At 38.1% G+C, this 72089-nt stretch overlaps 2 protein-coding genes and 2 pseudogenes across 2 annotated transcripts; 3 read left to right on the top strand and 1 right to left on the bottom strand.

Moving 5' to 3' along the window:
* Positions 1–13638: 13638 nt before the first annotated feature.
* On the top strand, positions 13639–16649 carry LOC138920032 (lon protease homolog 2, peroxisomal-like; annotated as a pseudogene).
* A 13273-nt stretch (positions 16650–29922) lies between these two features.
* LOC100066807 (myelin-associated neurite-outgrowth inhibitor) lies at positions 29923–30993 on the top strand. The gene has a single exon (XM_023634773.2). It carries the CDS (start codon positions 29930–29932, stop codon positions 30515–30517), a length of 588 nt encoding a protein of 195 aa, XP_023490541.2. The 5' UTR covers positions 29923–29929; the 3' UTR covers positions 30518–30993.
* A 21223-nt stretch (positions 30994–52216) lies between these two features.
* Positions 52217–54824, top strand: LOC100072671 (vacuolar protein sorting 26 homolog A (S. pombe)). The gene has a single exon (XM_005613784.4). It carries the CDS (start codon positions 52251–52253, stop codon positions 53232–53234), a length of 984 nt encoding a protein of 327 aa, XP_005613841.1. The 5' UTR covers positions 52217–52250; the 3' UTR covers positions 53235–54824.
* Positions 54825–68873: 14049 nt separating this feature from the next.
* Positions 68874–70069, bottom strand: OR2T95P (olfactory receptor family 2 subfamily T member 95, pseudogene; annotated as a pseudogene).
* Between the last annotated feature and the right edge of the window lie 2020 nt (positions 70070–72089).

Genomic DNA, 72089 nt, shown 5'->3' with positions numbered 1-72089 from the left:
CACAAATACCCATCACAGTGCCCCACACAGGACCTTGAGATGGAACCAGGGTTCCAGCTTGAGGACATGCAGCTGAGTTCCAACCTCTTTTTTCCTACAAGCTCTGTGTCCTGGAAATGCCATTGTGCCTCCCAGGGCCTCCTCAATCACCCAACCTGCACGATGGGGACGATACCGGAAATAGCTCCCTCAGGACGTCCTCAGGTGTAGAAGAGACAATAGCGACAACTCCTGTGGTCTGGTTTGCGTGTGTCTGATGCACACACTTAGAGATGAAAGAATGACAAGAAGGGATGGGATGTAGTGTAGAGTACCCCTCAAAACAGGCCTGGGTTCCAGCTGTGTGACCTTGAGAAAGTCACTGCCCGTCTGGGCCTCTTTTCCAGGTCTGCATAGAGGGAATGATCGGCCAACAGACTGGCAGGATCTCAGATTTTCAGCCCCTGCTTCAGAGAGACGTTGAGGCAGAAGCACCCAGCCAAGCTGTGCCCCCTTCCTGGCACACAGAATTTGTGAGATGTTAAGGATTTGTACCTTTTTTATTTTTTTATTTTATTTTATTTTTTATTTTTTTTAAAGATTTTATTTTTCCCTTTTTCTCCCCAAAGCCCCCCGGTACATAGTTGTGTATTCTTCGTTGTGGGTTCCTCTAGTTGTGGCATGTGGGACGCTGCCTCAGCGTGGTCTGACGAGCAGTGCCATGTCCGCGCCCAGGATTCGAACTGACGAAACACTGGGCCGCTTGCAGCAGAGCGCGCGAACTTAACCACTCGGCCACGGGGCCAGCCCCAAGGATTTGTACTTTTTGGGTGCAAGCTCTTGGAGCAATGTCATCAGAGAGCGATGGCAAAAAGCACTGCCTACCAGTTCCCACCACCCGTCCCTGCCGTGCCCCCATCTGCCCTCTGCTCCCTTCTCAGGCTCCTTCTCGCCACACCCCCACCTTTCTGCCCTTCTCTGGTCACACTCACTTCTTCCTGCGAGTCTCTGCACCAGTGATGCCTTCTCCCTGACACTCAAACTGTTCCCAGACACAGGCAGGCATGCCTCTCATCTTTCACTCTGCTCACAGCAAATGTCACCTCATTTCCAGCTCTGCACCTTTAAGAGGTGGAAATTAGGGGAAATTCAGATATTTCCATTCACTGGCATGAAACCTTGCATGGTCTCCTGTTTGACTTAGAATCAGACCCAAGTGCCTTGTGTAGGCCTATGTGGTGGGCAGCCTCCACCATGGCTCCTGGTGCTCACTGCCTGCTGCTGTGCACATCCTTGTGGAACCACAATGGTCAGGAACTGCATTCTGAATAGAATGCAGCCAAGGTGATGGGATGGCCTGCAAGCCAGGGTTAAGAACAAAAAGCCTGGCCCTTCCTTCTTACTCCTTGGCTTTAGTCCCCTCCCTCTTTCTCTCCTTCTGTTTCCATCTCTCTCTCTCTCCAGTTCTTATATCTCTGGAACTGGGGGAGCAAGTGTGCATGTTTTCAGTCGTCCTATGAAGATGCTCCATAGGAGAGAATGGAGGGAATGATCGGCCAACAGACAGGCAGGAACTCAGACTTTCAGTCCAAACAAACCCCGTCAACATGCATGTGAGTGAACTTGGGAGCAAACCTTCCACGAGTAGAGCCGCAATAGAGCCGCAGCCCCTGCTTCACAGAGACATTGAGGCAGAGGCACCCAGCTAAGCTGTGCCCCATTCCTGGCACACAGAATTTGTGAGATGTTAAGGATTTGTATTTTCTAGGTGCAATGTCTTAGAGCAGTGTCATCAGAGAGCGACGGGAAAAGCACTGTCTGCCAGTTCCTGCCCTCTGGCCCTGCCTGTCCCCATCTACCCTCCTCTCTCTTCTCAGGCTCCTTCCAGCTACACTGCCATCTTTCTGACATTGTCTGGTCAGACCCACTTCTTCCTGTGAGCCTCTGCACCAGCGGTGCCTTCTCCCTGACACTCAAACTGTTCCCAGACACAGGCAGGCGTGCCTCTCATCTGGCACCCTGCTGACAGCAAATGTCACCCCTATGATGCCTTTCAGAGCCTCCCAGGCACAGGCTCCACTCTCACAGGTCTCCCACCTGCAAGGGCATCTCATGATGTCCTCCTTCTTGGTCTCATCTGGATAAAGTGAGTCCATGAAGGAGGGCTTTCTGCTTGGCGGACGAGGAGGCAGCTTCTTCTGGTTTCCTCAGGATCATGACTGTCTCTTCTGGACTGAATGTTTCCCCTCCCAAGTCCATTGTGAAAGGAAATTCTCATTCCCTTGCTTTCAAGGGTCTGGTTTCCCCAAGAACACAGGGAGACTGGCCTCTCCCTGGAATGCGGCACCAGCCCCTACACCCAAAGCCAGAAAATTAACACCCAGCTTGAAACACCACCAGATCCTGAAGTCAATTCCTGCTGAGGTCCCCCATCCATTTTGTAACCCCATAGTATCTCCTGATCTCACCTTTCCCCTAAGACACAGCTCCCAGCCTGCCCTTGGCTTCTTACAGGAACAGTGGGATTTCCCATAAGCACTCCCAGCATGGGCAAGAAATGTTTTGAAATGTCCTCTATGTATTTTCCAGGACATGGTATATGGGGAGAAGTCATTTTGGTTGTGTATGTGCAACAGTTTTGATGCGAATAGCATCTTTTTCAGACAGAGATCAAAGAGTGGGGCTACCGGGTGTAACAAGAAAATGGATACACTGAGCCAACGTCTTCATGGTGTGAAGTCATAGGGAGCAAAGAACATGGTTAAGAGCAGAGAATATGGAGCCACAACTTATGTTCAAATTCCACCTCAATCACTTCCTAGATATTGGTAGAGGGCAAAGTACTTACCTCATTGGTGCCTCAGTTTCTTCATCTGTTGTTGGCAAGAAGGATAAGCGTACCTAATTTGTGAGGATATGGAGAGTGCTAAAGGAGTTAATGTTTCAAAACACTTGCAACATCCAGCACATTGCATGCCCTGTACGCATACATTATAAATGAAATGTAAATGTTCTTCTGACGATGTCTGTTTGCTCCAGACGGGAGACTAGGGGCTGGAAGGATGTAGACAGCACTCCCTGAGACAGGATGAATCGATGAAGGAACAACACTGTTGAAGGCATTACCAATGGCAGATCCGCCTCCCTATGGACATTCCCAAGGACAATCACACCCAAGCATCCCTGCTCTGTCCTGCATCGTCTTCTGGGATTCTATCCAGGAATCACGGGGGCTTCTTGAACCCTGGGACCCACACCCACCACAGGGTCTCTTCTGTCTGGCAGCAAACCCCAGGCCTTGTCCTAATGGCTGCAGCCCACAGGCTCTGAACTCAGATCCTTTTCTTCACTTGAGGGAGACGTGTCATTCCCAGAGCTGGGCACACAGAGTGTCAGCCTTGGAGGAAATGCCTCCCTGGCCAGTGGCAGGTGGAAGAGCGCCGTGACAGAGTAGGATTTGGGGAGAGTCCTCCAGGTGTGGTCAGAAGGGGCCCAGCCAGGGCATTTGTCAGCAAGGTCTGGTTGGTGGACCTTGGTGGCAAAAGAGTGGTGGGGACAGCATGTTTTAGAGTTCCTGGCATGAGACAATCCACAGGATGGTCATGAAGTCAGAATCAGCCTAATGAGGTCCAGCTCAATCCACTGTCATCTGTTCCCTGACTGGCTCACTAATCCAGGAGTGATTTACAAGGGGGATATTTGTGTTCTACCATCTTTTCGTTGATTGGCAGGAGCTAGTATTCTTTACAAAACTTGTGTGTTTTTACATAGGAAAGGATAGGTGAGTTCTGTAACAACCCTTCTTGCAAAGTTCTCACTAACGTATTGAGTCTCTAACAGAATCCACCGCTGGGAACTTCACAAAAGATCCTGACCTTTACTCTCTGGTTTTAGATCTTCCTGATTGGTAAATTTTCTTGACTCCTGGCTCCTTTCCTGAGGTTCGTCCACTTAGAACAATGTAGGACTGCAACCTCTTGCCACTTGAGAAGTAGTGGTTCAACTCTATGATGATGTTGGTCTTACTTTCTAAGTGTGTGTGTGTGTATGTATGTGTGTATGAGACTGTTTTCTGCATCTTGCCACGTGGGTCAGATTGACTCCTTTCCTTGGAAAAGTTGTCCCTAACTACTTTCTCTGGGCTTTATTTTCATGTCTTGAACAGTGCTGTCCAACAGTAGAATTTCACACTCTATCTTATGAAATTTAAACTTTTTTAAAATACTCACATTTAAAAAAGTAAAAATAAACAAGTGAAACTAATTTTAATGGTATATTTAAACCCATTATAACCAAGATATTACCATTTGTCCAGGCAATCTATATAAAAATTAATAGTGAGATAGTTCACATTTTTTTTATTGGGATCTAAAAATCCATTTACAGCACAGTCTTCATTTGCAAATTGAAATTTTCTACATATTCAGTTTCTGTGTCCCCCAGAACCTGGGCTGACTTGTTAGAGAGGAAATAAAGCAGAACAGTCATAAGCAAGGATCACTGTCAATCCAGCTCAGCATGAACACTCACCACTGACAAAAAGGCTGTCCCTGAGCAGGGAGTAGAGGCCCCTCGGGGTGACACGGTGAGTCAGCTGGTTAAGCTCCCAGGAATGCTGCTGTCACCTGGTGTCTCTGTCATACTCTCCATCACGAGCCATGGGGTCAGGGTGGTAGGTGCAGACAGCTTCCACGCTGGTGGCTGCCCCATCGTCCGCAGGCCTGGGGAGAGAGGAATGTGGGGACTCTAGAGAGATGTCCTGAATCCTCTGATAATGGGGGCCAGAGGGAGGGAGGAGCAAATTGGGAGTCAGTGGGAAGAGTGAAAACTGGGGTGGGCACCAAAAGTGTTCATGACTCTCAAATGCTCAGAAAAGGGACTTCCCTGAGGGAGATCAGTCTACAGCCCAAGACAAGGGGCCCAGGCTGCTCTTCTTGAACAAGGATCCAAGCAGGGGAGGAGGCAGGAGGAGGACGAGCAGGAGAGACAGCAGGTGGGGTGCGGCTGGCTGGGACTCATCCTACCAGGAGCTGCTGGCACCAGGGTCTCATCAGGTGCTGCAGGACTCTCTCAGTGGAGTTCAATGTGGCTGAGCCCTTGCTCATGTCTGTCAAATACTGGATGTTGGAGATGGTGGAATTGAGTGTGAGGGCCTTCAGGTCGTGCCCCTTGGCTGCAAGAAGAGAGGGAGAGAGACAGCCATGCCTGGGAGCTGGCCTGAGACCAGATCAGAGTCCTGAACTCCGTATCATCTGTTGCCTTTGCTCCCAGTGGAACCACCACCCAATGCTGTGCTCATCCAAGTTGAAGCCAGCATATCTCTCAGCTCCTCCTCCCTCACCTGCCAGTAACACCAATTGCACTTACAGATTGCTCCTCAATGCATTCCTTCTGTTCATTCACGTCCCAGGTAGGTCTTGTCTTTTCTCACCGGAACCAACACCCTAACATGCTCACTGGATGCATTGTCTAAAGGATGCTCTCTGCCTTGAACATTAGAAGCATTTTTCTGAAATGAAGACCTCACTAGAACACTCCTGCTCTAGCATCACCCATGGCTCCCTAAGGCCTTCAGAGTTAAGTTCAAACTTCTTGACCTGGCACTCAAAGCCATTGCACATCTGGCTCCTGCTGACTCTTCAGCCTCATTGATGCATTCACTCTAAGTTGGGCTTTGTGCTTCAGGCAAACCAAATTCCTGTCAATTCTCCCATACACTATGCTGTTTTTGCCTACAGGACCATTGCTCATGCAATTTCCTCTCCCAGGAACACGCTCCACACCTTATTTACCTATATAACTCCTACTCCTTCTTAAAGACCCCAATTGGGCAAAACTTCCTCCAGAGAGCCCTTCCCACCCAAAGGATGCCAGGTGCTTCTCCTCAAAACATCCCACCTTGTATTAGAATTTTCTGTGACTTTCACAAGACCAGGGGCTCTCTGAGGGCTGCATCAGATTGAAATATTGGTATAATCCTTGTGATCAGCATGCTTGCCCTCAAAGCAGAATTGCACACCTCGGCTTCCCAGCTGCCCAGTAAGAATTGGTCAGTTGAGGTGTGGGGCTGGAGAGCTCCTCTGGGGAAGGAAGAGGGGCCCCCTAGGCCTGTGGTGGCTTCTGGTTGCTCAAGCAATGAGGAAGTAGGCAGGAACATGCTGCCCGGCTCAGGAGCTGTGGAAAGGGCTGTCGTCTGGGAGAGACAGAGACCCCACAAAGTGGGTGAAGCCCCACAGGCTCATCTGCACTCCAACAGTGGCTGTCCCAGGACAACCATTCACAGGTGAGCCATAAATGTGAGTGACAGAAGGAGGGATTGTGTGAGTAGAGGGATGTTCGAGCCTGTGAGTGAGATGAACCCAAGAGAGACAGTGTGCTTGAAGAAGAGAGAGACGCAACAAAGAGATAGGTAGAGGCACAGATAGAGGGGATACCTGGATTGACAGAGGAAGAGCGGACAAATGGAGGGTCACAGGGAAAGCAGGAAGAACAAAGACAAGTAAGAGAAGTTGAGAGATGGGAGGAAAGAGGATGGAAGGAGAGAAGAAGGACAAACAGGCGAACAGGCAGGAGGACAGTTGGACAGATTGATACCTGGACAGATGCTCGGGTGGATAGATGGAAGGAAGGAAGGAAAGAATGGAGGGAGGGAGGGAGGAATGAAGGATAGAAGGAAGAGAGGAAGGAAGGAGTCTGAGAGGAGGGAGAACTGGTAAAGTCACCTGCCCAAGTTCAGAGGGTGCTTTAAAGGGAGGGTAAGGCTGAGAATACAGGACCCCTAACTCCCAGGCTTGTGTCCACCTCTCCCAATGCTACCTGTTATTACTTGTAGAGATGAGCATATGGATGTAAAAGAAACCTTGAGCCCTACCCTCACAATACACAAAACTCAATTCCTGGACACTGTGACCTAAAGGGGAAAGGTAAAATAATGAAACTTCTAGAAGACAACATAAGAAAACATCCTCGGGACCACAGGGTAGAAAAAACTTCTCAAAGAAGACACGCACACACACACACTCCATAAAAGAAATATCAGTAAACTGGGATTCATTAAAATTTAGGCTTTCGGTTCATCATCGGACACATTACAAGAGGGAATTTGCAAGTCACAGGATGCGAAGAGATTGTCCCAGTTCCAATATTCAACAAAGGATTCACATGCAGAACACAGAAAATCTTCAGCATATTTATTAGATAAAATGCAGTGAAAGAGATACATATTAATGCTGGTTATTTTAATGAGCCACATTTATTTTACAAGGACAGTGAACAAAGCAATCTGAAAAGCAGGGGGTGAAAAACGAACAGTAGATAAACAGAATCCCAGGAGGGTTTGGAAAAAGCAATAGAAGCCCCTTACATAACAGTTCATTGGCCTTAGCAAAGGAAAGTACTACTGGATTCTGTTAGGAAGTCAGAAAGATTGAAATATCTAGTGGCTTCAGTGGAAAAATAAGACAGGAAAAAATAACTATGATAGTTATTTGATTTTCCTCCAAATGACTTTATCCCTTAGAGAGCAAGGCACTTTCCTTTTCAATCATCAACACATCAAAGTTTAATTTCCCTCCATTTAGCCTTTTTCGTGGCCATAGGTTAGAAGCAGCAAAGGGGCTTAGCAGGCTGAACCAGTCTGCAGACATACTCTGTCCTGTTCCACACTGGCTCACACACGTGCAAAGTGGGCGCTTCTCACAGGGGAAAAGCCTGCAGGGCTGAGGGGCAGCCACCCCTTGGACCCTGTTTGTTTGCACCATTGGAAATTTCTCCTGAGTCCCTACTCACAAAGGAAGTGGGTGGGGGGTAGAATAAGAAGGCCATATATTTGAAGGAAATAGAAGAAAATATTTCATTGAGAGTAATAAATATTGCTTTTCAGAAGTCATGTGTATGTTGAAAGTCTACGTCTTAAGGTACCACAATGAAACAATGTACACCTCATCTTCTCCCTCTTTTATCTGAGCATTAGGTTAAAATCCATGAAATTCCTAAGCTTAAAAAAACACACAAAAATCACAAGGAAAGTTTTGGAGGTCATGGTTGTGTTCAGCACTTGGTTGTGGTGATGATATGATGGGTGTATGCATATGTCCAAACTAATCAATACAAATATAGAAAACGTGTGCATTTTTTGTCTATTACTCATACCTCAACAGAGATAAAAATTAAAATAAATTCCTAAGTTTACTTTTTGAGGATGTATAAAAATCAAAATTTCTAATAAAATTCAGATTGTTAATTTCTGAACATAAATAGCATTCCTGCTTTGATGGGTGACCCCACAACTCTCAAAAAAAATCAAGAGCAGTTGCTACTGTCAATCTCAGTGGAAGTTATTTTCAACACCTCACCCCCTTCTTTACACCTCATTATTTAAAAACCAAGGAAATAGTCTTCAGCTTTTAAAATGAAGGAGTAAATGAGTCACCTTGACATTATACTTTATTCAAGATTTAATGTTAAGTAAAGGAAATAACTGAGCATGAGCAGAATCCCTTCCATAACTCATCTTTTCTCCTATGCTGATAATAAAAATGACACTCTACTTAAACATAGTTTGCATGATATATTCTCAAGTAAATATACTTCACTGCTGGAGATTTGATTTCTTTTTTTCTTTTTTTAATCAATAATTTACACAAAAAAATCAATTTAGGAGATAAAACATATTGCTATTTAGAATTACTTCCTGATTGTAAATTACAAGAAGTGTAACATGAAGTCAACGCTAAGGACGTTTTAAGTCCTTTAATTCATTTTGCCAAATTTCTTTTTTAGAAAATAATGTTAATATAGGACTTTAAGTTTGAGAAACCTGTTTCATGACACCCTAATCTGTTGAAGGATAATTTTGAGATTCTTATTCAATTTCTTCCTATTCATCTATAAAACTTATTTGGCGTCTTTCATCTTTTTAACATTTTCATCTTTTTAACTTTCGAAGGTTTAACTTTCCAAGAGACGATTTTTTAATGATGAGCTAACTGATGAATTTGTGCACCGACTGTTATTTTGAGACTGAATATACAAATGGACAAAGGCCAGATCACATATGACAGTATAACTCTGACCCCCAACGTGGGGAGCAAACATCCCAAGAAGCCAAGTCACAGCCCCTGCAGCATTCAGCACAGAACAGTCAGCACTTGGTCAGTAACTGCCAGTTTCCAAAACTCTCGTTCTGCTTTCAACACAGGACCGCCAGAGAAAGCCACATATGCTCCCTAAACCATCGCATAGGATGTCTGCCTTCTACTTAGTGAGCTCCAGCTTCCCCATGTCAACAACTTCCAATCAGGCCACCCCTCCCCCACTCCCCTGACCTCTGCCATCCTCTCCCCTCCCTTTCCCTTCTCTCCTCTTCTTGTACATGCAACAATCCTCTCCTGTTGCATTACAGTCTCTGCAATATTTTTAATGTGTGATAGAGTAGTTCCTCCCTCATAGTTCTTCCTGGTCCATATTTTCCGAGCTTAGCTTATGCGTTTATTTTTTCCATGTAGGATCATTTATCTAACTCAAGAGAAAAGCTCGTTAAAATTTTTATTGGCATTATATTCAATTTATAAATTAATGGGACTGACCATTTAATGAAACTTCCTAACTTAGAACATAGACTGACTTTCCATTTGCCAACTATTTTTAATTGAAATTTATAGTGAGATCATTGTAGATTCCACACTGTTGTAAGGAATAACTCCAAAAGTTTACCCAGTTCCTTACAATGATAACATTCTGCAAAACTATAGGACGATACCACAGCCAGCTTGTTGGCATTGATACAATCCACTATCTTATTCAGATTTCTCCAGTTTTACTTGTACTAATTTGCTCCTGTGTATTTAGTTCTGTACAATTTTATCAGATGTGCAAGTTTGTGTATCCATCACAGCTAAAATAATGACTAGTTTTATCACCACAAGGTATTCTTGTATTGCCTGTTAAAAAATAAACGGATGTTATTTTTTAGAGCAGTTTTACGGTTACAGCAAAATTTAATGAAATATACAGTGTTCCCATGTAGTCCCTGCCCCCACATATGCATAACCTTTCTGTTGTCAATACCCCTCATCAGAGTAGTATACTTTTCACAATTGATGAACATACATAGGCACACCATTATCACTCAAAGTCCATAATTTACATTAAGGTTCACTCTTGGTGTCAGAGATCACTAAGGTATAACTCTGTGGCCCATTTCTGGATTCTCTACTCTATTCCATTGATTTATGTAGCTGTCCTACAATGAAAATGATGATGCAGTGATTACACTATCTACAAGGCAATACTAAATATTGTTAAAGTGTTTACTGCCTCATTATTATTCCTGTCATGATTGTTTTAGCTACTCTCAGCTATGTGCCTTTCTATATAAATTTTAGAAAAAGGTGTCTCTGTCTACAAACTGTGGTGGAATTTTTATTAGAATAAGATTAGACCTTTAGATCAATTTGGGGATAATTGAGACCTGTACTCATTATTCTATCCAGTAACATGGTGAGGACTGCAGAATTCTCAGCACATAACAACTCCTTCCAAACCCCCACACCAGGAGGAGACTCAACCAAACTCTGGCGTGGCTTCTAGCAGCATAAGGCTGTGTAACCGGAATAACTCCAGCCCACCATTAAAATGCCTTCCTGAGAGCTCAAAGCTGACAGAAAAATTTTCTATTTATTTTAGTCAACACCCAATTATAGGCCTCTGATCCCCCTTCTTAGAGTATTTACTAAAGAGGGCTTACAACTGTCGATATGTATCTCTCACAATTCTCTAAAGGACCCAAGAGCCACTCCTTTGAAATACGATCATTAAGACAGATAGAGACTCTTTCTCTCAACTTCTGAGTGAGGATAGAATCCTAACTTTGATAACTGCAAAGTAACAAACACAGTGGGTCTAATCACAGTTACACTGACCAACCTTTGTACTTTTTCACTTCTTTGACTCTACTGAGCCCCTGAACCCTGCTCCTTCATTCCCTCTTTAAAATTCTAAATTCACCTCCGTACAAATCTGAGCGCAGCTCAGCTTCTGTGAGCCGTTACTGAATAAAATCTGCTTTCACCACTTTAACTAATTTCTGCTGCATTTGTCTTTGACAATAGTAAGTCTCTCAATTTATTTGCATCTTCTTTAATTACCGTAATCGGTATTTTATAATTTTCAGCATCAGATCCTGTACACATGTTCTTGAATATGTGCCTGAATATTTCATGTTCTTCGGAGTGGTTTTAAATAATACAGCATTTTCAAGTTTATCATCTGCAGGTTCATCATTAGTTGTAGAAATAAAATTGTCTTTTGTGTGTTGATCTTGTACTTGGTGAACTTTTTGTACTCATGTATTAGTTCTGATTTTTGTTTTTGTAGATTCCCAGAGTTTTTTTACACAGACAACAATGAAACTAGGAATGGTTATATTTTTTCCTTTCTAAACTCTATGGCTTTTATTTCCTTTACTTCTGTTATTGCCAGAAGCTTCAGTATTTTGTTGAATAAGAATAGTGAAAGTGGTATTGCTTTCCTTGTTCCTTATTATGGGGAGAATCATTTAGTCTTTCCCTGTTAAGCATGAAGTCAACTGTGCATTTTCTGTAGATGACCTTCAACAAGTGAAAGTAGTTTCCATCTATTTCAAACTTGCTAGAAAATTTTATGACAAACAGGAGTTGGATTTTATCAAATGTTTTCTCTACATCTCTTGCTTATTAACAAGTCTTGCCCTTAAACAAATAGACAGCCAGTTATTTCTCTGGCAAAAATTGGTTTATCTGGGATTAGGCAAGAATAGCCATTTGGAGTGAGCAACCATGGCAAGCCATGCAGGAGCACCCAGCAAGGAGGAGAGGAGAAGCTCTTTTATCTCAGAGTGGGGAAAACTGTGGGGGCTATTGGACACAGTCTTGAGGGCAGTGGCTTTTCATCGGCAGAGTTGTGACAGTCTGTCCTTGGCTTAGTTTCTGACTGGTCAGGAAGTGAAAGTCTTTGTTCTTCCTGTTTCACTGCGCTTTTGACATAGGGCATGAGAACTCCCTCTATTAGCCTTCCAACACTATTTCAACTACGTTTCCGTTTATTAACTTTCACATGTCCCCATTTTGATTGCGATCTTTCTCTGAAAGCACTGTTGATCTGCAGTCAGATTTTTCCACTTTCAGTAGCCTCTCGTCCCTCGATGCCAGGAAGGACCTTCTCTGGGAGTCATGTCCCAGGTTGGAGGAAAAACACACAGATTGGAAACCTATTGTGGCCACATTTGAGGAACACGGAGTGAGAGGAGGGAGAACTCTGGCACTTTTTACCTGAAGTTTGCATGTTATCAAGATCATAGGCATTGGAGATGATCTGAAGTGTCATGTCATCCTCAAAGGTTTGGCAGACAAACTTCCAAGAGACCTGGTCCAGACACCTTGGAAACCTTCGCATCAGATACTGTCTGCTTCCATTTGGAGAAATCATTATTTTTAAGTCACCAAATGATGTACAGTTCCCCCCAGGGTTTGTGCTTTCTTCAGGTGTGTTGCATGAATCCAATTCTTGAGTTTTGTGGCAAAAAGCTTGGCTAGCAGCACCCGATCAAGGAAAATACCATCATCTTGGTTGAGTTTTGTTAGTTTGAAATTTTTGGTAAATTGTTCCTTGTTTTCAAGTTGTTAAATTTATGAGAATGGAGCTGTTTATGTTATTTTCAATGGCTGAAGAATCTGCAGTGATCTATCCCTCTAGTGTGTCTCAGGCCTTTGAGGGTGAAGAGGCTTCCCCAAAACTTTTTGAGGCAGAACCCTGTTTGCTGTTGGCCCCTAACATCTTGAGTGCATCTGGGTTGGGGAGGAGACAGAGACTTCCAAGAACAAGTTGGTTCTTCTTGAAGGAATGCTGAAGATCCCCAAAGTATGGTACTTTGACATACAAATTATTTTGAGCCAAAAGCAATTGAGAGCCAGCAGATGCAGGAAAAACTCTTGATCTCCACCTTGACTGCTTTAAATGAAGGATAGACTTCCTCTTTGGAAAGGAAATTTATGTTTATAAAGGAAATTTCCATTAGTAAAAGCATCTGCACCAGAAAGAGAATGACTCTTAGAGACTTTTTTTTTGAGGAAGATTAGCCCTGAGCTAACATTCCCCACCAACCTTCCTCTTTTTGCTTAAAAAGATTGGCCCTGAGCTAACATCCATGCTCATCCTCCTCTACTTTATACGTGGGATGCCTGCCACAGCATGGCTCGATAAGTGTTGTGTAGGTCCGCACCTGGGATCTGAACTGGTGAACCCCAGGCCATCAAAGAAGAATGTGTGAATTTAACCCGTGTGCCACCAGGCCAGACCCTAGAGAATTTTTTTTTTTTGAGGAAGATTAGCCCTGAGCTAACTGCTGCCAATCCTCCTCTTTTTGTTGAGGAAGACTGGCCCTGAGCTAGCATCCACGCCCATCTTCCTCTGCTTTATATGTGGGACACCTGCCACAGCATGGCATGCCAAGTAGTGCCCTGTCTGCACCTGGGATCAGAACTGGGGAACCCCATGCCACCGAAGTGGAACGTGCACACTTAACCAGTGAACCACCAGGCCAACCCCTAGAGAATTTTTTTAACTGAGAGATTTTTCTGCACAACAAGGCAAGCTTTATTTATTATACATTTTCTCCCCTCATCTTCCCATAATTTTTCTTCAGCCACTTCCTGCTGCTGCTCACCCAGATGGCTTCCTGCTTCCAAGCTCCCCCATGTGCACCCAGTGTGGACTGGACTTGCAACTGGCAGCTGGTGTGGAGCTGCCTGCTCGAGGGCTGCAGAGCACCATCCTAAGTCTCATCCCCAGCATGACCTACCTGGCCAGCAATACTCAGGATCTGCCACCACTGCACAGGATTGGGGCATCTGCACTGATGATTCAGATTGTGGGCAGTACCCAGCCCAATTCCCACTCACTTTTGTTGACCACACGCCTGTGCTGTTTGCAGATGATAGGGATTTAAAAGATAAGTCATATCCTGTCGTTAAAGTGGAACTGTTGGGCTGCCTTGAGGAATTTTTCAACACCTGTAAAACTAAAGAGAAGCTAGGAGAATTATCAGAAGAGTTCTACAAAAATGAACTACTATTGGTTGAAATGTTGAATATACATGTCCCTGCAGTTGGTAAATTGAGATGTCTTTTAGACAGTTCTCCTAGGGAAGATTTACTAGACATTCTGACATCACTTATCCAAACAAGCAACAAAAATGCTCCAAATTCTAGATACTGTGACTCTGGAGGAACTGTCCAAGATGATGATACCACTGCTGGTGAAACAAAAGCAAGAATTGAAATTGCTTTAAAAAAACAGAAAACTTGGGGCCAGCCTGGTGGCACAATGGTTAGGTTTGCATGTTCTCCTTCAGTGGCCCAAGGTTCACCAGTTCAGATCCTGGGTGCAGACCTACGCACCACTCATCAAGCCATGCTGTGGCAGGAGTCCCACATATAAAGTAGAGGAAGATGGGCATGGATGTTAGCACAAGGCCAGTCATCCTCAGCGAAAAGAGGAGGATTGGTGGCAGATGTTAATGAGGGCTAATCTTCCTAAAAATATAATAATAATAGTAAAACAGAAAAAGAGAGAAGGATGATAATAAATGCATTATATGAATATGCCTCAATATGATTTCACACATCCTAGGTACTTTATTTATTTTTTTTATTTTTTGAGAAAGATTAGTCATGAGCTAACATCTGCTACCAATCGTCCTCTTTTTGCTGAGGAAGACTGGCCCTGAGCCAACCTTCGTGCCCATCTTCCTCCACTTTATATGTGGGATGCCTACCACAACACAGCTTGCCAAGCGATGCCCGGGATCCGAACCTGCAAACCCTGTGCTGCTGAAGCGGAACGTGGGCACTTAACTGCTACACCACCGGGCTGGCCCGCATCCTAGGTACTTTAAAAGACGAACATGAAGAAGAAGATAATTATGATATTGTCATGCTAGAAAAAAAGTGAGCATCCAATATGTCAGAAGAAGCCCATTAGGTCTGTGTCAAAAAGAGAAAAAGACTAAAAAGATGCTGCAAGCAATGCCAGAATATATTCAGATTAGAAATTATTTAGAATTTATGGTGGAACTTTCTGGAACAAAAGTACAACTGACCATCCAGACATTCAAGAAGCCTAAATTCTTCTGAATAACAAACATTTTGCCTTGGAAAATTGAAGGACAGAATTTTGGAATATTAGGCTGTCAAACAGCTGAAAACCAATCTGAAGGGCCCATTCTTTGCTTTGCTGACCCTCCTAGAGTTGGCAAAACAATGTGGGAAAGTCTGTGGCCAAGACTCTAGATCGAAATTTCCACAAGATTGTATTTGGATGAGAATGTGAATAGTCTGACATTTGAGGACACAGGCACACCTATGTTGGCAGTATACCTGGTCATACAATCAATGACTTGAAGACCATTGAGGTTAACAATCTGGTGTTTCTATTAGATGAGGTTGACAAATTAGAAAAAATTGTGTCCAAGTGATCCTGCAGCAGCTCTGCTTGAGGTATTGGATCATGAACAAAACCATAGCTTCACAAATCATTCTCTAAATGTGGGCTTTAACCTCTCCCAAGTTATTTTAATAACTATCACCAATACGACTGCTACTACTCCACCTGTCCTCTTGGACAGATGAGGACATTCAGGTGCCAGGGTATACACAAGAGAAGATAGATTGCCAGCAAGCAATTGATCCCAAAGCAACTGGAACAACATGGGCTGAGTCCTCAGCAGATTCAGATCTCTCAGGTTACTCCTCTTCATATCTTCACCAGGTGTACCAGAGAGGCAGGGGGTCATTCTCTGGATAGCTGGTTTGGGGCCATTTGCCCAGCTGTTGCTGTGAAGGTGGGAAAAGAACAATATAAGGAAGTCAAGTTGGACCATTTTGATGTGAATGAGAAAGAAAATTACAGAGAAAACATCTTAGAAGATGCAAAATCTGAATCTATCAATGACAGCAGTTACTTGGCCCTACCACCTGAAACGCCAATTTTGATTGATTTCTATGCTCCAAAAGACATCTTTGGGCTCCAGATATATAAAATGGGCATTTGAGTCAACCAGGAATGGCAATAAGTTTGGCTTGGACTCCCTTAGGTGGAGAAGTCATATTTGTGGAGGCAAGTTGAATGGATGGTGAAGGTCATTTAACTCTAACTGCTCAACTAGGGGATATCATGAGAAGAGTCTGCCCATCTTGCTATTAGCAGGCTCTGCAGCAATGCCAAGAAATACCATCTGCCCTGTGCTTCTGGAAGTTTTTATCTTAACAACACAGACATCCGTGTGCATTTTCCAGCTGGAGCTGTCACAAAAGATAGACCCCATGCTGGAGTTATCACAGTGACTTGTCTTGCCTCACATTTTAGTGGGCTGCTTTTACATTCAAATGTAGTTATGACTGGAGAAATTTCAGAGGGGTCTTGATCTTCCAGTGAATTAAGGAAAAAGTGCTGGCAGCACACAGAACAGGATAGAAGTGAATCATCATTTCTCAGAGGAATGAAAAAGACCTTGAAGAAATCCCAGGTGACGTATGATAGCATTGAAGTTTTGTCAGAGCAAACTGCCTGGATGAAGCTTTTGATGCTGTCTTTACTGTCAAGACCTACCTGCTCTCTTAAATAGTGTTTTGTAGGCCCAAATCTCAACTTTACAGAATTTTCAGTTATGACGTGCCAACAGCACTGACAAAATTGATTTTATTCACAGCAGTAGGGGTAAGTAAACTGTCTCTAATTTGTGAACACAATCACAAGAATGATTATGAACCTCACTCAAGTGGCAGTTAGTGTTTATTAGAGAAACATTAATTTAATAAATTGGTAAAAATTGAAAAAAATCTGAATCATCTGGCTACCTTCTTGAGTCTTATATTTTATGAAATTCAAGCCATAAATTACTGTGTAATCAATTTATTTTCTTTTGTTAATTTGTCTCACGCAAACTTAATCTTCAGAGCAGCCACAGAACCTAAAAACCTAGGAGGAAGTCATTTTGTCCCCTCCAGTGGGCAAAGTCCCAGCAGGCTTGGTACCTCCAGGGGAAGGAGGAAAGTCTCATGGGTGACAGGGAAGGAGAATCTTCTCTTTGTTTCCTTTGTTAGTGACACTTTCCAAAGACCCCCTTGGGAGTGTTGCTGTGCTAATTTGGAACAATTCCTAAGACTCATTGCATCTGGAGGAGGACAAGCCTACCTGGGCTGAGTTCTGTTGGCAGATCAGGATCTGAGATTACTGAATCTGGGTCTCCTTCTAAAGTTGGGGGGTAAGACACCCTGTCACTGTGTTGTTCCTCCAGTCCTGAAGTCCCAAGTCAGTTTGCCTTCTTCTTACCACCTTTCAGAGTTCTCACTAAATTTCTTCTTTTATGATTGTCCAGGTTTTATGGTTGAACTTAGCAGAGAGGACCATCTTGTCTCTGTGTTTGTTATGCATTTATAGGTTATTTTGTACTTTTCTGCATAGAGGTCCAGGTCATTTCTTGGTAACCTTTTTTAGTTTATCTTTCCTTATTTCTATTGTAAATCAAGTCTACTCATCTATTATATGCTGTGGCTACTGTTTGCTACATGAAAGCTACTGACTTTTGCACGTTAGTTTGACATCCTGCTATGTCATTGGATGTTTTAACTGTTGGCATTAGTTTTCACATTGATTCTCTGTGATTTGCCATGTTTAATATCACATCATTTTTAAATGGAGCACATATAGGAGAGTTTGCCAGCCAAGGGGAAGCAGGCCTGTCATAAGGAGTCACATACAGTTCACACCTTCCTCTGTTTCCTTCACTTGTCCTCTGTGGTGTTTTTACACCCTTCAAGAGAAGGCTGAGCAGTTGCTGCGTACAATTCATTCTTTCATGGAAGAGGGGCACAGTCAATTACTTCTTGAGCCAGGAGGGCCACGTTTGTATGGAAAAGGGAGAGCCCTCCACTAAGTCCCTGGGGGATGGGAGGGAAGGGGTCTGGCAAGGGGTGGCCCAGAAGATTGTGCAGGTGGCTATGGTTGCTGACTGAATACTGTGCTTATAGCGAGTTTGAACCAGACTGGAACAGCTGGCTTGCAAAGATCCAACAACAGGAAAATCCCCCCACCTATGTATCACCTTTCTCCCCCACTTCCCATTATGCCTTAGTTGATTTCATAGCCAGATTATAAGTAAGACAGAGTTGTAGTCTGCAGAATGGACTTTGAAGCAGTGTCTCCTGCTTGTTATCATACTATCTTTGTCCTGTGATGTGAGAGAGGCCAGGACAACCAGATGTTAAGCTGCTACGTGAGGTCAGAGAGCCTGTGTGGGGGGTTAGGGTCTGCCTTCTCCACTGTCTCTGTTTGGGTGTGTTTCTGAGACTAGTTTTTAAGTTGATTATGGGAGAGAAGCTTATATAAGCTGCTTACCACCCTGCATTCACCCTCCCCTCAAAACTTGAGGGAATCTTTGGTTCTTCAGAGAAGCTTTGAGGAAGAGTGAAACAAGACCATAGACAAGATTTGCATTTGGAGCTGTGCTGGAGTATACACTGAATAGTTTCCAGGTTTGTGGTGAGTTCTCCTTCCTTAGCATAGGAAAGAACTTGTCTAGTGTCCCGGCATATTTGGGGCCGTTATCACCAGCTTCCCCTGGTGAGCGATCAGAGAGACCTTCTCCTTATGACCCAGACATTCCCAGCTGTGAACTGTTTCTACAGTAGGCCCCAAAGCAGCAAATTGTTGACATTGCAGAATTTCTGCATTCCACAGTTTCCCTGTCTGCACGTCTACCTTGTACTGGGGGCTGTGATCTTTTCCAACCTGTCAAAGGATGCTTTCCTTGGTGTAAGTCCATTCAGCTGCTATAACAAGAATTCGCAGACTGGGTGGCTTAAATAACAAAAATTTACTTCTCACGGTTTTGGGTGCTAAAACTACAAGATCAGGTCCTGCAGATCTGATGTCTGGTGAGGGTTCATCGATGACCATAGTCTTGTGTCCTCACATGGTGGAAGGGGTAAGGGAGCTTTCTGGCATCTCATTTACAACAACATTAATCCCTTTTAAGAGTTGCCTCCTTATGACATAATCATCTACAAAAGTGCCTAGTGTCTCCCAATAGCATTATATTGGCAGCTAAGATTTCAACATATTCATTTGAGGGGATACAGATATCCAGTCCACAGCATTTAGTTCAACCAAAGGGCTCAGATTTGGGCAGAATCTCCACACGTGAATGGAGTACATTAGCAGGTATTCACACATGCACACATGATCTCCCCTCTTTTTGCCACAAAAATAATTTCATCTGTGGCATTTTCCTTTAATAGTCTTCATTTTTTCCCAGGATGGAAGAACTGTCATTCTAAACCTAAAGAAGGAACTTCCACCCCAGAGTGAACCTCACAAGGCAGTATGCCAGAGTGTGACCAGTGAGAAGAGGGGCATGAATGAGCCCAAACTACCAAGTTGAATTAAAATCCCTACAGAGAAGACTGGTTCAGAAGTCGGGGCTTAGTAACACAATTGGACTCCATTTCCTGTCTCACCCCCTCCCCACCACCATCTCTTTTTCAGGTCATGGTGTCTGTCCCAGGTAGGCCGAGTGATGTTTATGATGGGCTTCATGGTGCTGGCAGAGAGCTGAAGATGAGGAGGTTTTCCCTCAATATTTAAGTGCATATTAACATAATTATTGCAATCAGCAGCAATAACAACTAAGACAACATATTCAAAGTCAAAACACAAAAGACATAACGGAAGAAAATATATACAACATATGTGATGGAAAAAGGGTTGGTATAAAGAACAAGCCTTTTAAAACTCCAAAAAATTCAATAGGAAAAGATGAATAACTAAATAAATAGGAAAAGAGAAATGGATGTGAACATGCAATTCACAGAAGAGGAAGATCAAATTCTAAAAGCATGTCAAGCTCACTAGAGGTCAAGGTGATGCAAATGTGAACAAACAAGGAGGGATTCAAGTATGCCCACACATTACTTCGGCAGCAATTAAAATTCTAACACTGCTGGAGTTTGTGTAAATTGGAGAGAACTATTTTGGTGAATAATTTGCCTCAAGACTTGATACCTTGTGTCCCAGATTCGACTTTTTAGTTTAATACAAGGAATAGTCCAAAACGTGCAATGGAATGTTCTATAAAATTGATAATCACAAACAGAGCAGCATTAATGAACCTAAACGAAGAACATGAACTTGAAGTTGAGTATTAAAATCAAAATATAAAAGAATATTTTATTGCCATAACATTTATCAGAAATCTCCAAACAAGAAACTAAGCGGCACACAGTTTAGCAGGATATCTTGTAATCTGTATTGATGTTCTAGGTGATGATAAGCAAAAAGAACCATATTGGAGGCTAACAATGGGGTTACTTTGGAGTATTATTTTAACTTTGGGTTTATGCTTTTATTCTTCTGGATATATTATCAAAAGTGAAATTGCTGAATTATGATGTAGTTCTATTTTTAATTTTTTGAGAATCCTCCATACTGTTTTTCACAGTGGCTGCACCAATTTACAATCTCACCAAGAGGGCACAGGCACTCCTATTTCTCCACTTCCGGGTCAATATCTCTTAACTGTTGTCTTTTTGACCGTGGTCATTCTAACAGGCATGAGATAATATCTCATTGTGATTTTCATTTGCATCTTCCTAATAACAAGTGAGGTTCAGCATATTTTTATGTACGTTGGCCTTTCATATATCTTCTTGGGACAAATGTTTATTCAGATCCCTTGCCCACTTTTTAATTTCATTGTTTGTTGCCACTGAGTTGTATGAGTTTTTATGTTTTGGATATTAATCCTTTATCAGACACATGGTTTGCAAATATCTTTTCCAATTCCAAGTGTCGTCTTTTCACTTGGTTGATGGTTTCTTTTGCCATGCAAAAGCTTTTTTCTTTGATGTAGTCCCACTTGTTTATTTTTTATTTTGTTCCTGTGCTTTATGTGTCAAAAAAAATCCATATACAAAAGTTTATTGCAAGATCCGTGTCAAGGAGCTTTATTCCTAAGTTTTCTTCTAGGAATTTCATTGTTTCAGGTCCTACATTTAAGTCTAATCCATTTCAAGTTAATTTTTGCAAGTGGTGTAAGATATGAGCTCATATTCTTTTAAATGTGAATATGCAATCATCCCAGCACCATTGATTGAAGAGACTGTCTTTTCACCATGGAGCATTCTTAGCTCCCTTGTCAGATATTAGTTGACCACTCAAGCTTGGGTGTATTTCTGGGCTCTCAATGCTCTTCTATTCGTCTGTTTTTATGCCAGTATTATAATATTTTGGTGACTATAGCTTTCTACTATATCTTGAAATCTGGAACTGAGATTCTCCCAGCTTTGGTCTTCTTTCTCAGAATTTCTTTGGCTATTTGGGGTCTTTGGTCATTCCATATAAACTTTAGGAGTATTATTTCTATTTCTGTAAAAATCGCCATTAGAAACTTGATAGTGATTCCAATGAATCTATAGATAACTTTTGATAATATTGACATTTTAACAATATTAATTCTTCCGATTCATGAACACAGAATACCTTTCCACTTGCTTTCTTTGATTTCCTTCATCAATGTTTTGTAGTTTTCAGCAGAGATCTTTCACCTTCTTAGTTAAATTTGTTCTTGAGTATTTTATTGTTTTCGATGCTGTTGTGAATTGGATCAATGTCTTTATTTCTTTTTCAGAAATTTTACTGTTAGCGCAAGAAATGCTACTGATTTTTGTATATTAACTTTGTATCCTATAACTTTACTCAATTTATTGATTAGATTTAACAGATTTTTGGTTGGATCGTTAAAATATTCTCTATATAAAATCATGTCATCTGCAAATAGGAACAATTTTATTTCGTTCTTTCCAATTCTAATAATTTTTGTGTCTTCTTCTTGCCTGATTGCTCTAGCTAGGATTTCCAGTACTCTGCTGAATAGGAGTGGTGAGAGTGAGCACTCTGGTCCTGTTTCTAATCTTAGAGAAAAATCTTTCACCCTTTTGCTATTGAGTATGATGTTAGCTGTGGACTTGTCATATATGACCTTTAATATGTTGAGATATGTTCCATGTTTAAATTGTTGAGTTTTTATTATGAATGGATGCTAAATTTTGTCAAATGCTCTTTCTGTGTCTATTGAGATGATTACAGGATTCTTTTCTTTCATTCTATTAATGTGATGCACCACATTGATTGCTTTGCATATGTTGAAACGCTCTCGCATCCCAGCGGTAAACCCAACTTTAACACGGTGAATGATCTTTTTAATGTGCTGCTGGATTCAATTTACTAGTATTTTATTGATAATTCATGCATCAATATTCATCAGGGATAGTGGCTTGTAATTTTCTTTTCTAGTAATATCTATTTCTGGTTTTGGTATCAGGTTAATGTTGACCTTGTAAAATGAGTTTGAGAGTGTTTACTTCTCTTCAGTTTTGGGGAAGAATTTGAGAAGGATTTTTTTAAAGTTTGGTACAATTCACCAGTGAAACTATCTGATCCTGGGCTTTTCTTTGCTGGGAGATTTTTGAGTACTGGTTCAATGTCCTCACTAGTAATTGGTTTATTCAGATTTTTTACTTCTTCCTGATTCGTTCTTGGTAAGCTGTATGTTTCTAAGAATTTTTTTTATTTCTTCTAGGTTGTCCAGTTTGTTCACATATAGATATTCATAGTAGCCTGTTTTGATCCTTTGAATGTCTGTGGTATCAGTTGTAACGTCTTCTCTTTTAATTCTGATTTTCGTTATCTGAGCCTTTTTCTTTCTTGGTGAATCTAGGTTAACTCCTTTTTAATTTATAATTTTCTTGATTTGGGTTCTTTCTCTTTTCTCCTTGGTTAATCTAGCTAAGAGTTTATCTTTTTAAAGAATCAACTCAGTTTGGTTAATCTTTTCTATTGTTTTTCTGTTCTCTTTAATTTATTTCTGCTCTAATCTTTATGATTTTCTTTTTTTTCTGCTAACTTTGGGCTCAATTTGTTCTTTTTCTTGTTCCTAAAGATGTAGAATTAGGTCATTTATTTGGAATCTTTCTTGCTTCTTAACGTAGGTGCTCATTGCTTTGAAGTTCCCTCTTAGAACTCTTTTTGCTGCTTCCCATAAATTCTGGTATGTTGTGTTTCCATTTTCATTTGTCTCAAGAAACTTTTTTATTTCCTCTTTGATTTCTCTTTTGATCTATTGGTTCTTGAGGATAATGTTATCTAACTTCCATGTGATTTTGGATTTTCCTGTTTTCCTCTTGTTTTGATTGCTGGTTTCTTGCCACTGTGGTCAGAGAAGATAGTTGGATGATTGCAATCTTCCTAAATTTACTATGACTTATTTTGTGGCCTAACATACGATATGTTGAAAAATATTTCACATGAGCTTGAGAAAATGTGTATTTTCCTGTTGCTGGACAGAATGTTCATTATATGTTTGTTAGGTCCATTTGATCTATAGTGTTGCTCAAATTTACTGTTTTCTTATTGATTCTGTCTGAATGATCCATCTGTTGTTGAGAATGTGGTATTAGAGTCCCCAGTAATTATTGTATTGCTGTTTCTTTCTCTTTTTAGGTCTGTCAGTTTTTGTTTTATATATTTAGCTACTCAGATCTTGGGTGCATAAATATTTACAATTGTTATATCTTCTTGATATGTTGATCCCTTTATCATTATGTAATAATCTTCTCTCTTTTTATCATGTTTAGTTTAAAGTCTACTTTTTCTGTGATAAGTATAGCTACCACTTCTTTTTTTGTTTAACTTTTGCTGAAATGTCTTTTCTCATCCCTTCACTCTCAGCCTATGTGTGTCCTTAGAATTATAATGAGTGTTTTGTAGGCAGCATATCACTGGGTCTTGTTTTTATCCATTCACCCATTCTTTATCTTTTGATTGAAGAGTTTAATTTGATTAAATTTTAAGTAATTATATATAGGTAGGACTTACTATTGCTATTTTATTAATTGTTTTCTGGCTGTTTTATATATCCATTGTTCCTTGTTTCTCTTCCTTTTCCTGCTGTCCTTTTTTTTGTGTTTTCATGTTTTTGGTAACTGTATGCTTTGACTTTTTATCATGTTCTTTTGAAGAATTACTATGAGATTTTTCTTTGTGATTACCATGAGGCTTACATAAAATACCTTAAACTTATAACATCCTATTTTGAACTGTTAACAATTTAACATCAATATGTTTTACATTCTTTATATTTTGGTTTCTTCTCCTCCTCAAATTTTAGATTTTTGCTGCTACAATTGAAATTTTTTTAGTATTGTGTAACTAATGACAGATTATTGAATTTTTGGTTATTTTTGCCATGTTGACTTTTTTACCTTGTAAACTAGAGTTGTGAGTTATACACCACTATTACCATATTGCAGATTTAACTATGGCTATACATTTACCATTGCCAGGGAGATTTGTGCTACTTTTTTGAGTTTTAATGATTTTTTTTCTTTTGAGGAAGATTACCCCTGAGCTAACTACTGCCGATCTTCCTCTTTTTGCTGAGGAAGACTGGCCCTGAGCTAACATCCATACCCATCTTCCTCTACTTTATATGTGGGACACCTGCCACAGCACGGCTTGACAAGCAATGTATAGGTCCGCAACTGGGATCCTATCTGGCAAACCCCAGGCCGCCGAAGCAGAACATGTGAACTTAACTGCGGCACCACTGGGCTGCCCCCTAGTAGTTGCATTTTTAATTTTTTAAGGAAACTTCATAGTGTTTCCCATAACGGCTGATCAATTACATTCCCAGCAACAGTGTTCAAGTGGTCACTTTTGTCTAGATCTTCATCAATATGATGTATTTTGACTTTTTGATAGTAGCCATCTTAACAGATTTGAGTGATGTCTAATTGTGGTTTGGACTTTCATTTTCCCTATGACTGGTGAAATTTAGCATCTTTTCACATGTCTGTTCACCTTTTGTGTATCTTCCTTGGAAAAATGTCTATTTATGTCTTTTGAGTGTTTTTTCATCAGGTTATTTATTTATTTACTTAACTTTTGAGTTGTATGAGCTTCTTATATATTTTGGATAGTAATCTCTTATGGTATATATGATTCACAAATATTTTCTCCCATTCAATAGATTACCTTTTTATTTGTTGATTGTTTCTTTTGCCATGCAGAAACTTTTCACTTTGATGTAGTTCCATTTGTTTATATTTTTCTGTTTTTGCCTATACTTTTTGTGTCAAAACCACAAGGTCATGGCCAAGAACAATGTCAAGGAGTTTTTCTCTGTTTTCATCTAAGAGTTGTTAGCTTCAAGTCTTACTTGTAAGTCTTTAATCCATTTTGAGTTGATTTTTGTACATGGTATAATATGGAGTCTAATTTCATTCTTTTACATGCAGATATTGTGTTTTCTCAACATCATTTATTGAAGTGACAATCCCTTCCCCACTGTGTATTTTTAGTGCCTTTTGTTTTTCAAAGATTGGCACCTGAGCTGACATCTGTTGCCAATCTTCTTTTTTTCTCCCCAAATCCCCCAGTAGATAGTTGTATACTCTAGTTGTAAGTCCCCTGGTTGTGCTATATGGGATGCCACCTCAGCATGGCCTGATGAGTGGTGCTAGGTCTGCACCCAGGATCTGAACTGGCACAACCCTGAGCCACCAAAGCTTAATGACTCGGCCATGGGGCCAGCCCCTTCTTAGTGCCTTTGTAAAAACGTCAGTCAGGTTTCTTTCTGTTCTCTTTTTCTTTTTTAGTGGCCTATGTCTTTTTTATGCCATTACCATATGTTTTTGATTACTATATCTTTGTGACACAGCTTGAAATCAGCTTTGTTCTTGATCAAGTTTGCTGTAGCTATTTGGGGTCTTATGGGTTCCATGCAAGTTTTAAGATTTTTTTCTATTTCTTGGAAAACTGCCATTGGATGTTGATAAGCATTGCTTGGAATCTGTAGACCATTTAGGGTATAACAGACATTATAACAGCATCGATTCTTTCCGTGCTTGAGCACAAGCCTTTCAGCTTATTTGAGTCTTCTTTAGTTTCTTTTACCAATATTTCATAGTTTTCAGTGTACAGATTTTCACCTCCTTTAGTAAATTTATTCCTAAATATTTTATTCTTTTTGATGCTATTGTAAATGAGATCTTAATTTCTTTTTCAGGTAGTATATTGTTCGTGTATAGAAATGTAACTTATTTTTGCATATTAATTTTATATCCTGCAACCTTATTGAATTCATTTATTGGTTTTAACAGTTTTCTGTGGAGTCTTTAGGGTTTACTATATGTAAGATCATGTCAACTACAAACAGAGAAAATTTTACTTCATCCTTTCTCATTCAGATGCCTTTTATTTATTTTTCTTTCCTAATTTCTTTGGCTAGGATTTTAGTACTATGTTAATTAGAAGTGGCAAGAGTGGCACCCTTGTCTTGTTCTTAATCTCAGAGAGAAAGTGTTCAGCTTTTTCTGTTGAGTATGATGTTAGCTGTGGGCTTGTCATGCATAGTCTCTATTATGTTGAATTGCATTCTTTCTATATCTAGTTTGAGAGGTCTTTTTTCAGTTTTATTGAGATATAATTAACATCCATCACTGTATGAGTTTCAGGTGTACAGCATAAATGTTTGATTCACATATATTGAGAAGTGATTACCACAATAAATTTAGCTAATGTTCATTATCTCATACAGATACAATAAAAATACATGGAAATAAAATAATATTTTTTTCTCGTAGTGATAACTCAGAATTTACTCTCTTAACAACATTCGTATATATCATACAGCAGTGGGAAGTATAGTTATCATGTTTGATCCTGAAATGATGTTAAGTGTTTTTCACATACTTTCTCTGTATCTATGGGAATGATTGTATGATTTTTATTCTTCATTTTGTTAATGTCACATTTATTGATTTACACATATTGAAACATCCTTGCATCGCAGGGATATGTCCTACTCGATTATGGTATATGATCCTCTTAATACGCTGTTGAATTCAGTTTGCTAATTTTTGTTTGAGACTTTTTGCATCTATGTTTATCAGCAATATTAGCCTGTAATTTTCTTTTCTTCTAGTGTCCTAATCGGGCTTTGCTATCAGGATAATTCTGGTCTTATAAAATGAGTTCGGAAGTGCTCCTTTCTCTTCCATTTTTTGAAACAGTTTGAGAAGGATTGGTGTTAATTCTTCTTTAATTGTTTAGTCAGATTCACAAGTGAAGCCATCTGATCCTGGACTTTCATTTGTTGGAGGATTTTTGATTACTAATTCAATCGTCTTCCTTGATATTAGTCTGTTTGGATTTTCTACTTCTTTTTATTTCTACTTTTTTGTTCAATTCATTTAAACTAGACAAAAACAAACAGCAATTTATTTCTCCCATCTCCTTCCTCCCACCCCTGGCAACCACCAGTCTGGTCTCTGTATCCATGAGCTTGTATCTATCTATCTATCTATCTATCGATCTATCTATAGTATATAGCATACATATCTAGCATACATATTATAGAGTATATACATGGTGTATAGTACATAGTGTGTATAAATAGTGTGTGTTTGTATAGATATATTCCACATATAAGAGAGATCCTACAGTATTTGTCTTTCTCTGTCTGACTTATTGTATTTAGCATAATGTCCTCAGGGTCCAACAACATGGTCACAAATGGCAAGATTTCACTCTTTTTTTATGGCTGAATAATATTACATTGTATATGTAGGTATCATTTCTGTTTCTTCATGACAGTCTTGGTAGATTTTACAGTTCTAGAAATTCATCCATTTCTTCCAGATCATCTAAATTGTTAGCATATAGTTGTTCATAATAATATGTAATGGGCCTTTTTATTTCTGTGGTATCATTTGTAATGTGTAATCTTTCATTTTTGATTGTATTTTTTGACCCCTCTTTCTTTTTTTTCTTGATTAGTCCAGCCAAATTTTCGCCAACTTTGTTTACCTTAAAACAAAGCATTTCTCAGGTTAATTCATCTCTTTTATTGTTTTTAGTCTCAGTTTTATTTATTTCTACTTCAAACTTAGGACTTAATCTATTCTTTTACTAGTTCTTTGGAAACTTCAAGGTTAGGTTGTTTATTTAAGGTTATTTTTAATGCAGACATTAGCTCCTATAAAATTTCTCTTATTAACTATTTTCATTCCATCTCAAAAGTTTAGTATGTTGAAGCGTAGTTTGAGATTTTTAAATTTATTCTATAAATTTATTATATTAAGCCAAATAATTTCAACTAAAGCTTGCATGGTAATAACTTTATATTAGTCAACATTCTCTTTCACCAGTCCCCTCTTTTCTAGTGTTAAAAAATATACAAGATGTTTCCATTTCCAACATAAAAACAAATTAATTAAAAATGGTCTAAGTTTTTGGAATTGTTACATTCAATGACTTGAATGAATCTCCAGACAATTATGCTCAGTGAAAAAAAGCCAATCCTGAAAAATTATATAGTGTATAAAACTCCTCTCATATAATATTTATGTAATATACATAAATTCATGGAATTCATGATGGAATTATAGAGTTGAGAATAAATTAATGATTTCCACGAATTAGGGGAGGGTGTGTTGGTATGGCAGTAAATGGCAAACTGATGGACTCTCATGGTAATGAACCTGATCTATAACTTGACCACAGTGGAGGACACTCTAACCTACATTCATAATAAAACTTACATAGAACTAAACGCACACACCTACACACATACTTTTGAGAAAGGTAAAACTAGGAAAATCTGAGAAATATTGATAAATTTTATCAATGTCTCTGTGCTGGTTATAATTATTGTACTTTAGTTTTGTAAGATGTCATCCTTGAGGAAAGATGGGTAAAAGTTACTTAGTATCTCTCTGCATTATATCTTACAATAGCATATGACTCTAAGATTATCTCTCAAAAGAAAAGAGTTTAAATTAAACAACAAATCAAGTATTTATACATACAACATGGGTGAATCTCAAAAACATGTAGAATGACAGAATTCTTACTCAAAACTGGATGCCATAGAACTCCACTAGTATAAACGTCCAGAAAACAAACTAATCCAAGGTGGTAAAAAGTCAGAACAATGTTGAAGCTTCTGGGGTTTGGGGCAAGGATTAACGGGAATGGGCATAGGAGGTAGAAATTTTCTGCAGGATAAATTCAACACACTACGTGGGTGTATGCATTTGCCAGAATTCATTGAGTGGTACACTTAAATTTGTGTATCTGACTGTATTTAAGTAAAAATATAGCATATGTAGTTTTACATACCAATTTTTTTAATTGAAAATATAGATATGAAATTTAAAAATAAGTAAACAACTCTAGTTAGTTAATATTATATATCTATCCTCAGATGTTCAGGGGCTAAAGTGCACCAGTGTCTGAAATTCACTTTGAAACAAATAAAATAAATAAATAAAATGGACTAAATGGAGAAAGTCATTCATAAATATATAGATATGTGATAAAACAAATAAAAAACAGTTAAATGAAGATAGAAATATGAGCATTGACTGTATATAAGTCTTTCAACTTATTCATTTATAAAATAATTTTCATACTCCAATGTTGGGAGAAAAACAAAAATATCAAAGAATATATAAAAACGAAAGATGTAGCAGCGTGGGCTGGTCGGGCGGGCTGCGGAGAGGCGGGCCGGACGCGGAGCAGGGGAGAGGCCCGCGGCGGCGGCGGCGGAGACTGGCCCTCGCGGCTCGGCCCCCGCATCGGAGCAGGCCTGGCGGCGCTCCCCAGGCCGGCGCGCTGGTCAGCGAGGCCCAGGCCGCCCGCGGCGGCGCGGGGAGCGGTTGTTACTTTTAGCTGATGGTTGCTTATCGAACAGCCCACATGGAGATGAGCTTCATTGCTGCAGAAAGTGCTGTTGGACAGCGCTGATCTGGACCTCTGTCTTAGCCGTTGTTGTGGATGTCATGTTCTTGAAATCATGAATCCTGTTTATAACCCTGGTTCTTCTGGGGTTCCCTATGCAAATGCCAAAAGAATTGGTTATCCAGCTAGTTTCCCCATGGGCTACGCAGCAGCGGCTCCCACCTACTCTCCCAACATGTACCCTGGAGCGAACCCCACCTTCCAAACAGGTTACACTCCTGGCACACATTACAAAGTGTCCTGTTCCCCCACCAGTGGGGCAGTGCCACCATACTCCTCCTCCCCCAACCCCTACCAGACCGCCGTGTACCCCGTGCGAAGTGCCTACCCCCAGCAGAGCCCATACGCACAGCAAGGCACATACTGCACACAACCCCTGTACACAGCACCTCCTCACGTCGTCCACCACACCACGGTGGTGCAACCCAATGGCATGCCGACGACGGTGTACCCTGCACCTATCCCTCCACCTACAGGCAACGGGGTCACCATGGGCATGGTGGCTGGGACCACTATGGCGATGTCAGCAGGTACCCTGCTGACTGCCCACTCCCCAACTCCTGTCGCCCCTCACCGAATCAAGGTGCCCACATATCGGGCCCCCGGAACACCCACCTACAGTTACGTGCCCCCTCCGTGGTGATCAACCTGCAAATGTTTGAGGATGGAGCTGTGCGTTCACATAATGGAGGTTCCACAGCTGGTGCTGCAGACCTGGCGCCTCCAGCCCGGACTTTCTTCCTAATGCTCTGAGACTTAGCTAGCACTCCTGCAGCCCACCCAGCAGGTCCCAGCGCCATGATTTGCCAGCTGACTCTGGGTTGTTCTTACAGAAAATCCTGTTTTGTGGGTTGCCTGGCAATTTTTTAGCTAACTATAATGATAAAAAGGGAGTATTAATCTATTCAGAATCATATCTAGTTGAATGCATGTTTAAAAAAAAACAAACACAAAAACAAAGCTTGCTCAATCTACCTGCAGTGACTGATGCAAACCCATCATATGCAAAATCCAAAGGAATGGAAAGTGTTTTACAGCTTGTATCCCTAATGCACTGTTGTAACGTATGCAAAGTCTTAAAGTTATAAGTGTTAAAGTGAATTTCTTCATAGAGCAAAAAAAAAAAAAACAACAACAAAAGATGTAAAGATTTTGAATAACTCAGCTACACAAATACACAATTTATTAAATGACTATTGATTACAACCCATAAATAAGTTAAAATAGATTAAATATTTATAAGGAAAAAATAAGAAAGAATTGTGCATTTAGAAATTGAGAACAAGTCTTCTAAATTGCTATAGGTTTAGGAAGATGTAAAAAGAAATATATCAAGATGTATGAAAAAGGAGATACTTTTCAAACTTGTAGGATATGACTGAAGACATATTGTAGAAGGGACATAAATTGTGGCCTGCATTTAATATTTAGTCACAGAAATACATTTACAGGAATGTTAGGCAATATATCTGGGGAATTAAGAGATATCTGAGAAAAACAAACTAAAAATAAAGTAAAACAAAAGTCTTGTGCCATATAAAAAATGATTAATTTACCATAAAGTAAAATGTAAAACAAACAGTAAACAGGTTCTGGAAGTTAAGGATGAAGATTTTATAAGAAACACAAAGGGAGAAAAAGTATAAGGAAAACTGGATGAAAATGCTAGATACAAAAATTAATTGTTAAAGAATATATAACTAACAAAAGTGCTAATTAACAGAACAGACATAACCAGTTACTGATTATTCTGCTGAATTGTCACATAGTGTAACCCTCTCAGACAACATCCAGATAAACAAATTGCTTTAACATAATAAGCATCACCAAAATAAAGTAAATAAGTAAATACACAGGAGGAGATATTTGAAGAAATAATGAAATTTTTTTCCCATTTGAAGCAAGATTATATTTCCCCCTCAAAATTGATATGCAATGCCAAACATAATATAGTAAAAAAAAAATCTACACATGGGCATATTTGTAAAGTTTAAGACCACGAAAGGTAAAGAGAAAATTCTAACCTTTCTCAAAAGAATGCCTTACAAAACAAAATAATTATGGTCTCATCTGACTATTCCGTGGCAACACTGATATATTTTATCCTCAATTTTGCAATAAGGAAACTAAAGCTTCAGTTATTTTCCCAAAAATACAGCAAAAGGGAGAGCCTATCAATGTTGTCAGAATTTATTCCTAAGTAGTTGGATCCTGAGTTTCCTATACTCATCACCATATACACTTGTGTGTGCTGCTCTATATACATGACTTTCGTTTATCCCTCAACTAGTATCTACCCAGTTGAATGCAAGTACAATATGGCAAGCAACGTCCTCAGCACTTTCGATGCATCAGTGAAGGACAAAGACAAAAATGCTTATGGGTGCATTATATTTTAGGTTGAGTGCATGTGTGTGTGGGAAAGGCAGATACTAAATGTAAACATAATAAATAGGTAAATTCTATTGTATGTTAGAAGATCATCAGTGCTACAGTGAAAGGAAAAGTGGGACAAAAGTGAGGCCAATCAAGAGTGACAGTGGTGATAGTGGGGAGCTCATGCTAGGCCCCACTGAGTAGCTAACTTTGGAGCACAGACTGGAGAGAAATGAGGGAATTCACCCCATAGATTCTTGGAGAAAGAGCAGTCTAGTAAGAGAAACCTCCAAGTGCACCAGCCCTCAGGCATGACTGTGGACAGTGTGTTCTAGAATCACACGGATGCCTGTTTGGTTGGAAGGAAGAGGAGCAGGTGAGAGCAGTGAGAGATGAGGTCAGAGGGTAAGTAGGAACTACACTGGTAGGGTCCTGGAGGCCTTCATGGGGACCATGGCTTTGGCTCCAAGGTTGCTGGGAAGCTGTTGCAGGGCTTTGAGCAGGGGAGTGCCATGATCTGACTCTCACACAGGACTCGGGCTACTCTGTTGAGGGTAGGTTGCTGAGGGACATGGACTGAAGAAGGGAGATTAGGCAAACATTTCAGAAATTTGAGTGAAAGTTATGGGCAGCTCAGAGCAGAGTGGTAGCTGTGGAGGTGCTGAGAAGTCACCAGATTCTCGGTGTGTTTGGAGGTAGAACCAACAGAAAACCTGGTGGACGGGACACAGAGCATGTGCAGTGAGAATCCTCATGGGTGACCTCAAAGCTTTGGGCTTGAGGCACTGAAAAACGTCACTGCCATTCAAAGTACTGAGGAAGGAGGTGCTGGGGCAGTATGGGATGGGGGATCAGGATACAGGTTTGGACTTATGATGTCGGAGATGTTTAAGAGCCATTCAAAGGGAAAGGTCACCTAGACAGGTAGATGAGTGACTGAATCAGCAAGCAAATATATATGAAATCTTTAGGAACCATCAAAACAAAGGCAAACAACCCACTAGAAAAAAAGTGTGCAAAAGGAATGAACAATAGTGTAACAGAAATTGTGGATGACCAATAAACATATCAAATACCACTGAGTATAATTAATAATTATGGAAATGAAAATGAAAGCATTAGGTAGTATTCCACACTTGCTATTTTTTGTCAAATACTTCATTGAGTGAACAGACCAAGTTTGGACAATGATGTGAAACACAGTGAACTCGGATGCATTGGGGGTAGAAGTATAAATCTGTGCAATCACTGAAAAATAATCATGAATTACCTGGTAAAGGTTCTACAATCATTTATTTTTGTCTTAAGTGTTCACTATAAAACAATTTCTACTTTCACAAGGAGACTTGTCCAGATACACTCATTGAACTCTTATTTGTAATTGCAGAAAATTAGAGGAAAGAGACCTGAGTAGATTGTGTTTAAACAACGTAAAACTATACAGAAGTTATTATCCTTTTAAGTGATTTATAAACATCAGCACATCAGCATATCCCAGGACAAAAGGCAAGAAAAGAAAAGACAAAAGAACACTTTCAGTGTGATTCTTTGAATATAAAGCTCAAAAGAGACACACATATTTGAAGATACAAACACTTATGATAAGGTTATAAAGAAACCAAAGGATTGACTGAAACAAATTTAAAAATGTAGCTCTCTGGGAAATGTAGGAAGAGGATACCAGGGGTTTGAATGGATTGCTGATGTATATTTCCTATATATGTGATGATCACTGGTTATTACATTTTATTTTAAATGTGCTAATATTAATGAGATGTATTCTCTTGTGTGTACAATATATTTTATAATAAGAATTAAAATAATTTTAATTTCAAAAGTTTCAAAAATCAGCACAAAACCACTAAGGAGACTTCACCTTGTGGTTCTACTACACCATATTAATGAGTACGCTGTTGTCATCCCACTCTCGATATACTTGCAAATACAGATCTGCTTCTGTTAAGCAAATGATCCACTCACTGCATTCCAGAAATAACCTAAATATGGCAAGCACTCAATAACATTTGCACTAAAGTAGACCGGAAATCAGCAGTTGATTTGAACATTCACAGCAATGGGAAGTCTAATGGCTAACAAATACGGGAGGAGATGATCACTTCCATACCTAATCCATAGACAGCAATAAAATATTACTTTATTCTCACCAGGATGACGACAAACTTAGCATCATGGTTGTGGGATCCAAAACAAGCAAAAAAATGATGGAGGACGTTATGCGACAAAAAAAGTGCATAAATCTGGACCAACTTGTGGAAGAATCTTAAACAATTTCTGCTCCAGACACACACCAAAGACTAATAGTATGCATATCAAATACATGTGTATTTACATATTAGGAGAAAAGTTTTCTGTGACAAGAAACTCTAGTTAAATATATCTGCAGATCTGAAACAGGTGAAATGTTGCAGAATGGGTGGATCTGAACTACAGGCTCTGTCACTGGGGCAGAGGGCAGCAGCTTCCCAGAGATAAAGATGAACTGGAGCAAGACCTTTTATGTGACATTGGAGGACATGGTGGGCTTTTGCCTTATTCAAAGGGCTAATACATATTAATCAAACTGATATCTGTGTTTAAGCTTTTAATGGGAAGTTTTGAGGTCAGGAATTTGAGGAGAAAGGCTCAGTATTACTGCAAAGGAAATAAGACAAACTGTCTTCTGGCTGTGGACCTGCTATGTCCACAATATCTGAATGGGGAACAAAACTCAAGTCATGAATCATGGGAACCAGTTTTGAGTTTGAAGACCAGACGTCTGATGAGAGGAAGTTATAAGCTGCTAGACAGAAAGGGTAAGCACAGATGGTGGGAGACAGATGGTGGGAGACAGAATATAATGTGTAAATGAATTTGTCTGTTTATTTGTGTGACACAGAGAGAGAGAGATGCAAATAGTTAAGTCTAATGTTAAAAAAAAAATAACCCCAAACTACCATAGAAATAGGAACTTGTTACAGGTGGAATTTATATTGCGGATAAGAAAAGTCTTGCAACATACACATGCACACTTGAAAATTTAATGAAATAGAAGTATAACTTCTATTTTAAAAGAACAGGAAATTTTGAAACAAATCAGGAAGGATGAAAGGAGAAAAGTGAATGCAAAATAAACAAAACCAGAATCTTGGAAATGTAAAATACATGCACTGAAATAAAAAATAAAATAAATGGAATGCATTGTAGAATCAACATAGCCCAATAAAAATTTAGTTTACTAGAAGACAATAATGAGATATCTGCCCAGTATGTGACAAAGAAAAGAAGGTAAGAAATATAAAAAGCTGTTATAATATGGAGAAAATGAAGAGCGCATGGAGGTAAGGGGTAAAAAAAATTAGCTATGAATTTTGCAACCTTTAATAAGATACACAAAGACTAAGCGCCATACAGTATGTTAGAAAATTGTATGACTTTCCAAATCATAATTAATTATCTGAAATATTGTTAACATCTGTTATATAATGTTATAATAATGATAATTATGTTATTATTATCTTAAACATTTATTGGATCCAAATACTTTCTTTTAAATTAGCACAAGAAAAAATGGGGGTGCAGAGATTGTGGGAGGCCTCAAACATGTTTCAATCCAAACGCTGTCTTTAAGTAGCTGGGAAGGTAGAAGCCTACGTAGAAGATGATGAATATAATCTTGCGCTGGTGCATTATCAGAGCAGTAGGAAGGAGAGACAGCTAACGGCACTTTTCTTATCCTAGAAGTTCTCCAAGATAATCAATAATTTTCCTTCCATGAGTGCTGAAATTGAAGTACTGACTGAAATAAGTCAATTCATCCTATCCTATGATTTTTGTATTTTTTACTGACTTGACTGAATGTTTTACCAAATTGATACCATTTGTTGGATTTTGTTTTTGAATAGTCTAGCCTCCATTCTTGGGCTTTATGAATAAGTGAAATGTGTGTAAACTTTAAACAATCAAATACCTTCTTATGAAGTAAAAGAGTTGAATAATATGTATTTCTACATCCAATAATATACTCAAGTATATTTTTATTTCAGTGATAGTTTTGGCATAAATGTGACATGGTCAAAATATTAAAATAAAGCTGTTATGAATCTGGAGGATGACTTCAAGATACTGAAAGAAGTGGTAATGTTGGAGAAAACAGTGCATCCTTGGAATGATGAAGTTATTCCAACCGCCAATCATCAAGTACGGAAGAGCCTCAAGAAACATGAGCATAGTCGTTAAACGAGCCCACAACTGCCCAGGGAGCTCATTTTGATGTTCTACTACTTTAAATTGAGCACACTGTTGTCCTTCCACTTCCAATATGCTTGTCAACACAGACACACCGAGTTTAATGAGACGCGAAAGGTCCATGCATTGTGTATGAGAATTGCATGAGGCAAACCTAAAACTTGTTCTCAAAGTTTCTTTTTTATCTCACTGTTGCCAAGTTCTCCTTATGTCCATGTGGGACCTCATTACTTTCCAAAATGCCTGGGAAAGCTGAGTTAGAAACCCCAGGGATGTTTTAACAAGCTTTTCTTTTTGGATCCAAACTACAGGTGCAAGTGCTTGTAATTTCTTCTACTTAGTTATAAATTGTTGTTGTTATAGTGTAGACTCTAACAAGTGCCCTGGCCTGTCCAGGAAGGAGTTGAACTGGCAGGGCTCCCAGCTCTCGGAAGTTGGTTAGCAAAGGAAACAAAGCTGCTTTCAAGCCTTTTTTTCATGTTATGTGAGAGACAATGTAAATCTTTACTCAGTCCCTGAGCTTTTAACCTGCCCTGTTTTTAGTAAATAGTCTCTGTGGGAGGCCAGGTGATGTTCAAGTTGGAGAAACCAAACCACGAACTGGAAACTCCCTGTGAACAGTGTCCGTGAGAACAAAGCAATCACACTGTGAATTCCAATTACTGGGTAATCCTGATGCCTTTTCTTTGTTCCCAAATAAAAGTTTTTTGGTTTTATTGTTGTTGTTCCATAAACCCCCTAACTCACCTTTGAAAAGCAGACAGAATATATTATTGAGTCCTCCGTTAACGCACAAGCCTCAGGAGAAACGACACTAACATTTATCGGCCCAATCATCATTGGAAAATCAATTTTGATTTTATAATCTACTTATACCCCACTCCTCTTTCATATTTTCTTCCTGCCAACTCCCTTTAAACAAAGACTGATCACAGCACACAGAGCAAAATACTTAGATAACTGATTACTGGTCAGACCACACACACAACTGTGGTTTAGCAACTGGCCAACCAGTGCACCTGAGTGATCTATGTTACTTTGTAACATTCACAGAACAGAGGGTTCCTTGTGGATATTGAAAGCCTCGTCTAAGGGTTTCTTAGTTTCCACTCTTTTTGTACAGCCACCACTTTCATTTTGTCCTTACATATTTGTTTTGACAGGCATATATAACAATCCTCCTTTTTCAAGATATATGTAATTATATACAGATAATATAGATAACATACACATTACATATAAATATATGTAAAATATTTTATCTTATATATAAAATAAATGTATATAGGAAGTGAAACTATTAAATATTTGGATAGCTTTCGTGTATAGGGTTTCAATATTTTAATTACAATTTGATATCTAACATTTACTCTATTTTCTAGATGCATATCAACAAATGCAGCTTTTATAATGAAAGAAGAGAGTAAGAATGGTCTGTTCTAAACGAATTTCATTGAGGGAAAGTAGAAGTTCAGGGTGGCAACAACTTCACATTGGCTGAGCTGTGGTGTTTCTTATTGGCTGGGCTACTGGAAGGTAGAGAAATCTCCCTTCAGTAGTGAAATAGTTGTACTTACTGTCAGACGTTCAAGCTTCTGTGTCTTCTTGTTTGGAGTAATTGATGACATATGACAAGGTGTGAGAGCTCCCTCTACAGGTCTCCCTGACTCCAATTAGTGATGATCAACAGGACTCCGTGACCCAGCAGTTTAATCAGACAAGCTGAGTAGACAACTGTCAGAGTCTGCTTTTTTCTCTCTCACTTCTTTAGCATTAAGCTCATAGATGACGATCTCTCTTAAGCTCTCTTTCTTGTTAAAGAAAGTCATATGGAAGTCAAATCAACAATGTAGGTTCACTTATTTATAAAGAATAAATGTGAAATAATTGTCAGAATGTGTCTTTTTTATTGAAGTTAGGTAGCAATAAGCATGATTTGAAATAGTGAGACCATCATTTGAAACCTTTAAATTTATTTTCATTCAGATTTTTTATTTTAAGTTGACAATTTTGAAAGAAACCAATTCTGAATTCCTTCCTCTCAGAACTTGTTCCACCATGGCTTCTACATTTTTCTCGCTCATTGTAGCACTGAACATTGCACTTTGTTATGTACATATATGAATAGTGCATCTTTATATGTGGACTATCTTGCACAATTCTCTACCTAACCCATTACATTGACACATACTCCTCATGCAGCATAGAAGAGACTTAACTCTCTGTATAGCTAGTTGCCTAGGAAATCTAAGAAAAAAATTTAAATGGAGGCTATAAGATTTCTGTTTACATCTGTCTGTGTCTATATATGTATGTTGTAAATATTTTACATATTTTCTACCTCTAGATGGTATTACCAAATTTAAGAGCTTTATTTAATTGCATTAAAGGTGAAGCACTTATAAGAATTGAGCACTTTACTCTTCTCAGAAATATAACAGAAACTAATCCACATGTGTTTTTCAAGTAAATGTGATACAGAATAATTTTTGGTAAATGAAAGTTTATTTACATTCCTTGGTTTGGTTGAAATAGGCATGTCTTCTGAGTTATCAGCATTGGGTATGATACAGACACCATGTCTATTCTACCTGGGTTTATTGGTGAAATAAGCTCATGTTATCCTTGTTACGAAATTTGTTAGCTATAAAAATCACTTATAATAATAGCGGATTTTGTCTAACGTTTCACAAGTTTTGTAGGCAATCTAAATATAATTATTAGGAACAAGTGAACTAAATAGATATAAGAAATATAAAAAGTTTTTAGGTGAAGTTTTTATGTGTTATGGTAAATGTACTTAAAAATAACTTCAAAATCTCTTGGTAACTTGAAACATTAGAGTTTTCCTAAATTATGTACACCCATGAAAATTTATTGAGTAAGTAGATCATTTTCAAATAAGATAAAATATTAGACGTTAATTACTAAACATAGGTTTACCTACTTTTTGCTTCTTATTACAGAAAAACTAAAAGATGTTTCAGTCTATTAATGAACATGTCTTGTGACTCATTAAAAATTTATGCTGTGGGGAGCAAAATGGCCGGGTGAGCTGACCCGGGATTCTCTCCCCTCCAAAATACAACAAAAGATTGGAAGAAGTGAATTTCAGAGAATAAACATAATGCCAGCTCGTTAGAGACCTACAATACCAAGAAGGAGGAGATCATAAACCTAGCTTTACACCTTCGGAGGCGCTGGAACGGTAGAGAGAACATCGCTCCCTCCCCTAGAGTCTGCGATCTCTGCCACGCTGGTCGGGAGGGAGCAGGGGAGGGGCCGCATGACCGGGGGATCATCCAGGACTCCTGCCACTGATTCCGTGGAGACCCGCTGATGGGGGGAAAGCTTCCGTCCGCGGGGACCCTATAAATCAAGGGCCTTGGGAGACCAGAGAACAGAACTGATCTGAACCCAGACCGGCGTGTGTGAGTGACAGCCCCTCCCCCCTAAAAAAGCCAGTGGGTGCAGCCATCTTGCCCCAAAGGCGGAGAGCAAACACGCCACTCTCAACCCCCATCTAGTGGCGACAGGCTGTAACTGCAACTGAATTCTACCACCATGAGAAAAAAACGCTCCTCTACCATCCAGCAATTTATAAAAGCCCCAGACCAGAAGGAAAACAATAAAAACACAGAATTAAGTCCTGAGGACTTGGAATTAGGTAAACTAAGTGATAATGAATTCAGAGCAGCTATAATCAAAAAACTCAATGAGGTAGAGAGAAAGATAGAGAAACAAGCCGAGTTCTGGAGTTACTTCACAAAAGAGATTGAAATCATAAAGAAGAATCAAACAGAATTACTTGAGATGAAAAACACAATGGACCAGATAAAACAGAATACGGATTCCCTGAATGCCCGTGTAGACAACCTAGAGGAGCAAATCAGCATAATCGAGGACAGACAGGCTGAATGGCACCAGACAGAGGAAGAAAGAGAACTAAGAATTTAAAAAAATGAGGGAAATCTCCGAGAGATAATGGATTCAATGAGGAGTAAGAAGATAAAGATCATAGGAATTCCTGAGAATATGGAAAAGGAAAATGGAGCAGAAAGTGTGCTTAATGAAATTATTGAAGAGAATTTCCCAAATCTAGAGATCAATGGAGAAATATGTGTAGAGGATGGTTTTAGATCTCCTAGATTTGTCAATGTAAAAAGACCCACCGCACAGCACATAATAGTAAAGTTGGCAAATAGGAATGATAAGGAAAGAATACTCAGGGAAGTAAGAAAAAAAAAGAGAATAACCTATAAAGGAGCCCCTATCAGACTGTCAGCAGATTTCTCTACAGAAACCCTACAAGCTAAGAGAGAATGGAATGATATATTCAAAGCTTTAAAGGATAAAAACCTTCAGCCAAGAATACTCTATCCAGCAAGAATTTCCTTCAGATATGAGGGAGAAATTAAATCTTTTCCAGACAAACAAAAGTTAAGGGAATTTGTAACTAAAAGCACTCCATTGCAAGAAATCCTCAAGAAGGCTCTCATACTTGAAAAAAGAAAAAAGGGAGAAAGGGGACACAAGCCACAGACTAGGGAGACTGATGGATAGAACCAGAACAGGATAGCAAATATTCAACTATAGCATTAGGGTAAAAATAAGGAAACTACCAAAACAAGGACGATCTTAGCACTCTAACTACAAATTAATAAGACGAGTTGGAATAAAAAATGAAAATAATTATTTAGGAGGGCAAGAGCAAAGGGTCTAAATCAGTATTGGTTGAGTAAGTAAGAGACCACCAGAGAATAGACTATATTATACACGAGATTCTAAATACAAACTTCAAGGTAGACACTAAAATAAAGTACAGAACAGAGTCACAAATCATAGATAAGGAAAAATCTAAGAAATCCAGCATAAGAAATTGCAGTATTAAATGAGTAGTCTAATGCACACAGGAAAAGAAACACAGGAAAACAAGATAATGAGCGACAGATTGACAGCATTAAGTCCACATGCATCAATAATCACTCTCAATGTGAACGGATTGAACTCTCCAATAAAAAGACACAGAGTGGCAAAATGGATTAAAGAACAAGATCCAACAATTTGTTGCCTCCAGGAAACACACCTCAGCCCCAAGGACAAACACAGATTCAGGGTGAAGGGGTGGAGGACAATACTTCAAGCAAATAGCAAGGAAAAAAAGGCAGGTGTTGCAATTCTCATATCAGACCAAGTGGATTTCAAAATAAGACAGGTAAAGAGAGACACAGAGGGACAATATATAATGATCAAAGGGACACTTCATCAAGAAGAAATAATGCTTATAAATATCTATGCACCCAACACAGGAGCACCAAAGTTCATAAAGAAACTATTAACAGACCTGAAGGAAGACGTTAAAAACAACACAATAATAGTAGGGGACCTCAACACCCCACTCACATCAATGGACAGATCATCCAGACAGAAAATCAACAAGGAAATAGTGGAGCTGAATGAAAAACTAAAACAATTGGACTTAATAGACATATATAGATCACTCCACCCTGAAGGAGCTGAATACACATTCTTCTCAAGTGCACATGGAACGTTCTCTAGGATAGACCATATGTTGGGAAACAAGGCAAGCCTCTACAAATTTAAAAAAATTGAAATAATAACAAGCATCTTCTCAGATCATAGTGCTATAAGGCTAGAAATTAATTACAAGAAAAAAGCTGAGAAAGGCACAAAGATGAGGAGACTAAACAACACACTACTGAACAAGCAATGGATCATTGAAGAAATTAAAGAAGAAATAAAAAAATACCTGGAAACAAATGAAAATGATAGCATGCCATACCAACTCATATGGGATACAGCAAAAGCTGTATTAAGAGGAAAATTCATCGCAATACAGGCACATCTTAACAAACAAGAAAAATCCCAAATAAGCAACCTTAAAGCACACCTAACTGAACTAGAGAAAAAAGAACAAATGAAGCCCAAAGTCAGCAGAAGGAGAGAAATAATAAAAATCAGAGCAGAAATAAATACTATTGAAATGAAAAAGGCAGTAGAAAGGATCAATGAGACAAAGAGCTGGTTTTTTGAGAAGATAAATAAAATTGACAAACCACTAGCCAGACTTACAAAGAAAAAAAGGGAGAAAGCTCAAATAAACAAAATCAGAAATGAGCGAGGAGAAATAACAACAGACTCTGCAGAAATACAACAGATTATAAGAGAATACTACAAAAAACTATATGCCAACAGAATGGATAACCTAGAGGAAATGGATAAATTCCTGGACTCCTACAATCTCCCAAAGCTCACTCAAGAAGAGGCAGACAATTTGAACAGACCAATCACAAGGAAAGAGATTGAAACAACAATCAAAAGCATCCCAAAGAATAAAACCCCAGGACCAGATGGCTTTCCTGGGGAATTCTACCAAACTTTCAGAGAGGATTTAATACCTATCTTTTTCAAGCTATTCCAAAAAATTAGGGAAGATGGAACACTTCCTAACACATTCTATGAGGCCAACATCACGCTGATACCAAAACTTGACAAGGACACCACGAAATAAGAGAACTACAGGCCAATATCACTGATGAACATAGATGCAAAAATTCTAAACAAAATTTTGGCAACCAGAATTCAGCAATTCATCAAAAGAATCATACATCAGGATCAGGTGGGATTCATACCAGGGACACAGGGATGGTTCAACATCCGCAAATCAATCAACGTGATACACCACATCAACAAACTGAGGAATAAAAACCACATGATCTTCTCAATAGACGCAGAGAAGGCATTTGACAAGATCCAACAGCCATTTATGATAAAAACTCTGAACAAAATGGGCATAGAAGGAAACTACCTCAACATAATAAAGGCCATATATGACAAACCCATAGCCAACATCATACTCAATGGGCAAAAACTGAACCCCATCCCTCTGAAAACAGGAACAAGACAAGGATGCCCTCTATCACCACTCTTATTTAACATAGTACTGGAGGTCCTGGCCAGAGCAATCAGGCAAGAAAAAGGAATAAAAGGAATCCAAATAGGGAAGGAAGAAGCGAAACTCTTGCTGTTTGCAGACGACATGATCTTATATATAGAAAACCCCAAAGAGTCCATTGGAAAACTGTTAGAAGTAATCAACAACTACAGCAAAGTTGCAGGGTATAAAATCAATTTGCATAAATCAGTAGCATTTCTATACTCCAGCAATGAACCAACTGAAAAAGAACTCAAGAATACAATAGCATTAACAATCGCAACAAAAAGAATAAAATACCTTGGGGTAAATTTAACTAAGGAAGTGAAGGACTTATATAATGAAAATTACAAGGCCTTTCTGAGAGAATTGGATGACGACATAAGGAGATGGAAAGACATTCCATGTACGTGGATTGGAAGAATAAACATAGTTAAAATGTCTATTCTACCTAAAGCAATCTACAGATTCAACGCCATCCCAATCAGAATCCCAATGACATTCTTTACAGAATTAGAACAAAGAATCCTAAAATTCATATGGGGCAACAAAAGACCCCGAATTGCTAAAGCAATCTTGAGAAAAAAGAACAAAACGGGAGGCATCACAATCCCTGACTTCAAAACATACTACAAAGCTACAGTAATCAAAACAGCATGGTACTGGTACAAAAACAGGTGCACAGATCAATGGAACAAAATTGAAAGCCCAGAAATAAAACCACACATCTATGGACAGCTTATCTTTGACAAAGGAGCTGAGGGCATACAATGGAGAAAAGAAAGTCTTTTCAACAAATGGTGCTGGGAAAACTGGAAAACCACATGTAAAAGAATGAAAATTGACCATTCTTTTTCACCATTCACCAAAATAAACTCAAAATGGATTAAAGACCTAAAGGTGAGACCAGAAACCATAAGGCTTCTGGAAGAAAACATAGGCAGTACACTCTTTGACATCAGTATTAAAAGGATCTTTTTGGACACCATGCCTTCTCAGAGAAGGGAAACAATAGAAAGAATAAACAAATGGGACTTCATCAGATTAAAGAGCTTCTTCAAGGCAAATGAAAACAGGATTGAAACAAAAAAACAACCCACTAACTGGGAAAAAATATTTGCAAGTCATATATCTGACAAAGGCTTAATATCCTTAATATATAAAGAACTCTCGCAACTCAATCACAAAACATCAAACAACCCAATCAAAAAATGGGCTGGAGACATGAACAGACATTTCTCCAAAGAAGATATACTGATGGCCAATAGGCACATGAAAAGATGCTCATCATCGCTGATCATCAGGGAAATGCAAATCAAAACTACACTAAGATATCACCTTACACCCGTTAGAATGACAAAAATATCTAAAACTAATAGCAACAAATGTTGGAGAGGTTGCGGAGAAAAAGGAGCCCTCATACACTGCTGGTGGGAATGCAAACTGGTGCAGCCACTATGGAAAACAGTATGGAGATTCCTCAAAAAACTAAAAATAGAACTACCATACGATCCAGCCATCCCACTACTGGGTATTTATCCAAAGAGCCTGAAGTCAGAAATCCCAGAAGTCCTGTGCACCCCAATGTTCATTGCAGCATTATTTACAATAGCCAAGATGTGGAAGCAACCTAAGTGCCCATCAACAGACGAATCGATAAAGAAGATGTGGTACATATATACAATGGAATACTACTCAGCTGCAAAACAGAACAAAATCATTCCATTTGCAATAACATGGATGGACCTTGAGAGAATTATGTTAAGTGAAATAAGCCAGCAAGAGAAAGATAATCTGTGTATGACTCCACTCATATGAGGAATTTAAAACTATGGACCAAGAACAGTTTAGTGGATACCAGGGGAAAGGTGGGGTGGGGGGTGAGCACAAAGGGTGAAGTGGTGCACCTACAACATGACTGACAAACATTAATGTACAATTGAAATTTCACAAGATTGTAACCTATCAATGACTCAATAAAAAAAAAGTTTGTGTTACAGAAAAAAAAAATTTATGCTGTGATAAAGTGTATGTTTTCAATAAAGAAGGTAAAAGGGATGGAGGGATTTTTTTGTTAAGAAAGTAATTTTGTCCTAAAGTAAAACTGGTTATGGGAAAGAAGAAAAGGCATGTTCTGAAAGTAAAAAAAAAAAAAAAAAGTTATAGGTTTGTGGAAGAGAAATCTTGGGTAAAGAGTTTTGTGCATGGGCAAGTTGGCTAAGCTTGGAATTAATTTAATTAAGTAAATGGTTTAATATCAACAGTAAACTGGTACAAAATTAGAATTTGCCTTTCTCTCTCTTAAAATGACAGTTATTTTCCTGCTCTTGAGAAAGAGGTTATAAAAGGTTTTTCTTTAATTTTATGTAAGTCTACCAAAAATACAGGGATTCTATGTTTTCTGAAAATAATTTCCCATGTTCAAAAAGCTGAAGTCTTTCTTTTAAGAGAGCTTTTTTTTTTTTTTACAGTTTAAGTTTCTGTGTTTGCCTTTGACATCTTCTATTGTCACTTTAGTTAAATGGATAAGTAAGCATTGTTTTATCATAACCTATTATCTTATTTGACCAGGTGTGTTAAAGCCTTTTGATATTTCCAACAAACTTCCCAAAAATTTAAATCATAAACAAAATCTTTTTTTGCCCTACAAGTAGCTTTGAGAACTTCCAGGGAGTCCATGGGACTTCTCAGAGAATTTGTTTTCTCTTCTCATAATAACAGAAATGGCAATCTAATTATGTTTATTTGATATGTCGAATTACATGTGAAGCATTGTCAAACAAGTAATGACAAACTTTCTTTATGGATATCCTCATATGTGTACCTTGTTAATATAAACGTTCCAAGTACAGTGCCAAATTTTTAAAAATCTATGTCCTCATATGTTATCTCTCGTAATTCTAGTTACCTAAAAATATTATATGTCACAGGAATAATCAAATTTTACTGTCAATTTTATTGTAATCAAATCTTTAGCCATGCCATTTTAAGTCTTTTGTCATTTACAGAGTTATTGTTTATTTGATGCTTTTGCAAAATGTTTCATCTTCAGAGAGATTCATGGAAAGGATTTTGACACAGTCTACAATACAGGTTTCTGAAAAACTTTCACATCATAACACTGAACTGGGTAGGTAATTACAGACACTTAATGGAGAGAATGATGGCTTCAAAATATCCTAACAAATGATCAAGATATACATATTAATTACATGAGATTACGTGAACTGAAGAAGATACTCTAAATGTTTTGTTTTTCCAGAATTAAAGAATTCTTTTTCCTAAGCTATCAAAAATTTGGTAAGACATACCATTGTGAAAAAATATAAAACATTTACTTTTTCTTTCTACCTTATCCTTCAGGAATTCAGAAAACCTCTGTCAGTATTTTTACTTATATAAAAAATTAGGCCAAGTTTTTTAATATAAACAAATTAGTTTTAGTGGGATTTTCTTTGGTACAAAAATAAGGGTAAGTGTAAAGAGAACAATTATGTTTGCACTTTTGTAGATGTCATATTTCAGTCCTGTTAATTGTCCTTGAGGTTTTGTTGCGTACATGTGCACTGGACTTCCCTGGGCTAAGGTAGTGCCTTTGGTCACACTAATTGCTCAAAGTAACCTCTTTCAAAAACATAATCTCACTCCACACAAAATAGTCACCATTAGATCAATGTCTACGGATATACAATCTTCAGCAGACCCTTTGTTGTCTTATGCTGGTACGACACAAGCTACTGTGACTCTCTAGTGTCTTATACTCAAGCGTATGATCAAGAGGTTAAAGAAGCTTTTCTGGATTCCAACTTAAAGGATCTTATGGTCACAGTCTAGAGCCTGTAGACTGGGTATTCTGGAAGCATCATCAGAGGAAGAAAGCTCTCAAGCCCCACTGGGAAGGACCTTACCAAGTCCTCCTAACCACTGACACTGATACAGAACTAGAAAGCATTCAAATTTGATGATGCATCTCACAGCTAAAGAAGGCTCCACCAAAAATATAGTCATCAGATGCTGGTGCAGATGCTAAACAAATTCCGGAGGACTCCAAATCTAATTGTACAGGAGGAGAAACAACTGACATCTGAGACAGACAGCTCTTCCCAAATGGTTGGACCAGGACTGTACGCCTTTTACTCAATGTGTCTCTTACCTTATTTTTCTTTTTCTCTTTGTTAGAAAAATAATATTCTTCTCTGCATCTCCCAATCTATTCACAAAGGGGGAAATATTTCTGACTGTTGGGTTTGTCCTCAGGAGCCCCGTTCTGTACATAAGTCTAGAGATTCTTTAGTACATTTAATTACAAATCTCTCTGCCATTCGTCTCCTAATTCTTTGTCCTAAGTGCCTAGAATTCTTTGCCTGACCAATCAAATCCTTGGTTTAGTCAATTTCATTATAATGACTCCATGATATGTACTCCCTTAGGGTCTAGTTTCTCTTTTTCTTGCAGAAAAGCCTGTGTAAATCACATTGTTTAAATTTCTACCAAACTAGATGTCATTATGCAACTGGATTGCTGGTTATACTTTTTTCATTATGTGACCAATCAAAAACTCTGTATTGGGCATCAGCGTGGAGTTTACTTCACAGACTAAAATGTCAAATTAGTTACACACATAGTCAAGGGTGTTCAGTGCCTGTTGGTAGAAACCCCAGCACAGCTAACAGATTGAAAAAAACCTATTTCCTAGGATAGGCACTGTCATGGATAAATATATGATCATAAATTTCTCTAAATCCCTGACAGATATTGCTCTATCTGTCACTAAAGAAATAGCTGCCAAAGAAAAGTCTGTGGATCCTCTTGCACAACTTGTATTAGGTAATAGAATTGTTCGTGCTTATCTCCCAGCTGAACAGGATGGCTTTTTCCTGCAGTAAATGCCTCTATTCCTTGGTATCTCTTCCTTGGCAAACACCTGTATTGAAATAAAAACTGAACTAGACAAAATCTGAACACAAACCAAATTGTTAAATGTTGTGCCCACTGGCACTCCATGGTTTTCAATCACTTTAACTGGCTACCCTCAGGAATGGCCTGGTTTGGGTCTATTCTCCAGTTTCAACTTAGTGTTTTATTTATTATAATAGAAATTCTCACTGTTGTAAAACTGTCTCCTGTGCATAACTCAATATTATAAGAATACCACTTGGATAATAATCACTCAATGCATTTATATGACTGCTAACACTTATGAGCTTGCATCTGAGAAAATTCAAGGAAGTATAGACAGTATTTGCCCTTAAAGAAATATGATGGTATCTGCTCTGGTGCTGTTTTTGCTCAAGTAGGACTTAAAGCTCTTAAGGAAATTGTGTTTCTCCTTGTGTGGGACATGACATACTGGGAATGAGCCTTCCTTAAAATGAAGGATGGAGGATGCTTTGATGACTGATCAGCAATGTTTTTAACAGTTGATCAGCAATGCTTTCCAATAGTCAAACAGCAATGCTTTCCAATAGTTGATCAGCAATGCTTTCCAATAGTCAAACAGCAATGCTTTCCAATAGTTGATCAGCAATGCTTTCCAATAGTCAAACAGCAATGCTTTCCAATAGTTGATCAGTGATGCTTTCAAAGAAAGATCTCAATCAAAAGGGGAAAATGTCAAAATCGACTATAATGGAGCAATTTTAATATGGAGTTGGAGCTGCCTTTCAAGAGAAACAGCCTTGCTGTCTTAAACATTAGACTGGGCCAAACTCTCAGACTGTGTCAAAATGGCAGTTGTTTTACGAGCAATTGTTTGAGAAGCCAGCAGGAGAACAGACATCCAGACCACAAAAACTGAAGACTGTGGGCTGACCCTGATCCAGTGACTGCTCCAGGCTCTTTGCTCCAAAAATTCAAACTTTTTTCATCTTGCAAAACTGAAACTCTGGGACATCAGCATCACAGCAGAGTGAGCTTGTCTGGTAATCTCGCCCCTCCACTGCACAACGAAAAGACATTCATACTACAACAGAAGGCATCCAAACACAACACAAAAGAACTCTGGGGGACACACACAGCCATACAATGGAGGGCAGAGAAGCTGGAACTCCCCTCAAAGGAGGTGGAACAGAGTAAGAGAAAACTTTTCTCCCTCTCCAAAATACTAGGATTGGGAACCATGGGCAGCCTCCAAGAGGGAAGGAACTGGGGAGGGGACACTCATTTGCAGGAACACCAAAGATCCCCAGGGTCCTCATGGCCAAGGGGAAAGCCCCTACTGAGGTGAATGCTAAAGCAGGGATGACCTCATCAAGCCAACACCACAGGAGAAGAGACAGCAAGGGTAGAGGGAGAAACTCCTGAGAGCATGTGGAAGAAACTGCCTCTCCCTCCACCCGCCCAGGCCTGACTCCAGTGCTTGGGATCTCAGCAAAATGCAGAGGACTCAGAATATGTGGCTCTTGACCCCCACCCAGTGGTGATAGGAGGTAACTGTGACCAAATAATACCATGATGCAGTAAAACAGAGCCACACTCTCTAGCAGTATCAAAAGTTATATTAAATCTCCACAAAAGAGAGAAAATGACAAGTAGGCAGAAATCAGTCCTGAAGACAAAGAAATATGTAATCTAAATGACAGAGAACTCAAAGTAGCTGTCACCAAAAAACTCTATAAGTTAAAAGAGAACGTAGAGAAATAATTCAGTGTGTGCAGGAGCTGCTTCACAAAAGAGATTGAAACTATCAAGAAGAATCAATAAGAAATAATGGAGATGAAAGACACAATGGAAGAGATAAAACAAAATATGGATTCCCTGAATGCTCCGGTGGACATCACAGAGGAACGAATCAGCATAATTGTGGATAGACATGTTGAAATGCTCCAAACAGAGGAGGAGAGAAAACTAAGACTTAAAAGAAATGAAGAAAGTCTCTGAGAAATGTCCATCTCAATTAGGAAATGCAACATAAGAATTACAGGTATTCAAGAGGGAGAAAAAAAAGAGAATGGAGCAGAAAACTTGTTCAATGAAATAATAGCAGAGAACATCCCAAACCTAGGGAAGGAGATGGAAATCCATGTGAAAGAGGCTACCGGATCTCCTAAATATGTCAATGTAAAAAGACCTACTGCAAGGCATATTGTAGTGAAACTGGCAAAAGAGAATGACAAAGAAAAAAATGCTAAAGGCAGCAAGATAGAAAAAATAACCTACAAAGGAACTCCTATCAGGCTTTCAGTGGATTTCTCTGCAGAAACCTTACAGGTTAGGACAGCCTGGAATGACAATTTCAAATCTTTGGAGGACAAAAACTTTCAGCCAAGAATACTCTATCCAGCAAAAATATCCTTCAGATATCATGGAGAAATAAAAAACATTCACAGGTAAACAGAAAGCTAACAGAGATCATAGCCATGAGACTCCCTCTACAAGTAATCCTCAAGAAGGTCCTCATACCTGAAAAAAAGGGAGAAAAGGCTTACAAAACACAGGATAAGGAGATAAATAGGTAGATGAAATCAGAAAATTGTAGTTATACATAAGAACAGGATGGCAAACACTCAAGTATAAGATTAAAGATAAAGAGAAGGAAAACACCAAAAACAAAGATAATCCTGTCACTTTAATCACAAACTCACAACACAAGATGGAATAAGATGTGAGAAAAACAACTTAGGAGGGGAAGATGAAATGGACTGAATCAGTTTAGTCTAATGAAATAAGAGGCCATCAGAAAATGGAGTATCTTATCTATGAGGTTTTGAATACAAAATTCATGGTAACAATGAAACAAAAAAGCAGAATGTAGACACAAATAATAAATCAGAAGAAAACAAACAAAAAAACCCCCACAACATAAAAAACTACACAACTCAATTGGTAGACCAAAATACACAGGACAAGAAACAAAGGAAATGCAGGAGATCTGATAAATGAGTGATAAAATGGCCGCATTAAGCCCTCATATATCGATAATCACCATAAATGTAAACGGATTGAATTCTCCAATAAAAAGACAGAGTGGTGAGATGGATTAAAGAACACGACCCAACAATATGCTGCCTCCAGGAAACACATCTCAGCTCCAATGACAAACACAGGTTCAGACTGGAGGGATGAAACATGATATTCCAAGCTAATGGCAAGCAAAAGAAAGCAGGTGTTGCCATACTTAAATCAGACAAAGTAGACTTCAAGATAAGGCAGGTAAAGAGAGACAAAAGAGGGCAGTATATAATGACTAAAGTGACACTTCACCAAGGCGACATGACACATAAATATCTATGGCCCATAGATAGGTGCACCAAAGTACATAAAGCAACTGTTAACAAACATAAAAGAAGGTATTAACAATAACACAATAATAGTAGAGGACCTCAACACTCCACTCATATCAATGGATAGATCACCCAGACAGAAAACCAACAAGGAAACAGTGGAATTAAAGGAAAAGCTATACCAGTTGGATTTAATCAACATATATAGAACACTCCATCCAAAAACAGAATACATATTCTTCTCAACTGCACATGGAACATGCTCAAGGATAGACCATATGTTGGGAAACAAAGACAAGCCTCAATAAACTTAAGAAGATTGAAATAATAACAAGCATCTTTTCCAATCACAATGCTATAAAGCTAGAAATTAATTACAAGAAAAAGTCTGAGAAAGGGACAAAGATGTGGAGACTAAACAACAGGCTATTGAACAACCAATGTATCATTCAAGAAATTAAAGGAAAAATCAAAAATCTGGAGACAAATGTAAATGAAAACATACTATACCAACTCATATGGCATGCAGCAAAAGCCATGGAGTGAAGTGGGGGGTCGCGGTGGTGGCGGCGCCGACAATGAGTTTTCTTGGAGGCTCTTTTGGTCCCATTTGTGAGGTCGATGTTGTCCTTAATGATGGGGAAACCAGGAAAATGGCAGAAATGAAAACTGAAGATGGCAAAGTAGAAAAACACTATCTTTTCTATGATGGAGAATCTGTTTCGGGAAAGGTAAACCTAGCCTTTAAGCAACCTGGAAAGAGGCTAGAGCACCAAGGAATTAGAATTGAATTTGTAGGTCAAATTGAACTTTTCAATGACAAGAGTAATACTCACGAATTTGTAAACCTAGTGAAAGAACTGGCCTTACCTGGAGAACTGACTCAGAGCAGAAGTTATGATTTTGAATTTATGCAAGTTGAAAAGCCATATGAATCTTACATCGGTGCCAATGTCCGCTTGAGGTATTTTCTTAAAGTGACAATAGTAAGAAGACTGACAGACTTGGTAAAAGAATATGATCTTATTGTTCACCAGCTTGCCACCTATCCTGATGTTAACAACTCTATTAAGATGGAAGTGGGCATTGAAGATTGTCTACATATAGAATTTGAATATAATAAATCAAAGTATCATTTAAAGGATGTGATTGTTGGAAAAATTTACTTCTTATTAGTAAGAATAAAAATCCAACATATGGAGTTACAGCTGATCAAAAAAGAGATCACAGGAATTGGACCCAGTACCACAACAGAAACGGAAACAATTGCTAAATATGAAATAATGGATGGTGCACCAGTAAAAGGTGAATCAATTCCAATACGACTATTTTTAGCAGGATATGACCCAACTCCAACAATGAGAGATGTGAACAAAAAATTTTCCGTAAGGTACTTTTTGAATCTAGTCCTTGTTGATGAGGAAGACAGAAGGTACTTCAAGCAGCAGGAAATCATTTTATGGAGAAAAGCTCCTGAAAAACTGAGGAAACAGAGAACAAACTTTCACCAGCGATTTGAATCTCCAGAATCACAGGCATCTGCTGAACAGCCTGAAATGTGAACTGAATAGAAGAAAAGAAAAACAAAAAACTCCTATATCCGTTGAGACTAAGTTTGGCAGGTTAAAGGTGGTTGCAGCGTGTAGGGGGAAAAGGCCAAAACTCCATTTAGAAGTCTTCCTTTATCTTACAGTGCTGCATTTATTTTATGATATAACAAAATGTTCTTCATGTATATACATTAAAAAAGTGCTTTCTTTGAAACACTGGAACTTTCCTAAGCTGCCGGTTTGTTTTTTTACTGCACACCTTGACTTGTTCATAAGCACTCAGCTATGCATCCGCATAAACATTAAAGATTTTCATGTGAGTAGGCTGGTATTTGTAATTTTACTTTCTTTCTGCATAATGTTGATTATAAAGCCTTTTCTTCTCCTTTTTCATGCTAATGATTACCTCTTACTCTCTACATGCAAAATTAAATATTTTGTGTTCAAATAAAATTAGAAAACCTGAGTGGCCCTTACATCCTGCAAAGATTTGAAAAGAACTACATTTATGTTTTTACGTCTGTGTTTGTGAAATGCACATGGAGTGTTTCACTGTACGTGCTTCTGAGTCTACCATTCTGTGGCCTCCTGAATTTTACCTCTTTGAAGTCTTCTGTCGTATGAATATTAAATTTTCTCCCGAAGAGATTATGTGGCATGTCTTTGTGGCAGCCTTTTTCTCTTTTTTTGGGGCCATATTAAGTAACCATTTTGCTACTGGTATCCAGCAGGTACCACTGTTTTCTGCAATGTGGAATTGACTCTAAGTTGGCATTTAGAATTTGTTAAAACTATATAATTTTTCCATAAATACTTTGAAATTTTTTTTAACTTAAGGAATCTTTTTACCACATATACACAAATATAACTTGCTTGACTTCACAAATATTCTCTTCCCCTTTCAGGGGAAAATTTGAGGATGGGGGACTCAGGAGGACCAGTGAAGCATGTAGTTATCCAGATCTGGAAAATTTCATGTTTGTTAAACTGGAACTTTGACTAGTTCAAACTCAAATTTAAACTTCACCCACTCTCTTTAAATTTTTTTTAACACTAAATTCAAGTCTTTTGTTCAAAGTCTCTAAAAAAGAAGTTGCAGTCATCTGTTCATATGCATGGGGTCTGATCTCAAATACACTAAATGCGAGGTGTAGGAACTAAAAGCCTGCTGCGTGAAACTACTTTCACTTATGGTTCATTGGTTTTTATACCAATATTTTTTTATACACTTCAGTACAAGTCTTGTCAGTTAACCTTACTTTATGAGTAAGCTAAGTAACCCAAATTATATTTCTTTAAACCTGTTTTACTACTATGGCACTTTGATAAAATGGTCAGTAACCAACTTTTTTACTGACAAAGGTTCCATGTGCCATGTGCTGCAGCATCTATTTTAAATATGGGTATCTGTGAATGGTAATGTTTTCCTTCATGTAAGTGCCTGTTCAGAGTTTCAAAATTTAAAAATGCCAAATATTTTCATGGTCACTTGCATGTAGTATCTAGAAAATAAAAGAAATTTTGAAAACCAATTGTATTTAACCAGCCTCAAATTGTGCAACCATAATATATAATAAAGAATTTGAAACAGAAAAAAAAAAAGCCATATTAAAAGGGAAATTCATCACACTACAGGCTTGCTTTAACAAACAAGAAAAAATCTCAACTAAGTAATCTCAAAGTAATACTAAGTGAATCAGAAAAAAAGAAGAACTAACAAAGCCCAAAGTCAGCAGACAGAGAGAAATAGAGAAATAATAAAAATCAGAGCAGAAATAAATGCTATTGAAACAAAGAAGGCAGTAGAAAGGATCAATGAAACAAAGAACTGGTTCTTTGAGAAGATAAACAAAATTGACAAACCCCTAGCCAGACTTACAAAGAAAAAAAAGAGAGAAAGCTCAGATAAATAAAATTAGAAATGAAAGAGGAGAAATAACAACGGATATCACAGAAACACAACAGATTATAAGATAATAATATGAAAAGCTATATGCCAACAAAATGGACAACATAGAGGAAATGGATAAATTCTTCGACTCTTACAACCTCCCAAAGCAGAACCAGGAAGAAATAGATAATCTGAATAGATGAATCACAAGGAAAGAGATTGAACCTGTAATCAAAAGCATCCCAAAGAATAAAAGCCCGGGATGAGAAGCTTCCCTGGGGAATTCTACCAAACATTCAGAGAGGATTTAATACCTATCCTTCTCAAGCTATTCCAAATAATTAGGGAGGATGGAACACTTCCTAATATATTCCACGAGGCCAACATCACTGTGATACCAAAGCCTGACAAGGACAACACAAAAAAGGAAAACTACAGGCCAATATCACTGATGAACATCGATGCAAAAATCCTCAACAAAATATTGGCAACCCGAATTCAGTGACACATCAAAAGGATCATACATCACGATCAAGTGGGATTCATACCAGGGACACAGGGATGGTCCAACATCCGCAAATCAATCAATGTGCTACACCATGTCAACACTGAGGAATAAAAACCACATGATCATTTCAATAGATGCAGAGAAAGCATTTGACAAGATCCAACAGCCACTTATGATAAAAAACTCTTAAGAAAATGGGGATAGAAGGAAATTACCTCAATAGAATAAAGGTCATTTATGACAAACACATAGCCAACATCATAGTCAATGGGCAAAAACTGAACACCATCCCCCTGAGAACAGGAAGAAGGCAAGGATGCCCACTATCACCACTCTTATTCACCATAGTGCTGGAGGTTTTGGCCAGAGCAATTAGGCAAGAGAAAGGAATAAAAGGAATCCAAACAGGGAGTGAAGAATCGAAACTCTTGCTGTTTACAGGTGACATGATCTTATATATAGAAAACCCTAAAGGATCCATCGGGAAACTAATAGAAATAATTAACAACTACAGTAAAGTTGTGGGGTACAAAACTTACAAAACTTGTTTGCATTTCTATACTCTAATAACGAACTTACGGAAAGAGAAATCAAGAATATAATTCCATTTATAATTGCAACAAAAAGAATAAAGTATCTAGGAATAAATTAAACCAAGGAGGTGAAGGGCTTATGCAATGAAAACTATAAGACATTATTGAAGATATAGATGATGACATAAAGAGATGGAAAGAGATTCCATGCACATGAATTGGTGGAATAAACATAATGAAAATTCCATATTACCCAAAGCATTCTACAGATTCAATGAAACCCATTCAGAATCTCAATGACATTTTTCATAGAAACAGAACAAAGAATCCTAAAATTCATATGGGGCAAGCAAAGACCCTGAATTGCTAAAGTAAACCTGAGAACGAAATCAAAGCTGGAGGCATCATAATCCCTGATTCAAAATGTACTACAAAGCCATAGTGATCAAAACAACTTGGTATCGGTACAAAAACTGGCACACAGATTAAGGGAACAGAACTGAAAGCCCAGAAATAAAACTGCACATATATGGACAGCTAATCTTTGACAGAGTTGCCAAGAACATTCAATGGAGAAAAGATAGTCTCTTCAATAAATGGTGTTGGGAAAACTGGACAGCCACTTGCAAAAGAATGAAAGTAGACCATTACCTCATGCCATATACAAAAATAAACTCAAAATGAATCAAAGAGTTGAAGATAAGTCCTGAAACCGTAAAACTCCTGTAAGATAATATAGGCAGTACACTCTTTGACATCAAACTTAAAAGGATCTTTCAAATACTATGTCTTCTCAGACAAGGGAAATAAAAGAAAAAGTAAACAAGTGGGACTTCATCAGACTAAAGAGATTCCTCAAGGCAAAAGAAACTAGGATCAAAACTAAAAGACAATCCATCAAGTAGGAGAAAACATTTGCAAATCATATATCCAACAAGGGGTTAATCTCCGTAATATATAAGGAACTCAGACAACTGAACAACAACAACAAAAAACAGTCTGATCAAAAAAGGAGCAGAGGATACGAACAGACATTTTTCCAAAGAAAATATACAGATGGCCAATAAACACATGAAAAGACGTTCGATGGAAAAAGGACAGTCTCTTCAATAAATGGTGTTGGGAAAACTGGACAGTTACATGCAAAAGAATAAAAGTAGACCATTACCTTACACTATGCACAAAAATCAACTCAAAATGGATTAAAGACTTGAATGCAAGACCGGAAACCATGAAACCATGATAATTCTAGAAGAAAACATAAGCAGTACCCTCTTTGACATCGGTCTTAGCAGTATATTTTCAAGAACCATGTCTGACCAGGCAAGGGAAACAAAAGAAAAAATGGACAAATGGACATCAAACTAAAAAGCTTCTGCACAGCAAAGGAAAGCATCAACAAAATGAAAAGACAACCTAACAATTGGGAAAAGATATTTTCAAACCATATATTAAATAAGGGGTTAATATCCAAAATATACAAATAACTCATACAGCTCAACAACAACAAAAAGCCAATAACCCAATTAAAAAATGGGCAAAGGATCTGAACAGAGATTTCTCCAAAGAAGATCTACGGATGGCCAACAGGCATATGAAAAGATGCTCAACATCATTAGCTACCAGGGAAATGCAAATCAAAACTACAATGAGGTATCACCTCACTCCAGTCAGAATGGCTATAGTTAACAAGACAGGAAACAACAAGTGTTGGAGAGGATGTGGAGAGAAGGGAACCCTCACACACTGCTGGTGGGAGTGCCAACTGGTGCAGCCACTATGGAAAGCAATATATATCTTCAGAAAATTAAGAACAGATCTACCATATGATCCAGCTATCCCACTGCTGGGTATTTATCCAAAGAAGTTGAAAATGCAAAGGTATAAAGATACTTGCACCCCTATGTTCATTGCAGCATTATACACAATAGCCAAGACTTGGAAGTAACCTAGGTGCCCATCAAGGGACAAATGGATAAAGAAGATGTGGTATTTATACACAATGGAATACTACTCAGCCATAAGACATGATGAAATCCAGCCATTTGTGACAACATGGATGGTCCTTGAGGGTATTCTGCTGATTGAAATTAGTCAGAGGGAGACAGTCAAATCAAAGTATGATCTCACTCATAAGTAGAAGATAAAAACAATGACAAACAAACACATAGCAATGGCAATTGGATTGGTGGTTACCATAGGGGAAGGGAGGGGAGGGCAAAAGAGGTGATTAGGCTCACATGTGGGGGGGTAAACTACAATTAGTTTTTCGATGGTGAACAGGATGTAATCTACACAGAATTTGAAATGTATTACGTTGTACATCTGAAAGCTATATAATGTTATAATCCAATGTTACTGCAAGTAAAAAAATTAAAAACTTTTTTACAAAGATGTTTGACAACACTAATCATCAGGGAAATACAAATCAAAACTACACTAAGATAACATCTTACACCTGTTAAAATAGCTATAATCACTAAGACTAAAAATAGCAAATGTTAGAGAAGGTGTGGAGAAATGGGAACCCTCACACACTGCTGGTGGGAATGCAACTGGTGCAGCCACTATGGAAAACAGTATGGAGAGTCCTCAAAATGCTAATAATAGAAATACCTTATGACCCAGCTGTCTCACCTCTGGTATCTACCCAAACAACTTGAAACCAACAATCCGAGGTAACGTATGTATCCCTATGTTCATTGCAGCACTATTCACCATAGCCAAGACATGAAAACAATACAAGTGCCTATTGACTGATGATTGGATAAAGAAGATGTGGTATATATATACAATGGGATACTACTCAGCCATAAAAAAGACAAAATCATCGCAATTGCAACAGCATGGATGGACCTGGAGGGAATCATTCTAAGCCAAATAAGCCAGACTGAGAAAGACAAACAGCATATGATTTCACACGTACGTGGAATATAAACAAACGCATGGACAAAGCAAATGATTCAGTGTTTACCAGGGGAAGGGGGTGGGCAGTGAGCACAGGGGTTGAAGGGGAGCACTTATGCTGTGGTAGACAAGAAATAATGTACAACTGAAATTTCACAATGATGCAAAGTATTATGAACTCAATTAAAAATAAATTTTAGAAAAACTGAGAATTGTGGACTCTTGGAAGATAGAATTAATAGTTAATGTTAAGCGCGGGCTAGCTCTCTGTCTCCAACTCCAATTAAAATTCTTTGTAATACAACTTCACTTCTTCGCCTTTAAATGCCCCAGGCTTTTACTCCTTAGAGGGTGTCAATCTACAAAAACAGAAACCAGTTTATGAGGTAAAGTGTTTATTTGGGATCAAAGAATTGCAATTCGGGGAGCACTGATTCAGTGAGAAACCCAAGTAACGTTCTGATTACAGCAGAAGGACTCAGGGCTTTTATGGGAAAAAGGGAGGAAGATGAGGTGAGTTGTATCAAAGACGAGTTTATTGGTGCTAGATGAGGTAAGGCTCGGTTTGTTCTTTATAGATTGCTTTGAGGTTTGATCATCAGGCAAAAGGCTAGATCGGAACTTCATTCATTGGTTATCAATGCAGTCATCAGGAAAGCCCAATTTTATCAGTCCTTACAAACAGGATCTTCTTGTTCTTACTGCCTTCTTGGAATGTTGGCAGTTTGATTTAGTTTGGAAGATAAAACAAGACATGCACAACAATTTCTTTAAAATGGCCATGCTGGCTCTATTCTAATGTGGCTCCACTCATGTCATCTTTCATATAGGGTATTATTTGGGTTTCTACCTGAATCTATGCTTCCAAAATTGTAATTATTTGATTCCAAGTAAACACTTTGTCTCTTAAACTAGTTTCTGTTTTTGCAGATTGACATTACTTTTTGATTACCTCAATATTTCAAAGTGTTTGAAACTCATTGTCAGTCTTTTTCTGTTTCTTTTCTCCTTTCTCTCTGATCCTATCCTGAGATAATTACATTCAACTTTCTGTTTGGAGTTTTGCATTTTCTCCACCACACCCTTCCTCATAATGAACTCTATGCTGAAAATATTTTGCTATTAAGTAATTATTTATGTGTGTACAGCTATTCTGGGAGAAAGTGACATGTGAACTCTCGGGTACTTAGGGATAGCTCAAGAAAGATCTTTTGTTAGATCTTTCTAAACGGGTGGTTTCAGATTTTTTTAATCATTTGGTTTAAAGAGCTAAATTAGAAAATCACTACATGAAGTGGTAAAGGAATATTTCTTTGGGTTATAAGTAAATTGTTCTGAGTCTTTTGTCTTGCTGAGAAGCCTTAGAAAATACAAATATTCAATGAGTTTGCAGAATTTGCAAAAAACTTTTAGAAAACATATCAAGCAGAATATAATTAGACAAACAACCTTAAATAAAAATAAATATAAAGCATGGTGTAACTGGAAACTTAAAATTCGCTCAAAATAAAAACTTAAAAGAAATCTGCCTGGCTGTTTATTAGACCAAAATAGCAGACAAAGGAAAAGCCAACTGCAAATATAACCAGGAATAATGTCACCTAAGTACAAGTTACAGTTATAAAGTGTCATGATGAGTCCCTTATTTGAGTGGCATTTTCTTACTGACTGAGATTCTTCTCTGAAATTTTAGATTTTCAAAGACTCCTTTTTTTTTTGAGGAAGATTAGTCCTGAGCTAACATCTGCTGCCAGTCCTCCTCTTTTTTGCTGAGGAGGACTGGCCCTGAGCTAACATCCGTGCCCGTCTTCCTCTATTTTATGTGTAGGATGCTTATCATGGCTTGATGAGATCTGAACCTGTGAACCACAGGCAGCTGAAGCGGAAAGTGGGAAATTAACCAGTGTGCCACCTGGCTGGCCTCAAAAGACTGCTGTTTTTAATTATGTAGGTAAGAACGAGGTATGCCTCCCTTCTGGGAGCACCTAATTTACATGGACGTAGACATGCAGTCTCACTTTTCAACACAGATTCAGAAATTCAGATAAGAAGACTTTGGACACAAAATGTCTCATGTAATCTCACTTTGTAGTTCCAGGGAAAAGCACCCTCGTATCTAATGTACAGCCCAGATATAACGTTGACCATTTACACGGAGTCTTGCTTTCCATTGAGCCTCTAAAAACCCACCATTCTTTAAATTTTACCTAAACTCCACCCTTTCCTCAAATATAGAACACTCTTATTTTATTTAATGAGACACTCTGTCATTTCTGTCACTTGTAGCCCTTGTTATTGCAGTAATTTGGTAAAGCTGACTTTACTGGAATAGATGTGTCCCTAGTGGTCTTTAGCTGAGTTAGGACAGAACTAAAAGAAGCGTTAAAACACATGCAGTTTTTTTCTCTTACACAGTGCATACTGAGTGGCAGCAGCTGGGAGTTTTCTGGTCCAAAATCCCAATGGTAACTGCTGGAAGATGCTCATGGGCTTTTGCAATAAGCTCCAGGCTACACGAGTATGGGTGGCAGTCACTTTCAAAATTATATTTGAGCGGGTGCCATAGGGCCCAAAGGCATTGAGGGAGCCATGATCTTTTATAATTCAGACATGGCCTACTTTTGTTCAATTCCTCACTCAAATATAGCTTTCTTTCTGGTAGTGTTACAGGTGGGAGCTAGTAATATTCCCAGATGTGCAATATGTGTTCTCCAAAATCTTAGCAGAAGGAAGAAAATGACACATATCATAGCATAAATAAATGAAATAGAGACCAAGAAATAAAGAAAAAAGTCAATAGCACTAAAGTTGGTTTCTTGAGGAGATAAAATTGACAAACGTTTAGCTACTCTAAGAAAAAGTCTCACATTAGTAAAATCAGAAATTTAAGAGTAGTCATCACAACTGAAGAAACAAAAATACTTAGGATCATAAGACACTTCTACAAATAATTATTATGCCAAAAATTCAGATAACCTTAAAGAAATGGATGAATACCTAGACACACAAAACCTGCTAAGAATGAATTAGGAAGAAATAGGAAATCTGAACAGATCAATAAGTAGCAAGGTGATTGAATCAGTAAACAAAAACCTCCCAGCACAGAAAAGTCCGGGATAGCTCGCTTCCCGGTGAACTCCACCAAACATTTAAAGAGTTAACATCAATCCTTCTCAAGCTCTTCCAAAAACTTGAAGGAGAGGGGACACTCCCAACATCATTTATAAAGGCCAGGTTTACCTTGATACCAAAGCCAGATAATGACACAATAGACCAGTATCTTTGATGAATATAGATGTAAAAAGTCTCAAGAAAGTATTAGCAAACTGAACTCAAGAACACATCGAAAGGATCAGTTACTGTGATCAACGGGGGTTTATCCCTGGGTTGCCAAGTCTCCAGAAACCTATCTTGAAATCATAGAACTTTACAATCTAAATGACAAAGAAATCCAAAACAGTTGGAAAATAACTAACAAGATGGTGATAGTGAACTCTTACTTATCAACATTACTTTAATGATAAATAGATTAAATTCTCCACTAAAAAAACATAAAATGTGGGGTCGTCCTGGTGGCATTAAGCTCCTGTGCTCTGCTTGGGTGGCCCGGAGTTTGCCGTTTCGGATCCCAGGTGTGGACCTATGCACCACCTATCAAGCCATGCTGTGGCAGGAGTGCCACATATGAAGTAGAGGAAGATGGGGACAGATGTTAGCTCGTGGCTAATCCTCCTCAAAAAAACTCAAAACATAAAATGGCTGAATATATAAAGAAAACAAGATTTAACGATATGCTATGTACAAGAGACACAGTTTAACTTTAAGGATACACAGAGACTGAAAGGGTAGGGACGCAAAAAGATATTTCAAGTAAATGGTAAGCAAAATAGAACAAGTGTAGATATACTCATATCAGACCAATCAGATATTAAGCTAAACATTGCCAAAGAGATAAATAAGGTTATTGTATAATGATAAAGAAGTGAATTCATCAAGAAGATATGAGCATCTACATATAGAAATATATAAAGCAAACATTAACAAAACTAAATGGAGAAATAATCAGCAATATAATAATAGTAGAGGATTTTAATATCCCACTCTCATCAATGGAGAGACATGCTGATATAAAATCAATAAGCAAAGACTTGAACAACAGTCTAGAAAAATGTTCTAAAATATTTACACAGAACATTTCATCCAACTACAGCAGAATATACATTTTTCACATATGTACTCAGAACATTCTCCAGAGTAAATCAAATACACCAAAAAACAGATCTCCTCAAGAAGATAGAAATTATATTAAGTATCTTTTCCAACCACAATAGTACGAACCTAGAAATCAATAAAAGCAGGAAAATAAGAAAATTTACAAAAGTATGGAAATTAAACAACACATTCTTGAATAACTAAAAAAATCAAAGAAGAAGTGAAAATGGAAATCACAAAAAATATCTTGGTGAAAAATGCAAACACAGCTCACCAAAATTTATGGATTGCAGCAAAAGCAATACCAAGAGGCAAGTTTAAAAATATAAACACAAACATAAGAAAAGATATCAAATGAACAACATAACATTACTACTCAAGGAACTAGAAAAAGAAGCAAAAACTAAGCCCAAAGTTAGCAGAAGGAAGGACGTATTAAAAAAATAGAGCAGAAGTTAATGAAATAGAAAATAGGAAAACAATTTAAAATATGAACAAAAGTAAGAGTTTTTTTAAACGATTAGCAGAAGTGACAAAACTTTAGCAAAATTAACAAGAAAAAAACGGAGGACCCCAATAAATATAATTAGAAGAGAAGACATTACAAATGATGCCATTAAAATACAAAGATCAGGGGCTGGCCCCGTGGCAGAGTGGTTAAGTCTGCTGCAGGCAGTCCAGGGTTTCGTTGGTTCGAATCCTGGGTGTGGACATGGCACTGCTCATCAAACCACACTGAGGCAGCGTCCCATATGCCACAACTAGAAGGATCCACAACAAAGAATATACAACTATGTACTGTGGGGCTTTGGGGAGAAAAAGGAAAAAATAAAATCTTTAAAAAAATACACAGATCAAAAGAAACTATTGTAAACAATTATACTCCAACAAATTGGACAGCATAGAAGAAATGGATAAAGTCCTAGAAATATATACCTACCAAGACAGAATCATAAAGAAACAGAAGATGTGAGCAGACTTATAACGACTAAGGAGGTAGAAGCTGTGATCAAACAGCCCAGCAAAGAAAAGGCCAAGATCAGATTGTGTCACTGGTGAATTCTACCTCACAAGTAAAGATGAATTAACATCAATCCCTCTAGAAACTTTCCAAAAATTTGTAAAAGAAAGAAAACTCTCGAATTTATTTTACTCAGCTAGCACTACTATGACACTAAAGCCAGATAAGTACACTAAAATGTAAGTTCAGGCCAATGACTTTGACAAAAATAGTTGCAAAAATTCTCAGAAAAATACTACCAAGCTGAACTCGGTAGCACACTTAAAGGATCACACATCACTACGAGGTGGCACTTGTCTCTGGGATACAAAAATGGCTCAACATATGCAAATCAATAAGTGTGATACACCGCATTTGTAAAATAAAGGGTAAAAATCTTATTCTTCTTTCAATGATGCAGAAAAATTACTTGAAAAAATTTAGCCTTCTTTTATAATAAAAGCTCTCAACTAATTGTGTAAAGAAATAATGTACTTGAACATAATAAAGTTCATATATGTAAGGTCCGTGATTAACATCATCCCAATAATGAAAGTTTGAGAGCTTTTCATCTACATCATGAACAAGTGAAAGATGCACATCTTCATCACTCTAATTCAACACAGTATTGGAAGTCCTAGCCAGAGCAGTTCACTGAGAAAGAGAAATAAAGGCACCAAAATCAGAAATTTAAAGTAAATTTTTTTTCTGTTTGGAGGTAACATAATTTTATGTATGAAAATCTTAAAGACTCAAACAAGAAATTCTTAGCATAAATTAATTCAGTAAAGCTGTTGGGTGCAAAATCAACAACTTAAATAAGTCAATTTTATTTCTTTGCACTAACACCAAAATATATGAAAAAGGTATTTAAAAAACCAATTTTATTTATAATACCATCAAGAAAATACTAGAATATAGTATACTAAATACTAAATTCAAGCAAAGTGGGGAGTCTATACACTATAAACTATAAGAAAAATTTGAAGAAGACACAAACAAATGGAAACATATCCCATAATGATGGATCAGTGAGTCAATATTAAAATGTCAATACTTATCCAAAGCCATCTATATATTCAATGCAATCACTATGAAAATTCCAATAGCATTTTTCACAGAAATAGAAAAAATATCTCACAATTTGTATGGGGATCACAAAAGATGCTGAATATTCAAAGCAATCTTGAGAAAAAATAACATAGCTGGAAGCAACGGAAATCATTTTTTGATTTTACACAATCTTACAAATCCATGCTAATCAAAACTAGATGGTACTGATATAAAAATAAACATATACAACAATGGAACAGAATTGAGAGCCAAGATACAGACTCATGCATATATGGTCCAGTAATATTTGACAAAGTAGCCAAGAATGCTTGATGAGAAAAGGATTGTCTCTTCAAGAAACAGTATTTGAACCAATGGATATTCACACACAATTAAATAAAATTGGACACCTATCTTACACCACTCACAAAAATTAACTGGAAATGGATGAAATAATTTAATGGAACACCTGAAACCATAAAACTCTCAGACGACAAGGTCTTAGAAGACCTCAATGTAGGTTTTGACATTGATATTTTTGGACATGACACGAAAAGTACAAGCAAAAATAGCAAAAATCAACAAATAGGATGGCATTAAACTAAAAGCCTTCTTTACAATAAAATAATCAACAAAATGAAAAGGCAACATACTAAACATATAGAATATTTTCAAATATGTGATGAGAGGTTAATAGCCAAAACGCATACGGAACTCCTACAACTTAATAGCAAAAATACAAATAACCAGGTTGAAAAAATGGACAAAGGACCTGGATAGACATCATTCCAATAAAGACTTACAAATGACCAAAAAATACACGAGCAGATGCTTAATGTCACTAATCATCAGGGAAATGCATATCAAAACCACAATGGGGTCACCTCACATCAATCATGAAAAAGACCAGAGATAACAATGTTGCTGAGGGTGTGAATAAAAGGGAGTCTTGCGCACTGTTGTTGGTAATGTAAATTGGTACAGCTACTATGGAAAACTGTATGGAGATTCCTCAAATAATTAAAAATAGAACTAGCATGAGATCCAACAACCCAACTTATGGGTATATATCCAAATAAAATGAAATCAGAATCTCAAAGAGATATCTGTACATCCATGTTCATTGTAGCATTATTCACAATAGCAAACACCTGCAAACAACTTGTTTCATATGTATATATGTATTAAGTATATGTGTGTGTGTATACACACACACACACAATGGAATATTACTAAGCCACAATAAAGAAGGAAACCCAGGCATTTGTGACGCACTGATTGACTTTGTAGGTACTATGCTAAATGGAAAATCAGAGTAAGAAAAATACCATATGATCTCGCTTACATGCGGAATCTCAAAAAGCAATATGGATGAATCTCCAAAATACAGTATTGAGTGCAAGAAGCATGGCGTAATTGATGATATGTTGAAATAATGATTAGCTTCTTGGAGTTTTTGATTAGGAAAAAGCAAAAGGAAGACTCCAAGAGTACTAGAAGTATGAAATATTCTAAATCTTGATCTTTGTTGTAGTTACATAAGCATATACATATGTAAAATTTGTAAGCTGTATGCTTGAGATTTGTATTAACTGCATTAACCAAAAACTGTATCAGCTGTAAGTGAATTATGCCTTGAAGATGGTATGTTCAAGGTAACTCCCCACTTCAGATTTTCTTACAGTTCCTGCTTTTGTACATGTGGCCTCCGCATGATGTTCCTCTGTTTTTAGACATCGATAAAAAACACATCAGTAGTGCCTTTCGAAAATTTTCTACAGAAAGATTTATTTAAAAACTAAGGGTATAAACTCTGAAAAGCAATCAAAAAAATAAAGAGACAGACATAGAATTTCCAAAACTATTTTGAAATTTTCTTTTCAATTTTGATTTCATAATGATCAGATAACAGGTCTATATTATTTCTCTGAATTGTATTGTTATTTTTACAGGCATCTGGTCAACTTTTATTAATGTCTGTGTTTGCTTGGAGATAATGCCATTCTGTTATTTTCTTTTGTTTGCTTGAGTTTCTTCCTATAGGTCAGGCTGAACAGTTGTCTTGTTGAAATATTTTATTCTTACCAAATTTTACGGGCTTATATGATTTTCAAATCCATATGTTTTAAAATCTATTTTTCTGATGGCAAATGAATCTGACACAAATAATGACGTTTTCATGACTGCATTTATTTGTGTCAATTTCGTTCATTGTAAGAAAACAAAAAATATTGATGGCATAATTGACAGAGTATTAGCAATTATGTTCCTTTTTTTCATCCTAACACTGGGTGAGGAGAATGATAAACAAGGCAAGCAAACTCTTAGTCTTGAGCAGAGGGCTACTCTCTTCCGACATCTTCAATTCCTTCTCAAAGTGTAGAGTTTCCTGAATAATCTCTCTAGACATGGACCCAGGATCTACATGCATCTGTTAAGGTACCACCACAAATATGCACACGGTATTGGTACTTGCATCACAACACGAAGCTGGAAATTTCCTATGTCGCTCTAAAATTTTCATGTTGGAATTGAGGTGGACTTGAAATGCCATTTTAACTCTCAGAAACTCATATTGCAGATTTATTTTCCCTGGAAGTTCTTTCTGGATTCATTTTTCTATGTATGTTTAAAATTTCATTTATTTCTTAAATTTGTTACAAACATACAAAATTTAGCCTCCATAATAAAATTCTCTAAGCCAACTTATTATGCAGTTTCTGCTTGTAATTTGGCTCTGATGACCACATCTTTCTACCGTGTCTGTCTGTATCTTATCTGGCTTGCGTCTTCCTCCAACAGATAGAGAAATAGTCTTATTTATTCTCTTTTCAAAGCCCCCAACCCTGGAGGAGTGCCCATATTTTGCATGAGAAATAATTCTAGTTATCTGGACATTTGCAGATGTGAGGTGATCCATATAACTTATAAGAAACAGGCGGCTGACTTACTCAGGTTTGCTCACTCATTATCATCAAGTGTTCTATTAAGACTAAGCATGTTTATGTATCTGAATTCATATCCATGGACCCCATGTCCATCATAAATCAACATAACATTTAAGCATCATGGACAAAATTAATTCCAAGAAAGAATTTAGTCGTGGTGTACTTTAAAACAGATTGGCCACTGCAATTACAACTAGAGCCCGGGGAAAGATATACATTACTTAAACAAAAAGTTACATGAGTTAAAATGGTTTGCCTTCAAGCTCCAGATAAAACAGATTGTGAAAGACTGCTTATGAAAACAGTGAAAATATAACATGCACAGAGCAAAAACATAGAACAGAGTGTTTAAAATAAATTCCTGGACAGAAATAAATATACCAGCTTAAAGGACAAGCTTGGGAATCACATTTTAACATTTATTTGCTGTGTGATATTGAGAACAATATTAGTTTCCCATGCCTCCATTTTCTCATTTAGAAGATGGGTGTCAAAGTACTTATATCATATAGCTGTTAATAGGATGAAAAATAATGCATAAAAATTACTTGGTGTGGAGCATAGCAAATAGTAAGTGCTCAAGAAATAGCCTGTCTTAGTACGGTAGTCTCACGTAATTCTTAACTACTTCCTATTATACTGATCAAAGAATTTAACTTTCTCTTCAAGCATTATTAAAGGAGAGAGAATTGCCATATGTTTAAATGTTAACAACTTCAGGAAATTAGACTCTTTGAATAATTTGAAGAATGAGACTAAGTTTGCTGTCATTTTAAATTTACACATTTCCCCAGCCACCTTTCTCAGGGCCCCCTTGACCTCGCTGTTCCTCAGATTGTAGATGAGGGGGTTCAGCACAGGGGTGAAGATAGTGTAGAATGCTGACACGACCTTATCAAGGTCAGCTGACCTGTAGGATTTGGGTCTCATGTAGGTGAAAATGGCAGCTCCATTAAAGAGTCCCACCACAGCCAAATGTGAGGAGCAGGTGACAAAAGCCTTCTTGCAGGCTTCTCTAGAACGCATCTGGAGAACAGCTGCGACGATAAAACTGTAGGAGGTCAGGATGAGGGAAAAGGGGACCAGAAGCATTAACACACAGCAGATGTACATTACATTTTTGAAGACTGATATGTCAGCACGAGCCAAGCGCAGCAGCATGGGGGCCTCACAGAAGAAATGATTGATCTCACATGAGCCACAAAATGGGAAGCTCAGGGTAGCAGCAGCCTGCATGAGCCCATCAGCTGCCCCCAGGAACTAAGACCCCAAAGTCATTCTCAGGCATAATTGCTGGCTCATGAGGACAGGATATCTCAGTGGATGGCAAACAGCCATGTAGCGGTCATAGGACATGGCTCTAAAAGGAAACTCTCCCCACCACCCAGTGTGAGTGAAAAAAGATCCGCAGCCCACAACCAGCAGGGGAGATGGACTTCTTGCCAGTCAAGTAGTCAGCAGCCATTTTGGGCACGATGGTGGCAATCAGCATCACATCAATGAGGGAGAATTGGCTCAGTAGGAAGTACATGGGTGTGTGGAGCCAGGGGTCCCAGTAAATCAGGAGAAGCATGACGACATTGCCCATAAGAGAAGCAATGGCCATCGTCAGCACCACCATGAAGAGAAAGAGGTGGGGTCTTGTATGTTTAAAGAGTCCTAGAAGAATGAAGTCTGATGTTGTGTTTCTCTTCTCCACGATTTCTTCTGGTGTGATTCTGCAAATGGAAAAATAGAGAAGGAAGGGACTTTCATCATCTACAAACCTTAGTTTGGCTTCGTAACTTCTGCACATGTGCTGGATATGGAATCCAAGGTCCTGACTCAAAGCCCTACATCCCAGTTAAGATGGTTCTGCTTGACCTATTATTCCACTTCTCTGTAACTAAGTCTTTCAATGTTTTAAATAACGTTAGTCTATGTATTTCACACAATGATATATTGTTTGGTTGGTATAATAGATAAAAATGAATCAAAAGTAGAAAAAAACTGTCAAGATTATAAAATTGTAAATAATTTGGCTTTTATTATATTATTTAATAATTATTACTCTTGTGCTTTCCTTATGTGTACTGAAACCAAAATTAACCATTTTAGAAAATAAACACTTATTTAAACATTTGCTATTTATATTTCTTTGAGTCTTAGATGAATTCTTTTTAAATTTTGGAAATTTTAACATACTCAAATTAGTTCTTTTTTAATAAACAAAAAATTACAGCTATTTCACTGTGGGTTACAAGGGCCACAGAAGGGAACAGATGAGTATAACAAAGTTTCCCCACTGAAGGAACATAATATCCCCAATAATTGATGAAAATGTTACTTCCTCTCGTTAAACAACTGTTTTTATTTACCTGATTTTAAAGTGTGGCTCTTCTAGTTCATCACTCTCTGCTCTGAAACCGTCAGTCTGTTTCCATCACACTTGTAATAAAATGCACATTTCTTTCTGCAGCTTCCTAGGACTTGGAGCCATGCCCTACGCATTGTTTCACGACACAATGTACCATCATGGAGACTTGCAATGATCAGGTGAGTATGAAAGGCAAGCATGAGAGGATCTTTGATGTCAGTAAATGCTTGGAGAGCATAGCAATAACTATAACAACGTACTCTTGATTAAAAAGGTTATTAAAAAGAAAAGGAAGCAGTTTTAAAACAACCTTATTACATGAGGCATAATTATCAGTCACAGGTGAAGTATAAATATATCTGAGAGGAAAAATATTTTTAAAATGCTTAAATTATATATTTGGCCTGTCTTCTGAGGACAGTTGCTTAATATTTAGCAAAACAGATCTATTTTCTTAGGAGACACAAACAAAATGACTGAGCCCACAGAAATGAGCACGGCCTTATGAGGAAGGGTTCACAGGTTGAGAGCTATTATACACTGAACATAAGTAAGATTTTTTAGTGTTTGACATTTTTTAAACTCCATACTAAGAACAAAACTTGTAAATTCATAAAGAGCAGAAGAGCATATAGGTGCATGGAGCCAATTCTCCTCTTTTCTTAGCAGAAAAATGCACAAATTTGCCACTTCTGTTTATGGATGGGTTTGCAGACCTCTTTATTTCTGACATGGACAGTCCAAAAATATTTCATCCAAAGCCTTAGAGACACAGTAATCTCTGAGCCTGTTTTCTGGAATTGTCTGGTAATTGATTGGTAATTGATTACTACAGAGACAGAGATAGTGATGATGCTTTATAACCCGAAGGGTTTGATTTTGTGAATACTCTAATGCTATAAAAATTAGGCAGCAGACAGAGCCCATGTCTTGCAGAGCCTTCTAACACATAGGCAGTCTCTTTAAGAGACCTGTGGAAAGTCAGTTCTAATGGCTCGTTAAATTGCTACCTCCACCACGTGAACATTTACGTTTGAATGGACACAACAACACAAAGGAACACCAGCACCTTTGCGATGGCTTGTTTAACCAGTGATACCAGACACATAAGCAGTCTACCTAATCGAGGCCTTGCCAAGCCTTGGTGATTTGCACTACCTCCTATCTAGTTCATTCAGCTCCTTGTTTTATATATTATTTAAGATATCTTTCTCCTCTTATTGCCACAGACCCTGACTCCTTGCCTGCAGGCTCTCTCAACCTCCATTATAACTTTAAACCACCCTCAGACTGATCTTATCGATGTGGGGATGTATGGATAAAGAACTCTGGGCTCAAGATACAGAACTCCTGGTTTGAGAATCATTTCGTTTACTTTCTATATACGTGATGAGGAGTCAGTTACTTAACCTTGCTGCATTTATATGTTTTAAATTACAAAGCTTCTTAACAGATTACT

The sequence above is a fragment of the Equus caballus genome, chromosome 2 (genome assembly GCF_041296265.1).
Source record: "Equus caballus isolate H_3958 breed thoroughbred chromosome 2, TB-T2T, whole genome shotgun sequence".
NCBI classification, from domain to species: domain Eukaryota; kingdom Metazoa; phylum Chordata; class Mammalia; order Perissodactyla; family Equidae; genus Equus; species Equus caballus.
Note: the sequence above shows the minus strand (reverse complement) of the source record. Positions and strands in the feature narration are given on the sequence as shown.

Bases quoted from the DNA above. Each gene is read 5' to 3' on its own strand.
- LOC100066807 (XM_023634773.2), top strand. From the start codon at position 29,930: ATGAATCCTGTTTATAACCCTGGTTCTTCTGGGGTTCCCTATGCAAAT.
- LOC100072671 (XM_005613784.4), top strand. From the start codon at position 52,251: ATGAGTTTTCTTGGAGGCTCTTTTGGTCCCATTTGTGAGGTCGATGTT.